General features: G+C 43.4%; 1 protein-coding gene across 1 annotated transcript; it reads left to right on the top strand.

Moving 5' to 3' along the window:
• Positions 1–43237: 43237 nt before the first annotated feature.
• Positions 43238–60789, top strand: LOC124551271 (cuticle protein 64-like). Its single transcript, XM_047126271.1, has 3 exons — positions 43238–43401; positions 56333–56623; positions 60368–60789. Exons 1-3 carry the CDS (start codon positions 43390–43392, stop codon positions 60626–60628), a joined length of 564 nt encoding a protein of 187 aa, XP_046982227.1. The 5' UTR covers positions 43238–43389; the 3' UTR covers positions 60629–60789.
• Positions 60790–72089: the final 11300 nt, after the last annotated feature.

The following is a 72089-nucleotide window of genomic DNA, read 5'->3' as shown; positions in this document are numbered from 1 at the left end:
TGTACAGATTGAAGAGTAGGGGCGAAAGGCTACAGCCTTGTCTTACACCCTTCTTAATACTAGCATTTCGTTCTTGATCGTCCACTCTTATTATTCCTTCTTGATTGTTGTACATATTGTATATGACCCGTCTCTCCCTATAGCTTACCCCTACTTTTTTCAGAATCTCGAACAGCTTGCACCATTTTATATTGTCGAACGCTTTTTCCAGGTCGACAAATCCTATGAAAGTGTCTTGATTTTTCTTTAGCCTTGCTTCCATTATTAGCCGTAACGTCAGAATTGCCTCTCTCGTCCCTTTACTTTTCCTAAAGCAAAACTGATCGTCACCTAGCTCATTCTCAATTTTCTTTTCCATTCTCCTGTATATTATTCTTGTAAGCAGCTTCGATGCATGAGCTGTTAAGCTGATTGTGCGATAATTCTCGCACTTGTCAGCTCTTGCCGTCTTCGGAATTGTGAGGATGATGCTTTTCCGAAAGTCAGATGGTATATCGCCAGAATCATATATTCTACACACCATCGTGAATAGTTGTTTTGTTGCCACTTCACCTATGATTTTAGAAATTCTGATGGAATGTTATCTATTCCTTCTGCCTTATTTGACCGTAAGTCCTCCAAAGCTCTTTTAAATTCCGATTCTAATACTGGATCCCCTATCTCTTCTAAATCGACTCCTGTTTCTTCTTCTATCACATCAGACAAATATTCACCCTCATAGAGGCTATCAATGTATTCTTTCCACCTATCTGCTCTCTCCTCTCCATTTAACAGTGGAATTCCCGTTGCACTCTTAATGTTACCACCGTTGCTTTTAATGTCACCAAAGGTTGTTTTGACTTTCCTGTATGCTGAGTCTGTCCTTCCGACAATCATATCTTTTTCGATGTCTTCACATTTTTCCTGCAGCCATTTCGTCTTAGCTTCCCTGCACTTCCTATTTATTTCATTCTTCAGCGACTTGTATTTCTGTATTCCTGATTTTCCCGGAACATGTTTGTACTTCCTCCTTTCATCAATCAGCTGAAGTATTTCTTCTGTTACCCATGGTTTCTTCGCAGCTACCTTCTTTGTACCTATGTTTTCCTTCCCAACTTCTGTGATGGCCCCTTTTAGAGATGTTCATTCCTCTTCAACTGTACTGCCTACTGCGCTATTCCTTATTGCTGTATCTATAACGTTAGAGAACTTCAAACGTATCTCGTCATTCCTTAGTACTTGCGTAGCCAACTTCTTTGCGTATTGATTCTTCCTGACTAATGTCTTGAACTTCAGCCTACTCTTCATCACTACTATATTGTGATCTGAGTCTATATCTGCTCCTGGGCACGCCTTACAGTCCAGTATCTGATTTCGGAATCTCTGTCTGACCATGATGTAATGTAATTGAAACCTTCCCGTATCTCCCGGCCTTTTCAAAGTATACCTCCTCCTCTTGTGATTCTTGAACAGAGTATTCGCTATTACTAGCTGAAACTTGTTACAGAACTCAATTAGTCTTTCTCCTCTTTCATTCCTTGTCCCAAGCCCATATTCTCCTGTAACCTTTCCTTCTACTCCTCCCCGCACAACTGCATTCCAGTCACCCATGACTATTAGATTTTCGTCCCCCTTTACATACTGCATTACCCTTTCAATATCCTCATACACTTTCTCTATCTGTTCATCTTCAGCTTGCGACGTCGGCATGTATACGTGAACTATCGTTGTCGGTGTTGGTCTGCTGTCGATTCTGATTAGAACAACCCGGTCACTGAACTGTTCACAGTAACACACCCTCTGCCCTACCTTCCTATTCATAACGAATCCTACACCTGTTATACCATTTTCTGCTGCTGTTGATATTACCCGATACTCATCTGACCAGAAATCCTTGTCTTCCTTCCACTTCACTGACCCCTACTATATCTAGATTGAGCCTTTGCATTTCCCTTTTCAGATTTTCTAGTTTCCCTACCACGTTCAAGCTTCTGAAGTTTCACGCCCCGACTAGTAGAACGCTATCCTTTCGTTGATTATTCAACCTTTTTCTCATGGTAACCTCCCCCTTGGCAGTCCCCTCCCGGAGATCAGAATGGGGGACTATTCCGGAATCTTTTGGCAATGGAGAGATCATCATGACACTTCTTCAATTACAGGCCACGTGTCCTGTGGATTCACGTTACGTGCCTTTAATGCAGTGGTTTCCATTGCCTTCTGCATCCTCATGTCGTTGATCATTGCTGATTCTTCCGCCTTTAGGGGCAATTTCCCACCTCTAGGACAAGAGAGTGCCCTGAACCTCTATCCGCTCCTCCGCCCTCTTTGACAAGGCCGTTGACAGAATGAGGCTGACTTTTTATGCCGGAAGTCTTCGGCCGCCAATGCTGATTATTTATTAAAATTTAGGCAGTGGCGGGGATCGAACCTGGGACCGAAGACGTTTCGATTATGAATCAAAGACGCTACCCCCTCTTTTTTTTTTTTTTTTTTTTTTTTTTTTTTTGCATTTTGTTCGTTGTTGATCGATGTGTTTGGTCGTTGCGGACGTCACACGACATCCGGTCAAGTTCGTTTTGTTGATCCTTCCACTCAGTTTTTTTATTACAGAGGACAACCAGCTCTCTGACCGAACACGCTGAGCTACCGTGCCGGCTACCCCTAGACCACGGACACGGACTAGTGCAACTGCAGTTTGGCCAGGCACTCGCCTTTGTGGACGACATTTCGCACTCCCATCGTGCACTTCATTCAGGGCCAGCAGACATGAACCATAACGAACATGCCTGGGATTGATTGAAAAGGGCTGTTTATGGACGATATGATCCACCAACCACTCTGAGGTATCTACGCCAAATCGCCGTTGAGGAATGGGACAATCTGGACCAACAGTCCCTTGATAAATTTGTGGGTAGTATGCCACGACGAATACAGGCATGCAACAATGCAAGTGGTCGGGCTACTGGGTATTAGAGGTACCGGTGTGTACAGCAATCTGGACCACCACCTCTGAAGGTCTCGCTGTATGGTACAACACACAATGTGTTGTTTTGATGAGCAATACAAAGGGTGGAAAAGATGTTTATGTTGATCTCTATTCCAATTCTCTGTAGAGGTTTCGGAGCTCACAGAGCCGAGGTGATGCAAAAGTTTTTTTGATGTGTCTACGATGACTACGACGTTCCGTTAGTTCCATCTCAAAATGAACACAATTTACAATGTAAATTTTTGAATACCTGAATACGACACCAAAGACTGTCGAAACTGATAGCTTTTAATGAAGAAACATTTATGCGGTCTGGGATTTAGAAATTTTTTACCAAGTAAAACTGATCAGTCCTTCTAATTTCTCAGTTTGAGAAAATTCAATAGATAGGGAGTCATTTTTAGACTGCCAGGGAATGTCACCAGCGACTCGCCTCAGGGGGAAAGGGGACAGTGCAGGCGCTCTGTTCTCTCGGTGGAAGGGAAGGCTGGACTGTGGAAATGCAGCGGCGGTGTCAGCTGAGGGGTTTCCCCGCGCCGAGGAATCGCGAGGCCGCGGTCACTGGCACGCGCCCGGCCTCAGAGTCTCTACCGCCAGCGTCCTTTAGTCGGACCGGAGACTACTGACCGCGCCGCGTGCTGACCGCCCAAGGTCAGGCTGGCCAACCGCTCAGGGGTCCCGAGAGCGGCGGACACTTCTTACTCAGCCAGCAGTTAGTCAGCGGATTTCGTGAATCACGTTTGCGAAATCTTGGAATAGCTTCGAATATACGAAACACGACTGCGATAACAAAAAAAAAAAAAAAAAAAAAAAAAAAAAAACAAAACAAAAAAAAAACGATCAGGGAAATTCAGGAACACAGAAATACAAGTCACTTAGGAGCGAAACAAATGAGAAGTGCAGGGAAGCTAAGGCGAAATGGCTGCACGAAAAATGTGAAGATATCGAAAAAGAAAAGACTGTTGGAAGTACTGACTCAGCATACACAAAATCCTAAATAACCTTCTCTGAAACTGGAGGCAAGGGCGGTAAAGTTAAGAACACATTGGGAATTCCGCTGTTGAAAGCAGAGGAGAGAAAGCGCCTAGCGGGACAGAGAACATTGACGGTCTCTATGAGATGCAGAAGAGTTAGGGGATGCAGTATTAGAATCAGAAGTTGAGAGAGCTTTGAATAATTAAGATCAAATGAGTTTTACAACAACAGCTCGAGAGTAACGAGTTCCTAAAATAGCGAAGACCTTTTCTAATTTATTTTATGACCATTACAAGCAGTCATATGAGGAAGGACGTAGATGACATAATATACCGCTAAAGAATCATCCATAAAATACTTGAAAATGGCCTAAGGCCGGATCTGCACAGTCATACATGAAATACAATGACAGGTGGAGGCATCACGACATCATTCAAAAAATTCATCGCAGCTGCGGATCCTATCGCATTGAAAATTAAGGCAGAAAGGGTAGGTAACATTCTATCGAAATTTTTAAAATCATTCGGGGAAGTGGCAACTAAACGACTTTTCACGAATATATGAGACTGTCGATTATCAGACATGCAGAAAAACATCATTCACACGATTCCGAAGGCTGCATATGCCGACATGTGCGACAATTATCGCGCAATTAGCTTAACAGCTCATGCACCCAAGTATTATGTACATTCACGCTCATAAATTAGGGATAATTGCAGAATGTGGTGCCACACAACGTGGCACTACACAAAAATGGCGAAAAGAGCATAGACATATAGGGAACACACACGACACAGATCTGTAAGTCCACGGTATTGGTGATAAGTTGAGAAAACCGTCCCGATACACACGTGCTACAAAACTCCACTGTTTCCTTCGTATGTACCCCAACATCAATATGAGATATGATCACCATGCACACGTACACAGGCCGCACAACGGGTTGGCATACTCTGGATCAGGTGGTGGAGTAGCTGCTGGGGTATAGCCTCCCATTCTTGCACCAGTGCCTGTCGGGGCTTCTGAAGTGTCGTAGGGGTTTGAAGATGTGCAGCGTCCCAGACGTGCTCGATGGGGTTTATGTCTGGAGAACAGGCAGGCCACTCCGTTCGCCTGATATCTCCTGTTCCAAGGTACTTCTCCACGATGGCAGCTCGGTGGGGCCATGCGTTATCAACCATCAGGAGGAAGGTGGGACCCACTGCACCCCTGAAAAGGCGGACATACTGGTGAAAAATGACGTCCCGATACACCTGACCTGTTACTGATCCTCTCTCAAAGACATGCAGGGGTGTACGTGCACCTATCATAATCCCACCCCACACCATCAAACCACGACCTCCATACAGGTCCCTGTCAAGGACATTAAGGGCTTGGTATCTGGTTCCTGGTTCACACCAGATGAAAACCCGGCGAGAATCACTGTTCAGACTATACTTGGACTCGTCCGTGAACATAACCTGGCATCACTGTTCCAATGACCATGTACTGTGTTCTTGACACCAAGATTTACGGGCTCTCCTGTGACCAGGGGTCAGTGGAATGCACCTTGCAGGTCTCCGGCGAATAAACCATGTCTGTTCAGTCGTCTGTAGACTGCGTGTCTGGAGACAACTGTTCCAGTGGCTGCGGTAAGGTCCCAAGCAAGGCTACCTGCAGTACTCCGCGGCCGTCTGCGGGCACTGATGGAGAGATATCGGTCTTCTTGTCGTGTTGTACACTGTGAACGTCCCGTAATGTAGCGCCTGGACACGTTTCCTGTCTGTTGTAATCGTTGCCATAATCTTGAGATCACACTTTGTGTCATACGGTGGGGCCCATGCTACGACCTGTTGTGTTTGACCAGCCTCCAGTCGCCCTAGTACTCGACCCCTCATAACATCAATATGTGTTCTCTGAGCCATTTTCAACACACAGTCACCATTAGCACGTCTGAAAACGTCTGCACACTTACTTGCTGCACCGTACTCTGACATGCACCAACACACCTCCGCGTATGTGGACTGCTGCCAGCGCCACCGTGCGACGACCGCAGGTCTAATGCACCGCATGGTTACACCCCGAGGTGATTTAAACCCGCAAACCATCCACCAGAGCATTTTTTCACCATGTTTCAGCATTATCCTTACTTTGTGAGCATGAGGTAGAAAATAATGGAAAATGATGTGTAAGATGACGATCAGTTTGGACTTAGGAAACGTAAAGGCACCAAAGAGACTTCTGACATTGTGGTTGGTAATGCAAGCAAGAATGAAGAAAAATCAAGACACGTTCATAGGATTCATCGACCTGGAAACATATTGGAAATTCTTACAGAAATAGGGGTAAGCTACAGGGAAAGACGGTTAATATACAATATGTACAACAGCCAAGTAGGAGCAAGAAGACTTGGAAGGCCAAGAAGGGTCAGCTCGGATTGAAAGGGATGTAAGGCAAGGATGTAGTCTTTCGCCCTACTGTTCAATCTGCACAACGAAGAAGCAGTGATGGAAATAAAAGAATGGTTCAGGAGTGGGATTAAAATTCAAGGTGAAAGGATATCAATGATACGACTAACAGATGACATTTCTATCTTAACTGAAAGTGAAGAGACTTACATGATCTGCTGATTGGAATGGTCTAATGAGTATAGAATATGGATTGACGGTAAATTGAGGAAAGACGAAAGTAATGAGAAGTAGCAGAAATGAGAACAATGAGAAACTTAATATCAGGACTGATGTTCGCGAAGTAGATGAATTCTGCTACCTAAGCAGCAAAATAATCCATGATAGACGGAGCAAGGAGCGCATACAAAACAGGCTAGCACTGGCAAATAGAGCATTCCTGGCCAACAGAGGTCTACTAGTGTCAAACAATGATTTCACATCAGCGCACACTCCGCTGCAGAGTGAAAATATCATTCTGGAATGGTCTTATTTTTATGAAGAAATTCTGAGAATTGGAGCGCAGCACTGTATGGCAGCGAAATATGGATTGTGAGAAAATCATAACAGAAGAGAACAGAACCATTTGAGACGCTGTACTACAGAAGAATGTTGAACATTAGGTGGACTCATAAGATAAGAAATGGGGAGGTCCACCATAGAATCGGCGAGAAGAGGAAGCTATTGAAAAATTTGACAAGTAGAAGGGACAGGATGATAGGACATCTGTTAAGACATCAGTGACAACTTCCATGGTACTGGAGTGAGTTGTAGAGAGTAAAAACTCTAGAGGAAGACAGCAAATCATTAAGGACATGGGTTGTGAGTGGTACTCCGAGGCGAAAAGTTGTCGCAGCAGAGGAATTCGTGGTGGTCCGTATGAAACCAGTCAGAAGACTGATGACTAAAAAAAAAAAAAAAATAAATCCGCGATTAAATACAGGAGCTGGACGAAACATGGGAACACCGCGCGGAACGCAGATTCTAGTGAAACCTGCAGGTGGCGCTGTTGTATTCGTCAAAGATCGGCACCTGCTCATTGTCCTCAATACGTTGCAAGTGTCACTTGTGGTCAGACGCGTGTAGTTGCGAGGGCGTTGTGGCAGAGCCGAGTGAATTTGAACGTGGACAAGTTGTTGGTGCTCTTATGGGGTACTTCCGTAACCGAGGGAGCTGTTGTGACCGGTGTTTCAAGAGACATCATATCGACGATTTATACCGTATTCAGGGAAATCGGGAAAACATCATCCGCCCAGTCACATCACAGAGGGAAGTGTGTGCTGAGTGATCGTGGCGGACGGGGGTTGAACGGAATTGTGACAAGAAATAAGAGGACGATAGCTGCAAAAGTTACTGCAGAACTGAATGCCGTACTCGCGCACCCTGTCACCACTAAAACAACACGAAGCAAGCTCCGCAAGTAGGGAATTTCAGGACGACCAGGAACCCCCCCCCCCCCCCCCTCCACAAAAATGTTCAAATGTGTGTGAAATGTTATGGGACATAACTGCTAAGGTCATCAGTCCCTAAGCTTCACTACTTAACCTAAATTATCCTAAGGATAAACACACACACACCAATACCCGAGGGAGGACTCGAACCTCCCCCGGGACCAGCCGCACAGTCTACGACGGCAGCGCCCTTGGACCGCTCGGCTAATCACGCGCTGCCCAGGAACCCCAAAACCACTTTTTTTTCATCAGTGTCCGTAACAATAAAACGTGGGTGCCGAAGCCATGGAGCAATGGAAGAAAGTCGTTTGCTCGGATAAGTCTTGTTTCACACTGTTTCTAGCTTCTGACCAACTTTACGTCCCAAGTGCGAAACATGGTGGGGCTTTGGTGATGATTTGGGCTTGGTGATGATTTGGGCAGCCATACTGTGGTATTACAAGGGCTCCGCGATTACACTGGAAGGCCACATTACTGCCAAGCATTATGCGACCATTTTGGCTGATTATGTCCATCCCATAATATAATGTTTGTTTCCCAATGTCTGCCTGCTTAGCTGGGTGGTACCGTGCTCGCCTCCCATGAAAGCGGGCCCGGGTTTGATTCGCAGCCGGGTTGGACATTTTCTCCGCTCGTGGACTGTGTGTTGTGTTGTCCTCATCATCATTTCATCCTCATCATCTGCGCGCAGGTCGCCCAATGTGGCGCCGACTGACGTAAGACTTACACTTGGCGGCCGAACTTCCCCGAATAGGGGCCTCCCGTCCAATGAAGCCATACGCCCATTTCATTTTTTTGTTCCCCAATGGTGATGCTGCGTTCGAAGTCGACAGAGGCCCTGTTCAGACAGTTCACATCGTCCAAGACTGGTTTTGTACGATAATGATTGTCGCATCTCCCCTGACCACTACAGTGACAACATCTCAATATTACTGAGCCTTTGTGGTCTACTTTGGAGAGGAGTGAGCGCGATCGATATCTATCTCCATCATTATTGACCGCACTTGCCACCATTTTGCGGCAAGAATGGCGTAAGGGGCGATCAAAAGTCTGAAGGCGTTGCTGCCGCGGATATGCAACATAACATGTGTCCGATGCCGGTATATAAATACCGACGTGTTGGCAAGAGATTAGCGTGGCATTCGTGTTTTTGCGACGCGCTTGTGGTAAACGCTGAAACGTGAACTATGGCGACGTATTTAGCGAATGTGTTCAAACATGGCCAACGTGCAGTTATTCTTTCCTTGGCTGCCGAAGGACAGAAAACTGGTAGACATCCACCGCACAATTAAGAATTGGGCAGCTTACCAGCGCGACAATTCCCGTCAATTCCCGTGCTGGTCGCGCCCGATTCGACACAAGACGCCGATTGGTCTGGGAGACCAGCCTCCTCCATTGCGGACAGCTGGTGGCAGACGCTAGAGCCCTGGTCACTCCTCTTCCGATTGTCACGCAGCAGGACACTCTGTGTTACCAAACGGGCATCTTCAGTCTGAGTTGTCGGTAGGATGGTTACCTCAGTGATCTCGGCGATTATGCCTAACAGGCATACTTTTTGATCGTCCATTATACACACATCAAGAAAAGTTTCGCATCACCCCGATTCCCAGAACTCCTGAAGATACACGTTGACTGTGGATATTGTATCACAGACATAGTCCCTTTGTTCAGAGATGTCAGTAAACCCGCCCAAAGATGTGAACAACCATGCATGAGTACGCCTTTTAGACGGAGGGGGTCAGACAGCCGATCAGTTCCAGTCATTCCATCAGGATGGAGGTACACTGTTCGTGTTGTCTGTAGTTCAACCATGTCTAGACGGCCAATACCGCGGTTCGATCGCGTCCGCATTGTTACTTTGTGCAAGGAAGGGCTCTCAACAAGGAAAGTGTCCAGGCGTCTTGGAGTGAACCAAAGCGATGTTGTCCGGACGTGGAGGAGATACAGAGAGACAGGAACTGTCGTGGCATGCCTCGCTCAGGCCGCCCCAGCGCTACTACTTACGGACTGTGGCTCGGAGGAGCTCTGACAGCAACGCCACCATGTTGAATAATGCTTTTCGTGCAGCCACAGGAAGTACTGTTACGACTCAAACTGTACGCAATAGGCTGCTTGATGCGCACCCCCGATGTCCGTGGCGAGATCCATCTTTGCAACCACGACGCCATGCAGCGCGGTACAGATGGGCCCAACAACATGCCGAATGGACCACTCAGCATTGGCATCAAGTTCTCTTCACCGATTAGTGTCGCATGTGCCTTCAAGCGGGCAATCGTCGGACACGTGTATGGAGGCAACCCGGTCAGGTTGAACGCCTTAGACATACTGTCCAGCGAGTGCAGCAAGGTGGAGGTTCCGTGGTGTCTTGGTGTGGCATTGTGTGGGGCCGACGTACGCCGCTGGTCGTCATGGAAGGCACCATAACGGCTGTACTATACATGAATGCCATTCTCCGGCCGATAGTGCAACCATATCGGCAGCATATTGGCGACACAGTCGTCTTCGTGGACGATAATTCATGCCCGCATTGTGCACATCTTGTGAATGACTTCCTTCAGGATAACGACATCGCTCGACTAGACCAGCCAGCATGTTCTCCAGACGTGAACGCTATCGGTCATGCCTGGCATAGATTGAAAAGGGCTGATTATGGACGACGTGATCCACCAACCACTCTGAGGTATCTACGCCGAATCGCCGTTGAGGAGTGGGACAATCTGGACCAACAGTGTCTAGATGAACTTGAGCATAGTATGCCACGACGTATACACTCACGCATCAATACAAAAGGACGTGCTACTGGGTATTAGAGTTACCGGTGTGTACAGCAATCTGGACCACCACCGCTGAAGGTCTCGCTGTATGGTGGTACAACATGCAATGTGTGGATTTCGTGAGCAATAAAAAGGGTGGAAATGATATTTATTTTGATCCTTATTCCAATTTTCCGTACAGGTTCCGGAACTCTCGGAACCGAAATTATGCAAAACTTTTTTTGATGTATGTACAAGATTCCCTTGAGAACCAATCAGGGCCTTTATCAATTCTGAGACGACTGGATGTTATTTTGAATGCCAACTGGTTTCCTACACCGGATTAGGCATGAAAATGTGTTGTATTGTTGATGTTTCCACATATACGAATTTTAGGGAGAAACATTTTCCTAACGTTCTGCAAAATAATGTTTATTCGGCCACGAACTGGTATTTGCTTCTTATGACGTCGTCAGATGCCAACTTCACGTCACAACACAAACACAGATAAAATGCCGTGCGACTTACACAGATATTATTCATGCGGAAGATACGAGGGATACAAAAATAATGACATCCTAAGCTTTTACAAAAGCAGAATATTAGAGTTTCGGTGTCACATGGAAAGAATTACATTCAATTAAAAATGAAAAGTATAGTTTTTCTTATTTGTGTGTCTTTACATTTAAGGAAATATGAAAACCGAAGTCGAATTTACAATAGTAATTTATCTGGCGACCTGTTATAAGCCGTTTCCTCGCACAGTATTTAATTGTGGACCACATACCACTCAATGGATCGTCTGTTGAATATGAAGTTGACGCAGTAGATAAGAACACAACTTCATGTTTTGTTAGTATTTGATGTTGAAATCGCAGCAAATTATTAAATATACATTCAAATTTATTCTCTTCTTTTAGTTTCCCACAATATATCAGAGTATGCACCGTTAAAATTTCCTATTTTCTAATTTTTGAGCTGTTCTGGAATCCACCTTATGCAAACATTATTTTTTTTTATTTATTCACCCAGACATATCTCGACACTTCTGTGTCATCCTCTGCGGGTGAAGTTTGTTTCTGTAAGGGGTAGCGTAAAGTGTATAATTATCTATCTACTGTAGGTCTAAAAATTTTGGCATGCGCATTTTGTTTTGTTTGTTCCGACTGCTCAGCTGAAAATTACATTGCTAATGAAACTGCCTTAGCACATTTAGCTTTTTGTGCCCTCTTTTGTCGGTTTTGACACCATGTCATCTGCAAAGTAGCCATGAAAAAACTTTGTTCGTGCCCGAAGTACTATTTCGTGTCTACATTTTAAATCCTAATGTGTGTCTCTGGTGGATATCTCTTTCTCCTGCCATTGAGTACACCGTTTTCACATTACTTATAAAAATTTCGCTGCAGCTTTGCTTCACACATATTTTCCATAAAACGTGACAGATATTTGGCTCTCCGCTCTCATTAAGAGGAGCTCTGTTGTCAGTACTCACTTGTTCATCGTATAATGTGGCACTAATTTGCATTGTTTCGTGAGGACTATCGTGGCGTTTCTCCTGGGGGGGGGGGGGGGGGGGGGAGAATGTATGTGATACGATATGATGTTGTCTGCATGTGTGTGTGTGTGGGTGTGTGGGTGTCAAATCAGCAGATGCGATGTACGTGTACGCACAAACAAATTATAACAATTTCAAAAGAAGTTGGATGTTTTATTAAAGAGAAAGAGCTTCACAAATTAAGCAAGTCAGTAGCGCGTTGACCAAGCTCTCCCCCTTATGCAAGCATTTGCGCTGCTCAGCATTGATTGATAGAGTTTTTGGATGTTCTCCTGAGGGATATGGCGCCAAATTCGGTCCGTCTGGGGCATTAGGTCGTCAAAATCACGAGTTGATGCGAGGGCGTTGCCAAAATGCTCCAAACGTTCTCAATTGGGGACAGATCCAGCGACCTTGCCTGCTAAAGTAGGTTTTGGCAAGCACAAAGACAAGCAGTAGAAACACTTGCCGTATGCGGGCGGCCATTATCTTGCTGAAATGTAAGCCCGGGGTAAGTTGCCGTGAAGGGCAACAAAACGGGGCGTACAATATTGTCGACATTTCATTGTGCTGTAACGGCGCCCTGGATGACAACCAAAGCTGTCCTACTATCAAAAGGCACCACAGACCACCACTCCAGGTTCTCGGTCCGTGTGGCGGACGACAGTTTCGTATCGTCTCCAGACGTATGTTCGCAGGTCATCGGGAGTCATTTCGAAGCGGGAATCATTACTGAAGATAATTATACTTCAGTCAATGAGATTACAGGCCGAAGACGTGACTAGAGACGCCAGACAATCAAGTAATACCAGATTGTTGCCTGCCGTACGGTGCGACAGCCACTAGTGATGGTTTGGGCTGCCGTTCAATTTCTTGGCAGGATCGCTTTGGTTCTCATCAGTGGCACCCTTACCTCTCAGGGGTACGTCGATGATATTCTATGCCGTTTTTATTGTCCCTCATGGTAACCCTCCTGGGCTTACACTTCAGCAAGATAATGCCCGCCCACATCCTGGGAGAGTTTCTACTCCTTGTGAATCTTCATTGCAGATGACCCCAACTACCTTATGCTCAATGCTACCGGTTTCGATCAATAGACAATTATCAAGCCGAAGCAAAGCATAAGAAGCTTGTCACCTACAACATTTGATGTGAACAACTTAAGTGTAGGTAGAAAAGCACAGCTTGTGTTACAATAAATGTATGATCGTCTTGCGTGCTTCTCCTACACATCTGTACCTTTGAGAGATTGTTTACTGCAACAGAAGCTATGTTTTTATGCATACATCGAAGATGTTCACTTCAAATATTGTAGTGAAAAGCTAGTTACACTTAGTTTCTGCATGGCCAGTTCCGCAGAGAATAAAAAATAAAAATGTGATGATTATCTACAATGGAGGTTGACAATTATTTGACAGCTGTAAAACCCTACCTCATCACAATTCTAAATTTCTACGTGTTTTCCTAGAATTTCTACTTCTTTTCCTAGTGCTTGGCCAGTACAGTTGCCGGAGCTCTCACCAGTTAAGAAAGTTTGGAACACCATGGGCAGGGGCCTCGAACCAGCTCGGTATTTTGACGACCTAACGCGCTCTCAATCCATGTCATGCCGAATACCTCCTTGCATAAGGGCCAGAGGTGCACCAATTCGTTTTTGACTTGCTCGATTAGTGAAAAATGGTTCAAATGGCTCTGATCACTATGGGACTCAACTTCTGAGGTCATCACTCCCCTAGAACTTAGAACTACTTAAACATAACTAACCTAAGGACATCACACACATCCATGCCCGAAGCAGGATTCGAACCTGCGACCGTAGCGGTCGCGCGGTTCCGGATTGTAGCTCCTAGAACCGCTCATCCACCCCGGCCTGCTCAATTTGTGAAGCTCTTTCTCCTGAATAAATCATTAAATTTTTCTGAAATTGAAATATCTTTTGTATGTAAACATACGTCACATCTGCCGATTACCGTCCCATTCGGACAGTCCCTTCAGCGGGCGTCTTTTCTTTTTTAGTTTATATTATGATTCACAGTAACGTTGATAGAACATGCACTCTCGTTTAAAAATTTAGAACTGCCAGGTATAGATCCTGAACTGCCCATGTAGCAGGTGAGCTTATTACTATACAGCCTCGCAGCTATCCGAGAAATTGAAGTTAATATAAAGAACTGAAGGCGCTCGCAAAACTTCAAAGAAGGACTACTAGAGAATTTTTGAGAGTTGCTTCGAACTGCTCCGAGAGATGGATATTTGAGTTCTGAATTTCACGCACCATAAATCTAAAATAATACAAACTCCGCTTGCCGTATTGACTTCTTGTCAGCTATAAATAGCGGCACGAGATCCAGAATAGCGCAGTCAGTTTGGAGTCGGCGGCGAGTACACATAACTACAAATTCGCTGCAGGTGAAGAAGAAGGCTGGGCCGTTTGTTGAAATATTGTTCAGAAAATGGGAACATCAACTCGGCGGAGCACGCGAAAGTACGCCGCTGAAAAGTAATATTGTTACCCAAAAAGAGAAGCCACAGGTGAACACAACGGCTATAATTCATCCTTTTTTCTTCATCATATGTTGACGGGAGATGATCATTCATTTTTAAAACATGCTATTTCTAATTGATTTCAATGACAAATAGACAGATCAGCCAGAACGTTGTGGCTACCTACCTAATAGCCGGTACGTCCAACTTTGGGACGGATAACAGCGGCGACGTGTCGTGGCATGGAAGCAATGAGGCGTTGGTAGATCGCACATTTGCATACAAAAGTCACCTAATTCCCACTATTTACGGGGAGGGGAAGATGGTCTCTGACATCAGATTAAATCACATCCGAGATGTGCTCGATCGTGTTCCGGTATCCGAGATAGGGGGCCAGCACATCAATTGGAACTCTCCACTGCGTTCCTGGAACCACTCCGTCACACCTCTAGCCTTGTGACATGGCGCATCATCTTGCTGAAAAACGCCACTGCTGTCTGCAAACATGATCACTATGAAGGGGTCATGGTGCCTTTGATGATCTCGAAAGTAACGAGTTCCTAAAATAGCTAAGACCGTTTCTAATCCAGTCTGGAACCGCGCTACCGCTACGGTCGCAGGTTCGAATACTGCCTCGGGCATGGATGTGTGTTATGTCCTAAGGTTAGTTAGGTTTAAGTAGTTCTAAGTTCTAGGGGACTGATGACCTCAGAAGTCCCACAGTTCTCAGAACCATTTGAACCATTTGAACGTCTCTAATTTACTTTATGACCATTACATGCTGCCATAGGAGGAAGGACGTAGATGGCATAATATACTGCTGAGAATCATCCATAGAATACTTGAAAATGGCCTACGGCCGCATCTGCACAGTCGTACATCAAATACAATGACAGGCGGAGGCATCACGACTTCATTCAAAAAATTCATCGCAGCTGCAGAACCTATCGCATTGAAAATTAAGGCAGAAGGGGTAGATAACATTCTATCGAAATTTTTAAAATCATTCGGGGAAGTGGCAACAAAACAACTGTTTACAAATACACTCCTGGAAATTGAAATAAGAACACCGTGAATTCATTGTCCCAGGAAGGGGAAACTTTATTGACACATTCCTGGGGTCAGATACATCACATGATCACACTGACAGAACCACAGGCACATAGACACAGGCAACAGAGCATGCACAATGTCGGCACTAGTACAGTGTATATCCACCTTTCGCAGCAATGCAGGCTGCTATTCTCCCATGGAGACGATCGTAGAGATGCTGGATGTAGTCCTGTGGAACGGCTTGCCATGCCATTTCCACCTGGCGCCTCAGTTGGACCAGCGTTCGTGCTGGACGTGCAGACCGCGTGAGACGACGCTTCATCCAGTCCCAAACATGCTCAATGGGGGACAGATCCGGAGATCTTGCTGGCCAGGGTAGTTGACTTACACCTTCTAGAGCACGTTGGGTGGCACGGGATACATGCGGACGTGCATTGTCCTGTTGGAACAGCAAGTTCCCTTGCCGGTCTTGGAATGGTAGAACGATGGGTTCGATGACGGTTTGGATGTACCGTGCACTATTCAGTGTCCCCTCGACGATCACCAGTGGTGTACGGCCAGTGTAGGAGATCGCTCCCCACACCAGGATGCCGGGTGTTGGCCCTGTGTGCCTCGGTCGTATGCAGTCCTGATTGTGGCGCTCACCTGCACGGCGCCAAACACGCATACGACCATCATTGGCACCAAGGCAGAAGCGACTCTCATCGCTGAAGACGACACGTCTCCATTCGTCCCTCCATTCACGCCTGTCGCGACACCACTGGAGGCGGGCTGCACGATGTTAGGGCGTGAGCGGAAGACGGCCTAACGGTGTGCGGGACCGTAGCCCAGCTTCATGGAGACGGTTGCGAATGGTCCTCGCCGATACCCCAGGAGCAACAGTGTCCCTAATTTGCTGGGAAGTGGCGGTGCGGTCCCCTACGGCACTGCGTAGGATCCTACGGTCTTGGCGTGCATCCGTGCGTCGCTGCGGTCCGGTCCCAGGTCGACGGGCACGTGCACCTTCCGCCGACCACTGGCGACAACATCGATGTACTGTCGAGACCTCACGCCCCACGTGTTGAGCAATTCGGCGGTACGTCCACCCGGCCTCCCGCATGCCCACTATACGCCCTCGCTCAAAGTCCGTCAACTGCACATACGGTTCACGTCCACGCTGTCGCGGCATGCTACCAGTGTTAAAGACTACGATGGAGCTCCGTATGCCACGGCAAACTGGCTGACGCTGACGGCGGCGGTGCACAAATGCTGCGCAGCTAGCGCCATTCGACGGCCAACACCGCGGTTCCTGGTGTGTCCGCTGTGCCGTGCGTGTGATCATTGCTTGTACAGCCCTCTCGCAGTGTCCGGAGCAAGTATGGTGGGTCTGACACACCGGTGTCAATGTGTTCTTTTTTCCATTTCCAGGAGTGTATATGAGACTGTCGACAGACTATCAGACTTGCAGAAAAACATCATCCACACGATTCCGAAGACTGCAAATGCCGACATGTCCGAGAATTATCGCGCAATTAGCTTAACAGCTCATGCACCCAAGTATCATATACAAAATAATGGAAAAGAATGTGTAAGATGAGTATCACTGGAACCGCACGACCGCTACGGTCGCAGGTTCGAATCCTGCCTCGGGCATGAATGTGTGTGATGTCCTTAGGTTAGTTAGGTTTAAGTAGTTCTAAGTTCTAGGGGACTTATGACCACAGCAGTTGAGTCCCATAGTGCTCAGAGCCAGTTTTTTTTATGAGTATCAGATTTAGGAAAGGTAAAGGCACCAGAGAGACAGTTCTGGCGTTGTGGTTGGATATGAAAGCAAGAATGAAGGAAAATGAAGACACGTGTATATGATTTGTAGACCTGGAAAAATTGTGCGTGATGTTGGAAGTTCTTATAGAAATAGGGGTGAACTATAGAAGGAGACGGTTATATACAATATGTACATGAGCTAAGAAGGAGCAATAAGAATAAAAGGCCAACAAAGGTCAGCTCACATTGAAAAGGGTGTAGGGCAGGGATATAGTCTTTCGCCCTACTGTTCAATCTTCACATCGAAGAAGCAATGATGGAAATAAAAGAATGGTTCAGGAGTGGAATTAAAATTCAACTTGAAAGGATATCAACGATACGATTCGCAGATGACATTGCTATCCTGGCAGAATATGAAGATGACTTACATGATTTGCTGATTGGAATGAACAGTCTAATGAGTATAGAATATGGACAGAAAGTAAATAGAAGAAAGACGAAAACAACCAGAAGTAGCAGAAATGAGAAGAGCAACAAACTTGACAAGAGGATCGATGATCACGAAGTAGATGAATTCTGCTATCTAAGCAGCAAAATCACCCATGATAGACGGAGTAAGAAGGACATAAAAAGCAGGTTAGCACTGGCAAAAAAGGGCATTCCTGGCCAACAGAGGTCTATTGGTGTCAAATATTGGCCTTATTTTTATGAAAAAATTTCCGAGAATATACGTTTTGAGATCAGCATTATATCGTAGCGAAATATGGACTGTGCGAAAATCAGAACAGAAGAAAACCATTTGAGGCGTTGTACTACAGAAGAACGTTGAACTTTAGGTGGAATGATAAGAAATGGGGAGGTTCATCATAGAATCGGCGAGGAAAGGAACATATCGAAGAAACTGACAAGAAGAAGGGACAGGATGATAGGACTTCTGTTAAGACATCAGGGATAACGTCCATGGTACAGGAGGGAGTTGTAGAGAGTAAAAACTCCAGAGGAAGACAGCATATCGTTAAGGACGTAGGTTGCAAGTGATACTCTGAGGCGAAAAGTTGTTGCAGCAGAATGAATTCGTGGCGGTCCGTGACGGTCCCCATCAAATCAGTCAGAAGAAAAAAAAACTGCGATTAAATACAGGAGTTGGACAAAACGTGGGAACACCGCGAGAAACGCGGATGCTAGCGAAACCTGCAGGTGGCGCTGTTGTATTCGTCAATGAATGGCATCTGCGCATTGTCCCCAATACGTTACAAGTGTAATCAGCCAGACACATGATCACCATGAAGGGGTGTACGTGATCTGCAACCAGTGTATGATTCTCCTTGGCTGTCATGGTGCCTTTGATGATCTCCACTAGACCGGTGGATGTTCTCCTCAGCGTTATGGAGCCGCCTCCAGCTTGTCTTTGTCCCGCAGTACGGTGTGAATGAGCTGTTGCCCAGGAAAACAACGGATTCGCGCTCTCACATCGGCAGGATGAAGACGGTTTAGGGATTTATCAGATCATGCAAAGCGCCAAAGTCCAATGCCAATGATCAGTATGTTAGCGGCAAGAAACAATCATTGGCTTCTCTGCGCGATAGCAATATAGATACTATCGAAGGCAGTGCTGCCAAAGCAGAGTTACTAAACACAGCTTTACGAAATGCCTTCATAAAAGAAGACGAAGTAAATATTCCGGAATTCGAATTGAGAACAGCTACCAACATGAGTAACGTAGAAGTAAATGTCCTCGGATTAGTGAAGCAACTTAAAACAATAAAAGCAAGTCTTCTGGTCTAGACTGTATACCAATTAGGTTCCTTCCGGAGTATGCTGATGCATTAGCACCATACTTAACAATCATATACAACCATCCGCTCGACGAAAGATCCGTATCCAAAGACTGGAAAGTTGCACAGGTCACACCAATATGCAAGAAAGGTAGTAGGAGTAATCCACTAAATTGCAGGCCCATATCGTTAACGTCGATATGCAGAAGGATTCTGGAACATATATTGTGTTCGAACATTATAAATTACCTCGAAGAAAACGGTCTATTGATAGTCAACATGGGTTTACAAAACATTGTTCCTGTGAAAGACAACTAGCTCTTTATTCATACGTAGAGTTAAGTGCTATTGACAAGGGATTTCAGATCCATTCCTTATTTCTCGATATCCGGAAGGCTTTTGACACTGTACAGTACAAGAGGCTCGTATTGAAATTGCGTGCTTGTGGAATATCGTCTCAGTTATCTGACTGGATTTGTGATTTCCTGTCAGAGAGGTCACAGTTCGTAGTAATAGACGGAAAGTCATCGAGTAAAACAGAAGTGATTTCTGGCGATCCCCAAGATAGTGTTATCGTCTCTTTGCTGTTCCTTATCTATATAAACGATTTGGGAGATAATCTGAGCACCCGGTTTCGGTTGTTTGTAGATGACGCTGTCGTTTATCGACTAATAAGTCATCAGAAGATCAAAACAAACTGCAAAACGATTTATAAAAGATATCTGAATGGTGCGAACAGTGGCAGTTGATCCTAAATAACGAAAAGTGTGAGGTCATCCACATGAGTGCTAAAAGGAACTCGTTAAACTTCGGTTACACGATAAATCGGTCTAATCTAAAATCCGTAAATTCAACTAAATACGTAGGTATTACAATTACGAACAATATAAATTGGAAGGAACACATAGAAAATATTGTGGGGAAGGCTAACCAAGGACTACGTTTTATTGGCGGGACAGAAAATGTAACAGACCTACTAAGGAGACTGCCTACACTACGCTTGTCCGTCCACTTTTAGAATACTGCTGCGCGGTGTGGGATCGCTACCAGAGAGGGAGGAGGAGGGAGGAGGAGATTAGTGTTTAACGTCCCGTCGACAACGAGGTCATTAGAGACGGAGCGCAAGCTCGGGTTAGGGAAGGATGGGGAAGGAAATCGGCCGTGCCCTTTCAAGGGAACCACCCCGGCATTTGCCTGAAGCGATTTAGGGAAATCACGGAAAACCTAAATCAGGATGGCCGGAGACGGGATTGAACCGTCGTCCTCCCGAATGCGAGTCCAGTGTGCTAACCACTGCGCCACCTCGCTCGGTGCTACCAGAGAGGACTGACAGAGTACATCGCAAAAGTTCAAAGAAAGGCATCACCTTTTGTATTGTCGCGAAATATGGGACAGAGTGTCACAGAAATGATACAGGATTTGGGCTGGACATCATTAAAAGAAAGGCGTTTTTCGTTGTGGCGAAATCTTCTCACGAAATTCCAACCACCAACTTTCTCCTCCGAATGCGAAAATATTTTGTTGACACCGACCTACATAGGGCGGAACGATCACCATGATAAAATAAGGGAAATCACAGCTCGAACGGAAAGAGATAGGTGTTAATTCTTTCCGCGCACTATACGAGATTGGAATAATAGAGAATTGTGAAGGTGGTTCGATGAATCCTTTGCCAGGCACTTTTTGCAGAGTATCCATGTAGATGTAGATGTAGATATCAGGTGTCCATTTCAGTCGTAGTTGCTGGTGTCGTGGTGTTAACATTTTCACAGGCATGGGTCGTCGGCTGTGGGGGCCCATCGTTAGGAGTGTTCGGTGCACTGTGTGTTCAGACCCACTTTAACTCTACCCAGCATTAACGTCTGATGTTAGTTCCTGTACTGTTTTATCAGTCTGCCCTGCCTACGACGTCCGACATCTGTAATGAGGCGTTACTGCCCCCCCCCCCCCCCCCCCCACACCCTTCGTGCAGTGCCCGAAACGGTCGTGCCGAGCCTCCGGGTCATCACCTTCTGCCCTTGGTCAAACTCAGACGCATGACGCGCCTAGCCCATTCGACATAGGGACAGCACGATCACTGATACTACATGCACCGTGTGTGCGTCTAACTTTTAGTCATTCCTCGCCAGGCGACGCTGTTATCGCGTGGGCAGGTTAAATCGATAGCAGGTCGGCGGTTATGATATTATGGCTGACCAGTTCAAATGGCTCTGAGAACTATGGGACTTAACTTCTGAGGTCATCAGTCCCCTAGAACTTAGAACTACTTACACCTAACTAACCTAAGGACATCACACACATCCATGCCCGAGCCAATATTCGAACCTGAGACCGTAACGGTCGCGCGGTTCCAGACTGTAGCGCCTAGAACTTCTCGGCCATTCCGGCCGGCATGGCTGACCACTGTAAGTGTAGTTGTTCAAGAGGATCCGAATGGATTCTTTAGACATTTTCCTTCCTAAACACTATTGTCTTTAAACAATAAAGTTTTATCAGGTAAGCGGCGGTAAAATATGCCGATTTTGACGTATCGCTCAAGTGCTGTCGGCAGTGTAGACTGTACATAGTTTGAACTTACTGCTAATAATACTTGGGTGGCTTCACAGCAAACATTAAAAAAAAGTAGTTCGTTTCCTGTAATTGTCCTAACCTGTCAGGAATTGAAGAAAATTCAATCCCGATTTTTTTCTATCATCAGCTTTTTCCAGTAGGGAAGATCCTGATACGAGAGAATTCTGAAATCTGAAGGGTATGAACAAAGCTAGCAAGACGTACAAAATCTGATCAAACTTATGACACTTGTGTAATGCGGAATTGCTAATAGATGTCAGAAGAAGCTGACTCCTCAGTGAAGAATGGAGCGAGAAGTATTGTGTCGTCCATAGAGCAACAGTAACGTCAGCAGAGCTCAGTGACTTCGAAAGTGGGCATGAGTGCCATCAGGCATATTTAACCCCTGCCAAACCTGCCGAAGTAGACCTTTGGTGACGTGATAGTGCAGTGGAAATACGAAAGAATAACTGCAGCCCATACCGGAACTATGCGAAACTCATGTACTGACGGACAGTTGAGCATTGTGAAGGGTCGTCGTAAAAAATGACACGAAATCAGCGGAAGGAATCACTTGTGGATTCCATAGTGCTAGCAGCACCCAATTATCACAGTGATTGAGCTTAGGGAGTTAGGATTAATGGGTTACGATGGTCGAGGAGCTCCCCATACTAAGCGGTGCTTGACCTGTTCTAAAGTGCGGCGCCAGTCGACACTTGATGACTGGAAACGAGTGACTTGGAGGGGTGAATCATGCTATACACCGTGACGTCCAATGGAAGGGTTTGTGTTTGGAAAATGCCTGGAGCCCACTATCTGCCATCACGTGTAGTGCCAACGGTGAAGTGTGGATGAAATGTTGTTAAGGCACGGGTGTAATTTTCGCTGTCAGGATGAGGTCCCACTGTTGCGTTTAAGGAAATGATATATCTGGGGCGGTGCTCACATATTTTACAGTATCGCATAGTTGGTACCGTAGTGTGGAGGCGATGGTTGTTTATATTAGCATGACAATGTACCCTGTCGTAAAGCAACATCTGTGAGACAAAAGTTTGTGGACAATAGGATTCCTGAAATGGACTAGTCTGCCCAGAGTGCAGACCTGAGTCCAACGGAACACCTTTGGAATCAGTTCGACTTGGCTCCAGATCGCAGTGTTCACCGTGGCCATCCTCTCTTGCTCTTGAGCAACAACGGGCAACCATTCCTCCATAGACATTAAAACATTTCATTGAAAGTGTCCCAGCAGAGTTCAAGGGGTCACAAAGACGAAAGGTGGACACAGCCCGGATTAATTCCCAATAGCAGGTGTGCAGATATTTTTCATCAGATTGTGTACGTTTCCGTGTCGTGTCGTATTCACCTGCTCTCAACGTTCTCGACTACAGGTCTTGTGACGGTCCATTTACATACATCTTTTTCGTTTTCTTCTTCTTCCTCTTCTCCCCAACTATGATAGGGCATCATGACCTACTCAGACTTGCTAGAATTTATTCCCATCTTTCCTTTGATCTTCCCACACTTCTTCTTCCGACTGACAAAGTATCCGGACACTCCTAAAAACATACGTTTTTCTTAATAGGTGCATTGTGCTGCCACCTGCTGCCAGGTATTCCATATCAGCGACCTCATTAGACATCGTGAGTAAGCAGAATGGGACGCTCTGCGGAACTCATGGACTTCGAACGCGGTCAGGTGATTGGTTGTCACTTGTGTCATAGGTCCACTGTTTCCGACGTGATAGTGAAGTAGAAACGTGAACGGACACGTACAGCAGAAAAGCGTTCAGGTCGACCTTGTCTGTTGACTGACAGAGACCGCCGACAGTTGAGGAGGTTCGTAATGTGTAATAGTCAGACATCTATCCAGACCATCACAAATTGCATGAGGATCCACTGCAAGTACCATGACAGTTAGGCGGGAAGTGAGAAAACTTTGATTTAATGGTCGAGCGGCTGCTCATAAGCCACACTTCACACCGGTATATGCCAAACGACGTCTCGCTTGGTGTAAGGAGCTTAAACATTGGAAGATTCAACAGTGGAAAAACGTTGTTTGGAGTGACGATGGCGATCCGATGGCAGAGTGTGGGTATGGCGAATGCCCGGTAGACGGCACAAGCCAGCGTGTGTAGTGTCAACAGTAAAATTCGGAGGCGGTGGTGTTATGGTGTGGTCGTGTTTTTCATGGAGGGGGCTTGCAGCCCTTGTTGTTTTGCGTGGCACTATCGCAGCACAGGCTTACATTGATGTTTTAAGTATCTTTTGCTTCCCACTGTTGAAGAGCTATTCGGGGATGGCTTTTGCATCTTTCAACACGATCGAGCACCTGTTCATAATGTATGGCCAATGGTGGATTGGTTAGACGACAATAAGATCCCTGTAACGGACAGGCGTTCACAGAGTCCTGATCTGAATCCTGCAGAACACCTTTGGGATATTTTGGGACGCCGACCGTGCCTGGCCTCAGCGACCGACATCTATACCTCTCCTCAGTGCAGCACTCCGTGAAGAATGGGCTGCCATTCCCCAAGAAACCCTCCAGAACCTGACTGAACGTATGCCTGCTAGACTGGAAGTTGTCATCAAGGCTAAGGGTGGGCCAGCATCATATTGAATTCCAGCATTACCGATGGAAGGCACAACTAAAGTCATTTTCAGCCATGTGTCCGGATACTTTTGATCACGTAGTGTGTACCTACTATCTGCTTTCGGTAGTATTTTCTCACTCATACGTTCTATATGGCTTTCACATCTTTTTATGTAGTTGTATTTTATCATTTAGATTATATATTTGGAACTGTTCTCTAGTCTCTTCATTTCTAAAGTCATCTCGTTTAGCACATCCTGTTACCGACTGTTTGTATGCGACTTGTATTTCTCCCTATTGTTATCGATGACTCACTTCCACTAAGCAAAACAGGGACAAACATTGCAATATAGACCTTGAGTTACACGTGTTTCCGTTCTTTTTAATTTTTTTTATTTTTTAGTGTGCTTCTTATGGTGCCGCATATTTTCGGTAGAAGACGTATTACAATCAATACATCTAGAGTTAGAGACTTGTTAAAATAGTTGGTTATTTAACATTGTTTTGGTTCTTTGGGTGTTCCTTCCAATGAGATTCATATTGTTTTTGGAAATATTCACATTGTTTTTCATTAAGCACAAATGCAACTAATGTAATGCTCTTTGACAATCCATCTTCTATTTCGTTTATGATCAGCAGGTGGTCAGCAGTTTGTAAATTCACTTTGTGCCAGATTAATGATTTGTGGTAGTGTACTTTACCATATACGAGTGGCATCGTCTCTACATACAGGTGTTTCCGTAACAGCGTGCAAAAATGTAATAGGACATATAGAATGCTCCTCTGAACAATTTGAGATAGGAAACCTGGGGTCGGAGAAGCCAGCTTAAGGAGATAAGGAAGTAAACTTGTCTACCGCTTTGTCTACCATTAACATTTTTCAGTTTATTTACAACTCAAATGCGTACAAGCTTACACGTACTGTGCTGTTTATTTACATGCACATTCTTTATTTCCTGCAAGGAAAGAAGGAGGACGAGCATGATTACCAGGAAGTTATGAGGCAGGTTTTGTTTACTTTATTTATCCATAAGGTGGCCCTTATGTATCGTATTTGCATTGTCTTATGTAAGGACGCTCTATGACACAACGAGAGACCTATTCATTACTCAGAGCTACTCAAAGGCGTACAATGCAATTACGATAGAGCAGTTCGGGTACAATATTTCGTCGTCGCTGGATTGGAAGATAAGGTCCTATTCCATGGCGTGCGAGGTCACCTGACCTGAAACTTCTTTATTATTTCCCATGGGTTTATCTAAAATGAATTGTGTATCAGTCCCCAATGGATACGGAGATGGAATTAGTTGTCAGAGTTGTGACTGACTGTGATGTGATACGAAACGCACCAGCGAAACACACCAGGCATATTAGTCAGGATGCGTCAGAATCTTGTTCGCCGACGTCATGGTTTCATTGAGGTTGATGGCCGTCAGTTTTAGCACGTGTTGTAACATACAGTGAAAATGGTACGTTCATTGTGTCAGTGATGGTATTTGCAGTTAATTAATGTAAATAAAAAAGTACGCAGTAATGTGATTTTATTCCTATTATCTCCTTAAGCTGGCTACTCCGACGCCGGGTTCCCTACCTCAAATTATTCTGTGGGGCCTTCCTATCACGCCCTGATCTACTACATTGTACTGTCTCTTAACATACTTGCACAAATTGATACTGACAATTCTGTCATTATTTCTTGCCTCAGGAGGGATATGACCTGTGTGTAGATTAATGACTTGATAACTTCACTTCAAAGCATATTCTTCATTTTAGTTATGTTATTCTATTCAAAAATGATAGAATCCATCTTAACAGTGTAATGGTACTTGAATTACGTAACCATTAAGGCACCTCACCTCAACCTCTCGATACCAGCAATATTCTACTGTGTTTCTGTAAAGTAGTTAACATATTTCTGAGATAACATTCAGATTTGATTTCATTAATGTAGAGATACTTTGATACATCGATATGTTTATATTGCAATGATATTATTCTTATGTGAATTCTCTCTTTTGTCACTATGATCGTTGTCGTACTTGTAACTCTGATTTTTTGGGTGCGTAAGCGGTTTTTAGAGAGTCGGACCTTGAAAAAGTCAAGTCTTGGACGTCATGTTGAAAAGAGGCAAATTGTGGTTAGTTTATAAAATGTGAACTGTAACAGTGGGGAAGATGTTTTCAAGTATGTTTTGTATTGTGAAGTGATGTTTTGGAATGACATGCGTGGTATTGCAACAAAAGTAATAAAAAGGAAGTGTAACTTAAATTCGGAGTGCTGTGTACTTTTTTACATCACCATTGTCTTAACTTGCAAAAGTTCAGTCTTCAAGAATGGTTTGTGAAACACATCTATAAAACTTTTGAATATCGCAGAACAACACCTAGGCCTCTTTGCATCCGAGCTAGGAATCATCACCACCTAGATTTTCGACGATTGAGCCATGATTTCACAACGAGACCAGCGTGGGAAACACGAAAAAAAAAAAAATGTTCAAATGTGTGTGAAATCTTATGGGACTTAACTGCTAAGGTCATCAGTCCCTAAGCTTACACACTACTTAATCCAAATTATCCTAAGGACAAACACACACACCCATGCCCGAGGGAGGACTCTAACCTTCGCCGGGACCAGCCGCACAGTCCATGACTGCAGCGCCTTAGAGCGCGCGGCTAATCCCGCGCGGCAAACACGAAAAGATAAGTGCCTAGTTTATCCATTATTTCATGAAATGACTTTATTAACTGTGCTCTAATGACACCTGCCACATAATATAACTTTGTTGTTGCCCGAAAATGCAGTATTTAGCAGCGTGAGTAGCACCACAATCATAATTAATTTTTGACCTTCGTTGTGGTAGGGTTGTTAGAATAGTTAACGCGTAGCACAGGGAAGAGTGGAATAACAAAATGTTGCAGTTGGTAACGTACTAACGTAGCTGGAGTACTACTTGCTTACAAACTTGGATATCTCAATAGTCGGTTGAGAAACAAACTCGCTGTGCTACTACGGGAACATACGATTCAGAAAACGGAGAAGTCTCCGATAAAATAAAAAGTAACGTGAAACGTATTTCCTATGCTGGAGTACAGTTCTTATGTAAACAGAACAACAGATTTTTCAGAATATATATATACTAAGATGGTATCTGTTCTTTCGGACACATCTTAGTCTGAAAGAACAGATACCATCATAGTATAGTTAAGGCTCACCGGCCACTTGACCATCTTCTTCTTCTGTGCGGATGCACAAACAGTGCCGGACTCTTACGGGAACCGGCAACGCGCCGCGAGTAAAGATTATAATGGGAGGGGGCACTACGAATGTAGCGCGGGACAATGCGTTGAGAATGTGGGTTTCGCGGGAGGCGTGCCAGAGATAAATCCCTGCAGTCGCGCTATCGTCTGTGTCCTAGGTGGCTCAGATGGGTAGAGCGTCTGCCATGTAAGCAGAAGATCCCAGGTTGGAGTCCCGGTCGGGGCACACATTTTCATCTGTCCCCGTTGACGTATGTCAACGCCTGTAAGCAGCTAAGGGTGTTCATTTCATTGTAATATTTTTCAGAATTTTTCACTAATTGTCAACCAAAAAAAATTTTTTTCTTACTTGTGCTGATGCGCTCCACGCCACGGCACACAGGGACGAACGCGTCGCTCATGTTAAATAACCATTTAAGCTGTTCAGTTTGGTTACAGAGAGATGTGCGCGGGGTAATGGTTGTACAGGAAGATGATGGTTTGACTACGGTAATCATTGTCCACATGGGTGTAATCTGCAGCAGTTAAGCAGATATCAGGAGACTTACACAAGACGGACTCACTTGGAGAGCTGCATCTGAGCAATCTTCCTGCTGATAGTTACAACAACAACAATGACAACGACCGATTCGAAAATATACAAATCAGCAAAAGGTTGCAACAGAAGAAAGTAAATTACGATTACTTGTCGTGCATATCATTAAAAAAAATGGATGCAATAATTTTCCGTTGGACTCTAAGTATGTGAGGCAGTAACTTTGATAAAACTGTTGTTTACTAATTCAATGACGGAAGTGGATATGCTGTTTGTAGTATACAGTATTCATCAGTCAAGTAAGAAAGGATCTCACTTTCACATTGTTGCAGTGTGAGTAGCTGAAACAAGTGTCTAGAAGGTTCTGCCCTGAGACCAGAATACATGACGAAGACAGTATGCATACCACGTGCCTAGCCCTCATAAGCGAAGTGTAATATTGGTGAGAAAAGTTATTACCTGCGATTAGAATTGCCGAACATTCAAAATATCAAATAATCGTTTCATAAGGTGTTTACTGTCCCCAAAAAAGAGATATCAATATCTAATGTGTAAAGGTATTCATGGAAGTAGCTGCGGCGACTAAATTTCAGTTACTTGGAGATCTCAATGCTTGGTGGGGAAACGAACTCGCAACTACGAGAGCATACCGCGTGTCACACGGAAATAGGGCTTTGAAAATCTCTAGCAGAATGAAAATTCATTTAAAATATACCAACTAAAACGGATTATAGTGATTATGAAACCGGTACAACAGATTTTTCTGCATCTTTTCTCCCTATACTAAACAATGTTAAGTTTCTTATTTTTATTAATACGCCACCATTCGGGGATCGTTCTCAGAGTCTAGAAAATTCTACAGATTGGCTAATGTTTGCAAAAGATCAAAATAAATCGTAACTTGCAAAGGTATTACCTTCCTCGTTCGAATAACTGCGTTGTGTGATCAATGGTACTGGGTCATATAGCGTGACTACTATTGGTAATGTACGCCCGATACACCTTCGTAGAACGTAAGACGCTTCAATCCGAAGATATTCATCAACGTAAACAGAGGCTTGGAGCTTACCAGTTTAATTTTGGTGTACCCCAGATGTCTGCATCTAGTGTAAGCCATGGAATAGTATAAACGTGTTTCAGATGTCTGCGAGTGGTGTAACTGAGGCGGAACGTGGGGAGCAGCCCGGTATTCACCTAGGAGGATGTGGAAAACCGCCTAAAAACCACATCCAGGCTGGCCGGCACACCGGAATTCGTCGTTAATCCGCCGGGCGGATTCGATCCGAGGCCAACGCGCCTACCCGAGTCCAGTAACCAGCGCGTTAGCGCTCTCGGCTACTCTGGCGAGTTTGGGTGGTCAATAGCATATGGAGACCAAAAAGATAAGTCTTCAATTTCAGTTCAGTTCGCTATCACAGTAATATTGCTTGTCGCTGTTGCCATCGCTACCTGCGATCACATTTGATTTACGTATATTAGTATGCCGCATCCGCAACAAAGTCCCTCCATTTCCATGTTTGTAGGTACTAACGTGAGTTCGGAACCTGAGATGTACATGCAATATTTTAATTTTGGCTTCCTAGTAAATTCACGTGGCAAGAATTGATCAGAGATCCTGCAGTTGAGTGGTAACTCAGGGTGGTTGCGTTTCTGAGTTACAATGTTAGACCTCCTACAGTATATCAAAATCTGCTTCAAAATTAAATTGTTCACCTCAAGATATTTAAAGAAGAGCGCAGTTCAAGCTTAGTTCACCAAAATATTTAAAGACTAGGCCCTTCTTACTAGTCCAGGGTACTTAACACAAAGTTAGTCTCCCTTATCGTAGTTATCTGGAACCAAAGAGGGCTTGCGTTGCCAACTTAATTGCTTAGTTCACCAAAGTGTTTAAAGATTAGGATCTTCTTTCTAGTTCAAGTTAATTCATTCAATATCATTCTCTCTTATCCTAGTTTTCTAAAACCAGAGAGTGCTTGCGTTACCAACTGGATTGAAATTAAACTTGAGAAAATTTTTGCTAACAACTGCTTGAGATTACACTTGACAATTCATTCAAATATCCAAGCTTGATGTTAACTGCATCATTTCAGAGAATTCAGATGGGTATTCAATTCACACCCTTAAAAAAAAGTAACTCAAAAAGCTTAAGATAAATTTTAATTCAATTCAAATTTCGTTTGCTTCTTCTTGTAGGAATAATTGTAATGTAACTCGAACGTAATATCACATAACGTATGAGAACAGCATTACATAATCCGACAGCACAGTTCCAGTTCGTGATATACAGGCTCCTCCAGACTGATTTCGTACAAAGCAAATTTGCAATTCATTATTTCATTTTTTGTTTATTTCTCAAAAATCGGCATAGCAAGAAGTAAACGCTCTTGGCAATCTTCTTTGTCGCTGTGGCCGTCGACCATGAGGCGAACATGTCCAGTGGCTGCAACGGTCGCCTGGGAGGCCGAAGACTGCCATTGTCTTTGACTCCTTCCTGTGTCGCCTATGAAGCAAGATAAAAGACATCGCTTGTAGTTCACTGGCAAATAATACGTTATATAACAACAAAACTAATTGGCTAAAATATTCACACCTTTACAAACCATACTTCCTTGTCAGTGGCAAGGTAGGTGATCACCTCACAAAACCTGTTTGTGCCATTTCGGATTGACCACGAATGCTCGTCATGTGTATTTACATCAATACTGATACTACTGAAGTGTCCACATTTATCTTCACTCGACGCTAATTAGGTAAACAGGTTGTAACAGTTATAAGTGCACATATTTTTGTATGTGGTACTTTAATATATACACATATCAGTGTGTTGGTTGATTTTGCTCTTCGTCTTCGGAAACACGTCCTATATTTTATGACCTGATGTTTTCTGTATGGTCTGAGCTGCGCCACTAAGTGGACAACAGCTATTGGTATAGACTAACGGGTTTTGCGTCCATGCGTCCACACACCAATAGCTGACCTGCTGCCTAGAGAAAAATAAGCATTAGTGGTTTGCTCTTGCCACATGCACTTGGAGGTACTAACCAACGTAAAAACATATTGTAAGTAGGCTGTTTAGGTTTTTTTATTGGTAACGCCACCTCTGTATGAAAATCACTGGCTATGCTGTGTGCAGTCTGTGGCTGCTTTGCATTGTTGTAATACTCGCCATTGTAGTGTTAGGCAGCTGGCTGTGAACAGCGCGTAGCGTTGCGCAGTTGGAGGTGAGCCGCCAGCAGTGGTGGATGTGGGGAGAGAGATGGCGGAGGTTTGTAATTTGTCATGAACTGCTATATTTATATATGATGATATCAAGGTAAATACATTGTTCGTTCTCTATTAATATCTTTCATTTGCTAACTATCCCTATCAGTAGTTAGTGCCCTCCATAGTTTGAATCTTTTATTTAGCTGGCAGTAGTGGCGCTCGATGTATTGCAGTAGCTTGAGCAGCGAAGATTTTTGTGAGGTAAGTGATTTGTGAAAGGTATAGTTTAATGTTAGTCAGGGCCATTCTTTTGTAGGGAATTTTGAAAGTCAGATTGCGTTGCGCTAACAAAATATTGTGTGTCAGTTTAAGCACAGTCATGTAGAATTGTTGAAAGGGGACGTTTCATATGTCGACCCTTAGCCGAGGATACCTCACTGGAATCTTCTGATTTTTTTTTTCTTGTAGTTTGTGTATTTAGTGTAGCTTTTGTTTATTGCTAGCGCGTAATTGTAGAGAGAATCCCCTTTGTAGTTGTAGCCTTTCATTGTTGTACAGTAAAACAGTTGTGGCATGCATATAGATTTGCACCAAGTATTTCGCAGCTACGCTTGCAATTAACTAGATATTATTTTCAGTGCTATGTTAATGTGTTCTCCTATTTTTGCACTTCAAATTGTGCTTTTCTGTGTTATCGTGTGAAATATTGTGACAATTATGGCGTGTGAAAAACGTAACACTAGGCTCCAAAGTAAATTGAGAAATGATAGTGACGACGAGCGTAGCTTGCCAGCACCACTGGGTAATGAATTAACTAATGTTCAAAGTAGTAATTTGGTAATTGCGCATAGGGAAATGGAGCGGGCGGCAAACAATGGTGTAGACAGTGAAACAGGTAGTGAACAGGGAAGCGTTATCGATCGATTGGTCGGCAACAGCTCGCCTCAGGAATCGGGAATGACAGAACACAATATTGCAAATACTGCAGACTCAGGTTTTGGGTTCTCACCGTTTTCTCAAATGAGTCAAGACACATTTTCCGCTTGTCAAAATGTGAATGTTGCCGGTGCAAATTCACTGCCGAAAAGCACTGAGGAACATGTTTCAGACACCAGTGCATTCTTATTACAATTAATGCAACAAATGGGACAAAAGCTTGAAAAGTTAGACACAATGGAACAAAATCAGAGACAAACACAGCAAAAGTTAGACACAGTGGAACAAAATCTTCAAAAGTTAGACACAATGGAACAACACCAGAGACAAACACAGCAACAGTTAGACGCAATGGGACAAAATCTTCAAAAGTTAGACACCACACTTGAACAAACACGTGAAGATTTAACTAATGAGTTACATAACATTGAATCGAAATGTCAAAAAGTCTGTAATGACATAAAAACACAAATTTGTGAGCATTTTCAACCCATTTTTTCGCGGCATGAAAATGTATTACAGAATCACGAAGCAGCCATAAAAGAACTGCAAACCATTGTTCATGAAAATCACAACACCTTGCAAGCTAAAATTGACTCAGTTGCATCTACCGATTCGGTTACGCAACTTGCAAAAACTCAAGAAAACTCAAAGGACACAGTAGATACGATTTCAACACAAATGGACACTCTGAAACTTGGTTCAGAAAAACACGCTGAGGAAATGTGTTCACTATCGGAGAAAGTAGCCGAACTTTCGGATAAGGTCACTAACTTATCTACAAAGGTAGATGATGATCTGAATGACACAAGACCTGTAGCCTTCACTGACACAGAAGAGTATGAACAAATTAGAAAATTCAAACAGAATCAAAATCAAATCAATACACAGTACAAAAGAGAAATCCGAGAAGTACAAGATCAGCTGACACAGGTAATACAAGAATTACGTATTTCAGAGGATACTCGCGCCCCAATACGGGAAGAGGGACACAGAAATACGGAACAGCCACAAAATAATAACACAGAGCATTTCGGAAGTTATGAAAGAAATTGGGAATGTGCACCGAATTTTGAGATGGAACGGCCGACACGACCTAACAGTGACCGATATGCGACTCGCCGACATGATGATTTTGACTATAAGCTGTTCATTACTACACGTAAATTCAAAACATTTAAGAATTCTGGCAACGACATTCATCCACAAGTATGGCTTCATCAATTCTCGCATTGTTTTCCTCCCAACTGGTCGATAGAACACAGATTAGAATTTATGTGTGGCTACTTGGAGAATGAACCAGCTGTAAGAATGCGATCGGTAATTCACGATTGCCACAGTGAAGGAGAGTTTTACCATGCCTTCCTCTCAGCATATTGGTCTCAAGCCACACAAGATCGAGTAAAACACAGCATCATAATGATGAAACGTTTCGAACAATCTGAATTTTCCAGTCTTGTGAAGTATTTTGAAGACATGTTGCATAAGAATCAGTATCTTTCAAACCCATACAGCCCCTCAGAACTCATCCGCATTTGCTTAATCAAACTGCCTGAACATTTACGACATATTATTTTGGCAGGACGTTGCAAAGACGACATTGAAGCATTTCAGGGACTGTTACAAGAACTGGAAATTGACACTGACAATCGCGGAAAGCAGGAGCACAACAATTACAGATCACATCCGTCGCAATTCCGCGATGAAAGAAATAATAACTGGACACGACAAAGCTATTCTCACAACACATATCGTGACCAAAACAGACACCACCCGTACGACAACCGTTGGCAGAGTAGTAATAATTACAGGGAAAGATCACCTCTCCGCGGTAGTGACTATCACAGAGACAATCGGAGAAACAGACAATATGGGAACCAAAATAATTATTATTACGGGAGACAGAATAACTTTAGACGCAACGGTCCAGCGCGCAGTTACGATTCACGGAGAAATTTTTCACCACTTAACCGACAAGAAAGAAATTACAGGAACTACCGACATGACGACAGACGATGTGATCGTAACGACAGACCCGAATTGCATCAGAACTGGCGGGATTCTAACACGGCTGGGCCCTCTCGGCAAGGCGAATTTGTAGAAGTTAGGTCTCCTAATCCCAATAACGACGCGCGCCAACAAAGCGACAGACAATAACTCGACAGCAGGCAGCCGCGTGCGCCCGCTGGCTCCGAGAAAAATAACATAAGACGCTAGCCTTGAGAAAAATTTTAGCATTCCTTACCGATGTATACAACATGATAATTGCATTCAATTTCAAACTCTGAGTACTATTAAGAGTAAAGGATTTCACTACACTTCACATGTAAAACCATTTATTGAAAGATAATCTGCTCTTTAACTTTGTCATTGCCATAAAACTTTTCACTTTACATTACTAGTATGCTTGTCAGACTTAGAATCTGTTAACATACAACAATGTTTGAAGTTAAATATCCAGTCAAGAACCAATAGAAATTATTGAAACAGAAATGACGAATGCATTGTTATAGTGAACAGACGACACAGTGTTGTATTTGTACATTCTTGCTTGTTAGTTGCACGATTACGTAACGACTATAAGGCTTACATACTTAGAACATTTACCAGTACTGCTAATGAGATTTTAATGCAACATTTTGGTTTACTTGAAAATACATTCTGAATTAAAGTACTTTTTGAGAGATACCAGATGACACAGTGGTTAGTTTATGTGACAGCTACACGATTTTATCACGACGCTGCTAATGCGTGACAATTTACAATGTTGCTTTTGCGGTGTATCTGTTTTATATCTGCACAGTTTTTTCTGAATTCTTCTATAAAGTGAGACATGTTTTAGTGGTGACTTTTGTGCTATTGCTACAAAGAGACAGCCTTTTCCGCAGGACAACAATACGTTACTGTACAGTACTTTCTTCATCACAACAATAAGCGTAATAACTACGATATCTATACGCAAAGCATTTCACTTTTGTTTATCATGAGGTAAGTACATTGACTTCTGCAGAACTTAGCTTTCGGAGGACGATAACTACGACACTTCCACAGAATTATCTTACAGCAAGACGCACATTTAGCGCTACAGGACACGCATTTGAGAGATTAATTTTGTACTTAAAACATTTATTTTTAAAGATTTTTGAATTACAAAGAAAGTTTTCCGTGATACATTTCATTCCATTGCTGTAATCTGTAACACCTGAGGGTATAATTACAATAATCCTCAGGGGGGTATACGCCTACTTTGTGTACCATGTGTTTGGCAACCACAAGGAACCCTAGCTAATATGGTATTTGCTTATACAACTTTACACATCGGTACCATATTTCTCTAACACACAAATTACACAGCTATTTGATCATTTAACTGAGAGAGACAAACATTTATTTTACTATATCAGTGACAGATGTTTACGTAATTACACAGTTGGATAACTTCACACTTACGAAATTGTATTTTGTCTGTACTTTGTGAAATGCTCATATTTTTTCGGAACCATTGTGATACTATGAGAGCTTTGAATGATGTATTTGGTATGGATTCATGATTTTTAAAGTACGTTTGAGGCAGATGACACTTTTGACATGAGCAGAGAATTTTTTTAATTATTGGAGGAAGCTACGACGATTTTGAGATTTGACTGAGGTGTTATGATGTTATTTTTACGACGACGATGTGTATTATGCTGCTGAGGTATGTTTGTGATTAATAGGCTGAGGCTATATGAGTTATTTGATTATGCTTCATATTTATAATGACAAAATATTGACGAGTGTCGATGGATACGTATATGTGTAATAAGGTAAGGAGTAATGAATAGTGGGTAGGGACTCTTGACTTGTGAAAAAGGATGTTGGAAACCGAGAATCGTACTTTAAGAGTTATGAGATGTGTGTAAATGCGTGAATGTATCACAATGCCGACGAAATTTTTTTTGGACACTGTTATATTCATAGGATTTTGTTTCTACACATTTGCAACGCAAACTCTTGACCTGTGAAATATTTTTATATGAGACTGTCACTGTAGCGGAAACTGCTGTCGTAAATATTTCCGTACGAAAGTTAAGTGACCACCTGCACATAATGCGTCGTGGGCACCCAGGTGTGTCAGACGCCTGGAGAACAAGCCATTAGTGTGAGTGCCTCGTCAGAAGCACAGGTAGAAAAAAAAAGAAAGGGAAGGCCATTGTCCGCACTACTGACATCTCCTTGTTGAAAGCATACTGTGGAGCTCGTAATTTATGATATTTACTGAAATGCCTAATGAAACGATGAGAAACATTTCACAGCTATTGCCTTGCTAGTTAAGAAAAATGCCATATGGCTTGCTTTATGTATTTATTTACACATTTTGTTTAATATCAAGTTTCTAGCTGCACTGCAGCATTGGTTAAAATAAAATTTAATATATGTACTAATATAAATATTTTATACCTGCAGATCCAGTAAATAATTTTATGATCTATCCAAAAGAAATGAGGGAGCACAAAAAGACATTTCCCTTCACAGGAATTGCATAAATAATTTTTTTACAATTTGGTAACTTATCTACTAGCGTAAGTTTTTGTGATGCATCACTCTAATGTTAAGATGTGACATAGGTATTAGACATGGCCATTTTAGTGTAATATTTTTTCTGCTTGCGCTATGTCATGTTTAGGTATAAGTTGCTGCTGTTTGCCAGGCATAGTATTATTGAATTTGACTTTTGCTAATTTATGCTGCTAGCTTTGCCAATTTGCATTTTTTGCATTGCTGTTTGTGTTGATTTGTTATGTGATGCTGCATTGCCTCGTCCCTTAGTTTAGCATCTGAGCTCAGTAGATTTAAGTTAGCTTAAGAGTAGGTAGCCTCTAAGAGAATGAGTTTCGATGAATTGGAAGAAATGCATTGAGGAGTTATACAAAAAAAGGTACAGAAAACAGGTTTAGGTAGGATTTTCTTGGAAATAAATGTTGAGGTGAGAAATGTGTGAACATATAAATACAGAAAGCATGCTTAGATTGAATTTTTTTGGTGGAAACAAAGGATGAAATAAGAGGAAAGATATATGAAGTTTTGGGTTGGACTGCAGTACCAAATGTTACACTGAAAACGAACCCTGTCCTTTCCTATTGGTGTTATCCCACTATATGTTTGTGTACCCTTGTGTATTTGTGTTTTTCCTATCTTTATGTGTTTATCTGATAAGAATTGTAGAATTTTTCTAGTACTACGCTACATTCACTATGATGAGGAATACTGTTATCCTCAAATATAATTGGCATTAATAATATGTTATTTACCTTATAAATATGCTTACACATTATTTATTCTGTTTCGTTTTAATGCTCATGTGTGAAGTTGTTGTTTCCAAAGCTATTCTGATCTTTATGTAGGTACTTATAATTCCTGTAACACTGATGTATATGTTATTTCGATTCTTTTGTAAAGCCTGTATTACTACAAATGTTATCTGTATTGTTATGTTTTTAATGATGTATCATGTACCTTTGTTATTGTATTTTTATGTTACCAAATTGTAATTGTTGCCAGTTCTTCAAATTAAGTAACATTTCACTGCACACGTTTCTGTTGGTCATAGTACATGGACAATATGTGAGAAGTAGGGACTGATAGTGTTTGCACGTGTGTTCATGATTCAGCAAGGGACTGGATAACAGCATTGCTGGATCTAAGGACATTTCAAACAAATTTTTTTGTGAGTGCACGAGTGGTGGTTCATGGACTTGCTATATTGTCCACAAGACTCTTCGATGGTGATTGTGCACCTGCACAGTTCCAACAGATGGCTGCTGGCCATCTCTACAAGGACTACAGTGGGTCTACATCTTTGATGACCCATCAATACCATTATTTCTACAAGGACTGCAGTGGGTCTGCACCTCTGGTGGCCCACCAGTACCGTAATCTCTACCAGGACTACAGTGGGTCTGCTCTGTGATGACCTAACCACCAATATTCTTCAAAACGTCGACTGACTCTGCTGTGGGTTTACTCTGTTGTGGCCCATTACCTGTCTGCATGTCGAGTCAGCACTGTCTTTCCGTTGGAAGGACAACACTACTTCTTCAAGACTGCATGGAAATCCACTACATCTGTGTGCATTGTCTTTTACTGCTCAGACTTTGAGAAAAACACGACAATTTTAGTGTGATCAATGATCAGGACTATCTTTATGGACTGTGAGAAAATTTTAGCTTTTGACCAACATTTATCAATAAGTGTGTGCATCTGATTTCTTTGTTATTGTAATTGTGAAAAAAAAAATTTTAACAAATATGTATTGGGCAGTGCCCAAAAAAAATTTGTAAAATTTTTTGTGGGGAGCATGGGGGCTATGTAAGTAGGCTGTTTAGGTTTTTTTATTGGTAACGCCACCTCTGTATGAAAATCACTGGCTATGCTGTGTGCAGTCTGTGGCTGCTTTGCATTGTTGTAATACTCGCCATTGTAGTGTTAGGCAGCTGGCTGTGAACAGCGCGTAGCGTTGCGCAGTTGGAGGTGAGCCGCCAGCAGTGGTGGATGTGGGGAGAGAGATGGCGGAGGTTTGTAATTTGTCATGAACTGCTATATTTATATATGATGATATCAAGGTAAATACATTGTTCGTTCTCTATTAATATCTTTCATTTGCTAACTATCCCTATCAGTAGTTAGTGCCCTCCATAGTTTGAATCTTTTATTTAGCTGGCAGTAGTGGCGCTCGATGTATTGCAGTAGCTTGAGCAGCGAAGATTTTTGTGAGGTAAGTGATTTGTGAAAGGTATAGTTTAATGTTAGTCAGGGCCATTCTTTTGTAGGGAATTTTGAAAGTCAGATTGCGTTGCGCTAACAAAATATTGTGTGTCAGTTTAAGCACAGTCATGTAGAATTGTTGAAAGGGGACGTTTCAATATTACTTGTAATGGCTATAATTATTAGTTTGCAAATGAGGTAAATACTGATGTATTGTTGTTCAGTACACGTCTTCAGTCACGAACAGAAATATCAACACTTACAACCTTTACACCCTGTACATGCTGAAGCCTTATAATGGAGGAGATTTAATAACTTATGACACTAACTGCCCACTTCGCATTCACTATTAACAATACGTAATCACTGCACAGTCATACTGTTAAATACTCAAATAAACACTGTAAAAAGATAAACTTCGTTTGGGCGCATTTAGTCGAAAACATTTGGGATCTCAATTTATGCTCAAAAATGTTTCAAACGGCTCTGAGCACTATGGGACTTAACATCTGAGGTCATCATTCCCCTAGACTTAGAACTACTTAAACCTAACTGAACTAAGGACACCATACACGTCCATGCCCCAGGCAGGATTCGAACCTTAGACCGTAAAGGTCACGCGGTTCCGAACTGAAGCGCCTAGAACCGCTCGGTCACAAAGGCCGGCCCTCAATTTATTCATATGATAGCCGACGCACATCTATTTTTTTGTACGTCCATCCTTGTCATTGACAGGCTGCTGGAATTCGGCGGTTCACTTTCGTAATGATATGAGACACCCACAGGCGACTTTTCTATTTTATTTTAGTTTATTGCAGTATAGTATAATAACGCCAAAGCTCTGGCTGTAGGCGTTTAATTTATTACGCACATCTATTTTGTGACCAGCAATTTCTGATACTCACTGTTTCAGAACCTCTTGCTTACACTGACAATCGGTCAAATTACGATAGCTGCAGTGATTTCATTCTCCCTCGAAAAGAATATATGTTACAAATATTTAAAGCGATTTTAATAACAGTTGGTACAATGTTTAGAAATTCAATGAAAGTAGCTCAGCATCGAGAGAATTTGATAATCAAAAACAGAGAGAGATGAAAGATGTCTATTTCACTTTTGACATAGCAATAAAATAGTAGTGTTCAGAAGACAGGGACGTGCTGCCGTTATACCACGGGGAACCTGAAAGCTGGCCAAGTGCGAGGAGAACTAGCGCACTGAGGTTTTCACACAAACTTAATTAATCCATTTAGAAAATCGAGAATAACAACCATTTTCACCTTGTATCGACATAGATACTGACAAGATATTGATCCAGATAATTCCAGGACTATATCAAAATCTCTACAGTAGTTTCTCAGTACAAAAAGAAACGACTATTTAGAGAGAAGCTTTAATGAAACAATTTGTATTTTCTTATTAAACCATGGTTAAAACTTACATCTTATATTTGTATACAGTAGTGTTCGTCTGTTACGCTTTTGACGGAAGATGAATGCAGTGTACGGCCTAATGGCAAAAATATATTTTTTATGTTGGTTGGTTGGTTTGAGGGATGAAGGAACCAAACTACAAGGTCATCAGTCCCTTGATCCTGGCGCAAACAAGGCTCGGGGTAAAACAACTCCCGAAGTACGGTTGGGAAAGTAAAATGGGGAAAAGGAATCTGGAACCACACCTAAAAAGAAAACGAATGGCATGAACAAAAAATGGGGAAGACATACACCATAAGGAAAAGTAGAAAAAGACATTAAAACCATAGCGCAGATGGTCTGGGCTAGCTGATCACAAGAATATAAGAGGAAGAGCCAAGTTTCAGATTTTTTTTTTTTTTTTTTTTTTTGCTTTCTTGTACTGTGAAACCATGCTTTTGTCAAATTTCTTTTGATGAGTGAGTTTAGAGTATCAAAATATGTAACATAAATGATCGAATTTTCTGATTGCATTGACCTATAAGCTCAAATACCTTACACCGCCGAGGGGCCGCAGACATTAATATGTGATACAAGTTTGAAATTGATACGTCAACCGGTTTGAGAGAAGAAGGGGTATTAACAGACGAAGAGATGGACAGACAGAGAAACGGAGAGTTAAAAGGGGAAAAACAATTATTTTTTCTTATGAAATAATTAGAAATTAAGAGTTTTCGGATTTTTTCCTTTGCTTGTACTGCGAAACCTTACTTCTTGCCAAATTTCATGATTCTAATTCAACAGAATGACTTTTTCAGAATCAAAATATGTGACATAAATGGCCGGATCTTTTCATTACATTGACTTAGAAGGTTAAAATTCTTATACTGCCAAGGAACAAAGAACAATAGACTTTAGTACGTGACATAAATTTGAACTTGATACGTCTACACATTCCTCAGAAAATGGTTCTTAACACACCGACAGACAGACAGACAGACAGTTAAAAACTTCAAAAACAATATATTTTCGTGTTACATATTTACAAATTAACCGTTTCCTGAATTTTTTCCTTTCCTTCTACTGTGAAACCTTATTTCTTGCCAAATTTTATGATTCTAGGTCAACAGAAAGCACCCTATAGGTTTTGATCAGCGAGTTTTCCAGCATCAAAATAAATAAAATTAATGGCCGTATATTTTGGTTTCATTGCCTTAGAAGCTTAAAATTTACACCACCACGGGGTAATAGACTTTAGTGTGTGACATAAATTTGAACTTGTTTCGTCTGCCCGTTCCTAAGAAAAAGGGTTCTTAACAGTCGGACAGATAGGAAGAAAGACGAACAACACTTCCGTCCTATCAGGATTCCTTTTGTGCAGGCTGAGACACGCAACCCGAAAAATAATAATAAAAGTGTAAAACTATATGAAGAAGTGTGACAGAAGAGCTTGACTGAGGAACGGTACGAGACTGTTCTAGGCTAAGCCTTGAAACTCTCAGTAATAATAGAGCAATATTAGCGAAATTTCGGCCTCAATGCCCATCGTCAGTAGCATATGCCTTATCGGCAGACGACAAATGCGGCAGCTTGTTCACCTCCCACTGGGATGGTTGATCTACTGGCTGTTCTAGCCTAAGCCTTGAAAGTCACAATAACAATGAAGTGATACTGCTGTATTTTCGGCCTTGTTACTCATCGGCAGCAGCCTATGCCTAATTGTCAGATGAGGAGGGCGGTAGCTGTTGCACGTCCCTCTGGGGCGGTAGTTCTACAGGCTGTTCTAGTGTAAGCCTTGAAAGTCGCAATAATTATAAAACAGCCACACACCGTTGGGTGGCTTGCGGAGTATCAATGTAGATGTAGATGTATTGCTGAAGTTACGGCCTCGTTACTCATCGGCAGCAGCCTATGCCTTATTGCCAGATGGGGAGGGCGCAGCTGATCTAGCCTAAGCCTTGGGTGTCACAGTAATAATAAAGCAGTATTTCTGAAGTTTCGGCATCAGTACTCATCGTCAGGAGCTTATGCCTTATTGCCAGATGGGGAGGTCGGCAGCCGGTGGTCTCACTGATCTAGCCTAAGCCAAGGAAGTAGCAATAATAATAAAGCAGTATTCTGAAGTTTCGGCATCCCTACTCATCGACAGGAGCCCATGCCTTATAGCCAGATGGGGAGGGCGGCAGGCGGTGCAAGTCTCGCTAATCTAGCCTAAGCCATGGAAGTCACATTAATAATAAAACAGTATTGCTGAAGTTTCGGCATCCCTACTCATCGTCAACAGCCTATGCCTTATTGCCAGATGGGGATGGCGGCAGCTGATCTAGCCTAAGCCTTGGAAGTCGCAGTAATAATAAAGCAGTATTTCTGAAGTTTCGGCATCCCTACTCATCGTCAGGAGCCTATGCCTTATTGCCAGACGGAGAGGGCGGCAGCCGGTGCAAGTCTCGATAATCTAGCCTAAGCCATGGAAGTCGCAATAATAATAAAGCAGTATATCTGAAGTTTCGGGGTCAATACTCATCGTCAGGTGCGTATGGCTTATTGCCAGATGGGGAGGGCAGCAGCTGGTGCAAGTCTCGCTGATCTAGCCTAAGTCTTCGGTGTCACTGTAATAATAAAGCAGTATTTCTGAAGTTTCGGCATCAGTACTCATCGTCAGGAGCCTACGCCTTACTGCCAGATGGGGAGTGCGGCGGCCCGCTGGGACGGCGGTTCGACATCGCGTGACCGTAATCCGCGTCGCGCCCCAGTGTTTTTTGCACGTTTCTCCCGTTGCCGCAGGCCGTAGGAATGAGTGATATATCCTTGCGGGCGAATTGGCGCGACGGTCTCGCCTTTCACCCCGTCCTGTGCCGTGGCGCGGTGTCCAGCTCTGTGAAAGGATACGGCGCGCTCGTCCGGTCTCGCGAAACTCTGGCCGGTATATATAGCCACGCCGGGCCGCTCGCAAACATCAGTCCGCCACCACCAGTGACAGCAACACCTTACCTCACAGCCAACATGAAGGTCCTGGTGAGTAAACAACCGCGAAATTCTAGCGTTCTCATAGGTTGTGGTGTACCTGCCGACCAGTATCGGACAGGCAAATTCATTGTCCTGTACCGTACTATCTAACATATATGGGTATAGATGCCAACAAAAGTAGCTGCAATTCTTCAGGATATTTAGACTGATTAGTGACTGACTTGTCCCAGGATACGGCAGGTTGTTTGAGACACATTTCTCGACTATCACAGATAGCCTATTTTGTCCCCGGGTGATCATCTTGGGACCAATTCTACTAATGCTACACGTTGCCCGTTGCGGATATACATTAATGTAGCGTTAGAAATTTCACAAATGATTACTTACCTAGCCGGCCGTTGTGGCCGAGCGGTTCTAGGCGCTTCAGTCCGGAGCCGCGCTGCTGCTACGGTCGCAGGCTCGAATCCTGCCTCGGGCATGGATGTGGGCGATGTCCTTAGGTTACTTGGGTTTAACCCTTCATTAGACACTTTTTTTAGAAGTAAAAATATTTTATTTTGTATTTCAAATTTTCAAGGATGTCAGGACAAATGTTGAAAAAATAAGATGTTTTTGATTCAGAAAAAAATTTATTTTTATTCAGTTTGCATTTATGCAAAAGTGTGGGAAACTTATCACATACACTCATAAGTGACACTTTGCACATATGCAAAACCGTGTGAAGTTTTCCACACAAAAACTTTTTGCATTCACGTGTTCTTCCATTCAACTACTAACAATCACCGCCGAAAGAGAGCAATGTCATCCTGACTTACAATGCTACTCACAGCAACACACACTGTCGCGTCATATACTCAGTAGCGCATTCTAGTGGCAGAATCTTATCAGTTACCGTCATAATACAACACAGCACATCAGCAAAGCAGTTTCAAGCGTTAAGCTTCAACAACAACGGCGAAAAGAGGGTTGAAACTTTGCTTTGCACATCTGCAAAGCAACGCAGTGAAAGGTTAAGTACTTCTAAGTTCTAGGGGACTGATGACCTCAGATGTTAAGTCCCACAGTGCTCAGGGCCATTTGAACCATGTTATTACTTACGTACGAGGAAGAAGCAAAATACGTAGCCTTATCTGCTACAGACTGTCTCTCCTATAGTTCGTCGGGGGCATTTTCTCTGGTGTTTCTGCAGATATTTGCAATTCCGTTTTTCCTGCTTGTGGCTAGTGTCAGCCCAAACAAATTCTGCTTATCACGTCTTCCATACGACACCCAGATTGGACGGAATGAGTCGGTTTGTTTCCCGTTTCAAACTAAATTATTTTTGAAACGAAATCTTGCCTGCCCATTCGAGCGCTACTAGATTAATCTAGTGCGATGTTCCTTTTACCGAAATGTATTAACAGGAACAGCAAAACACGAAGAATAATCAGTACTTCAGCAGAGTCTGAACAAGACGCTCCTGCGTGGCTGTAGCATTACCGTAGCTGCTGGAGTAATGATTATTCTTCATGTTTTACTGCCCCTGTTAAGACTTATCGATATAACAAATGCAGCAAAAGATTAATTTTGAACTACACTCTCGAATGGCACTTAAAATTCCACTTCAAAAATCGTTTCGTGTGTATTGCGAAACAAACCAACGCCTTCCTCCATCGACGCTGGACGTCGCATGAAAGAAGCGATGATCACTATTTCTTTGGGCTCTCTCCAGCTGCATGTTGCAAAAACAAAATTGTACATATCTGCCGAAACAACACAGATAATGACGCTGACACTTCTCAGGAGAGACAACCTGTGTAAGTTACAACTAATTAGCTGCAAATGGGCGAAAATGCACCAGTAATTTCCTCTTGGTCCTGTGACTACTTACAAATACATTCAAGTCCCTTAAATAGGTAATACTTCAACATCTAGGGATATGAAATGCAAGAAAGTCTAGCTGTGGTTGAATCAAATGGCAGGATTTGGTTTATAAGGAAACTAGAAAGCTGTTGAAACTTCCTGGCAGGTTAAAACTGTGTGCGGGATCAAGACTCGAACTCGGGACCTTTACCTTTCGCGGCCATGTGCTCTACCATCTGAGCTACCTAAGCACGTCTCCCGCCCCGTCCTCACAGCTTTACTTCTGCCAGTACACCATCTCCTACGTTCCAAACTTCATTGAAGCTATTTCGTAGGAGAGCTTCTGTAAAGTTTGGAAAGTAAGAGACGCGGTACTGGCAGAAGTAAAGCTGTCAGGATGGGGCATGAGTCGTGCTCGGGTAGCTCAGATGGTAGAGCACTTGGCCGCGAAAGGCAAACGTCCCGAGTTCGAGTCTCAGCCCAGCACACAGTTTTAAACTGCTAGGAAGTTTCATATCAGCGCACACTCCGCTGCAGAGTGAAAATCTCATTATAGAAAGCTGTTGTTAGCATATTAAAACAGATATCTTATTGCTGACTTCTCTCACGGAGAATAAGATTTTTTTATGATAGTCAACAGTAGATGGTAATTATATGTAAATAAGGGCTTGTTGAACAGCAGATTGGTTTCGTCACTAGGCCGACGCTGAAATGTAAGTTTTCCAAAAATGTCGTGTCTGGTAAAAGAAATATCAACGAATTTTGAAGATTGAACCTTTAAAGAGGGAAGTTACATGTAGAAAGAAAGGTCACGGGAATGGTTTTTGGTTCATACCCATCAATTGAGATACTCGGAATAGCTGTGCTGACAGACAGAGCAATTAAGACAGCACCTACCACCACCGAATTTTCTAGACTTATGTTTGGCTGATGCACCTAGAAATATCGAGGAGGCTAGCAATATCCCTCTGAAGTATATATTAATTAGATATGTCAGAGAGGCATACAATCTGTCAGTCCTCCTAATTCATTGGCCGATGTAGCAGAAAGTATATGTAACATGAGGAAAAATGAAAAGTATCCTCTTCCATGCACTTCACAGAGATTTGAAGGATGTAGATGCAAGGGTGACAAGTGCAAGAGAACTACATGGAGAGCATATGTGGTCTTAAGAAGTGCGTTTTCTTCGAGGAATAGACTCCCAATGTTAAAAGTTTTGACTTTTTTTTCATGGAACGTGGCACTATTTGGATGCGATCTGTTTTCAATGCTTCAACTTATATTTCGAAGGAAGAGACTGGAGGCAAAGACAGACACTGAATTGTGAACCGGCTATAAATTTTTTGTTGCCGAGTGTTACATTTTGTTTGTATTAGATCCCAATGTTCAGTAGACAACAATGTCATTAGAGATTGAACACTACTTCGTGCAGACACAATCGGGGAATAGGTTTCCCCAATGTCTCGTTAACTGAAACGCAGTGGTATTCACTTGCAGTGATAAGCACAGCCCACGAAAATCCTAAGCTTGATAGGTATTAGTCTTTAAAATAGCGCTGAAAAGGATATTTTTATATTGCCGTTTCTAATCCGAGCACTTCGTTCTTCGTCTTCCGTTCTAATTTTCCGCCCTGTCCACGTGATATATTACCCTCTCTAACGTTTCTCAGAATTTAGGACATCCATCACCATTTTACAATGTCGAACGGATATTCTAGGTTCACAAATCCTACGAACATGTGTCTGTATTTCTTGGTCTTATTTCCTTTATCTACCATAAAGGCAAAAAAGCGTTACCTAACAGTTCCCCAATCTTCTGGTCGATTCTTCCGTGAATCGTTCGCTGTCAGCAGCTTGGATGCATAAGCTGCCAAGTATGAGTCCAGATTTCTCTCGTTTTGCTATTTCAGCCATTTCTGAGACGCCTGGAGTGTCAACAATAGAACGCTCCTTAGTACACGCCGTCGTCTCACATTATTGCACATGCGGCGTTATTCAGGGAAAAGTACCGTGCGATTTCTTTACATCAAAGTGAGTTCTGCATACGAGTCCGTACCACAGAAAGCGAAATAGATACGCAGACATCACTCAAGGGAAAGCAACGCCCTCTCAAGTAATATGTAGTCTGGGTTTGGTACTTTTGATGTGTGCAGTCTTGGTACAGAGCTTCCTTGGAATACTGTCATCGATTCAGAGCATCTGTACCGAATACACATTCATGCGATGAAAGGGCGTTATTCAGAGTAAGCGTTACATAACTGTTTTGAAACACAGCACTAGACTCACTGCAGGTTATATAAACTCATGCAGTCGCTGAGTTGCCGTAATACTAGTACCGTAGCAACAGTAAACACTTGCTTCAGTGAGAGTAACTGGTGTTGACTGGGCGAAATAAAAGCAGACGAAGAGTGGACGATGTCTGTACGCTCCCTCCCGCTATACGAGGCGTATTCGAAAAGTGAGGTCCGATTAGGAGCGAAATGGTAACCACTGTGAAAATCTGATGGAGCTTCGCACAGATGTGTTGGGCAGTGTCTTTAGTGTGCCTGCCGATAGCTTCACGTCGCTCTTTTCAGTTCAGAGCGCCAAGTGATCGGGTAGAAATGCCTAAGACAACAGTGTCTCCCACGAAGTATGTGGATCTGGTGAGAGATTTCGGCTGAAGTTATGCAGCCCACATAACATAAATGTCAAGCGTTTCTTTCTTCAAGACAATTTTCAGCCGCATTCTGTAGGGGCAATGAAAACGCTCCTGCAGCGTTTTCGATGGGAACTGTTTGGTTACCCACAATACTGCCCTTAATTGGCTCGGTTGTTCATCTACATATTCCTGAGAAAGAAGGGACCAGTGGGAGTGAAGAGATAGACAGGGACGAAGTACAAAGGGATCCTATAAGGGTTCACTTTTTATCGGCTAAGATACGGATACGTAATGGTCTGACACTCTACTTCTTGAAACTTCCTGGCAGATTAAAGCTGTGTGCCGGACCGAGACTCGAACTCGGGACGTTTGCCTTTCGCGGGCAAGTGCTCTACCAACTGAGCTACCGAAGCACGACTCACGCCCGCTACTCACAGCTATTGCGGAGACATGGCTTAGCCACAACCTGGGGGATGTTTCCAGAATAAGATTTTCACTCTGCAGCGGAGTGTGCGCTGATATGAAACTTCCTGGCAGATTAAAACTGTGTGCCCGACCGAGACTCGAACTCGGGACCTTTGCCTTTCGCGGGCAAGTGCTCAACTTCTTGTAGCCCTTGAATGGTGACTTTTACTCGCGATTCTATGGGCATCCTGAGGTCTCAGCTACGATTGGTTTCTGCACCTTAAACCATTTTACCGACAGCGGTATATGAAGTAGCCAATCGTGCCCTTGCGCATTTCTGTCTCTTTGTGACTTTTGAAGTTGACTGCGCCTTATGCAGCAGAAAGCATTGCTTTGCTGTTTCGTTCAGAAGCGCCGAAGCGTTGCCTTTGACACGTCTTTACACGACGCAGTATCACTCTTGTGTAGTTTCCGCATGTAACGGGTGTATGCACCAAAAATAGATGAAGAGTTTGTAGATGCTGCTAAAATATGAGTTTAGAAGATTTCTATCGAATTGCAGGGCAACAGTGAGTGATTAATCGGTTTATCTGAGGATGATGCGCGTAATCACACACGATACCACGAGACAAATCCGTATAGTGATAGTCGGTCAGTAGCCGTTCTTAACGCTACCGTCCACTGGTAGACTGAGGTAACAAAAGTCATGCGATGCCTCGTAACATCGTGCCAGACCTCCTGTTGTCCTGCATAGAGTAGCAACTCTCTGCGACATGGACTTAATAGGTCGTTGGAAGTCCACTGCAGAAATATTGACTCATGCTACCTCTACAGCCGTCCATAATTGCGGAAGTGTTGCCGGTGCAGGGTTTGTCCACGAACTGACCTCTCAATTATGTTCCGTAAATGTTCGATGGCATTCATGTCGTGAGCTCTGGGTGGGCAAATTGCCCAGAATATTCTTCGAACGAATCACGAAGGGCCAGCCGGTGAGGCCGCGTGGTTCTAAGGCGCTTCAGTCGGGAACCGCGTGACCGCAAGTTCGAATCCTGCCTCGGGCATGGATGTGTGTGATGTCCTTAGGTTAGTTAGGTTTAAGTAGTTCTAAGTTCTAGGGGACTGATGACCACAGATGTTAAGTCCCATAGTGCTCAGAGCCATTTGAACGAATCACGAACAATCGTGGCCCTGTGACATGGTGCACTGTCATCCATAAAAATTCCGTCGTTGTTTGGGGAGATGAAGTCCATTAATAGCTGCAACATGTCTCCTAGTAGCGGAACATAAAACATTTCCAGTGAACTGTCGGTTCTGTTGAACTACAGGAGCCAGTCCATTCCATGTAAACACAGCCCACTCAATTATGGAGCCACAGCCAGCTTGTACAGAGCCTTGTTGACAACTTGGGCTCATGGGGGGTTTCCACACTGTAACCCATCAGCACTTACCAACTGATGTCGGAACTCATCTGACCAGGCTCTGCAGCAGTGTAAAGTCCAACTGATATGGTCACCAGCCCAGAGGCACTGCAGACATGCTGTTAACAAAGGCATTCGCGTCGGTCGTCTGCTGCCATACCAAATTTCGCCACACTGTCCTAATGGAGACTTCCGTAGTACGTCCCACATTGATTTCTGCACTGATGCTTGTCTGTTAGCACTGACAACGCTACACAGACGCCGCTGCTCTCCGTCGTTAAGTGAATGCCATCGGTCACTGCATTGTCCGTGGTGAGAGGTAACCCCAGAAATGTGATATTCTCCGTGCGCTATTGACCCTGTGGATAACGGGATACTGAATTACCCAACGATTTACGAAATGGATTGTCCGATGCGTCTAGCTGTAACTATCTTTCCACGTTTAAAGTCTGTTAATTCCCCGTCGTGCGGTCACAATCACGTCGGAAACCTTTTCACATGCGTCACCAGAGTACAAATGACTAATGTAGTGCCGTTTCATACCTTTGGCCGTCTGTATATCTGTAGCTATCCCATGACTTTTGTCACATCAGTGTATAATGCTATAGTTTAATTTGGAAAAGCAATAATTCATAAGCAAAAATCAGTCTGATAGTGGAACTGAATTCAGGCTTTAATATGCGGACGGTTTGGTCTAGTCATTGTGAGTAAGTGTGCTGAGTACCAAGTCAATAAAGGAAGTAAATGTAAAACAGCCTTTTTCACTTAATGTTGAGCGTCTTTGACATCTGTATCGAAAAGACACAAGTTTTCATTTTAAGCAACACTGTCTGGTTCCTTATGAATCGTGTGTCGTCTATTAACCATCCCTTAAACATATCCCATAGCCGCAAAGGCAATCGTTGCAATGGAGAAAGAACAACATAGGAGGGCTCTTTGGAAAGTAAGGCCCCACCGGTCACAAAATGAAAACAGCAGTGAAAATCAATTTTATTTTACTCGCTACAGTTAGCTACACCTTCCAGCTACCTCTCTAAATAATCGCCGCTCTTAGACATTTGTCGTTCACAGAAAGCACCCGCCTGTGCTTTCTGCCAATTCTGAACACTGGTCTGATTTTCGTTGTTTGTGCCAAAATGTTGTTATCGTAGCCAGCGGTTCATGTGAGCAGAGACGAACAACCAAGCCAATTAAAGGCAGTATTGTGGGTGACCAAACATTCCCATCGAAAACGGTGCAGGAGCGTCTTCATTGCCCGTACAGAATGCAGCTGAACATTGTCTTGAAGAAAGAAACGCAAGACATTTATGTTTTGTGGACTGCATAGCTTCAGCCGAAATCTCTCACCACATCCACATACTTGGCGGGAGACACTGTTGTTTTAGGCATTTCTGTGTGATCACTTTGCGCTCTGAACTGAATCGAGAGACGTGAAACGAATCGACAGGCACACTAAAGACACTGCCCAACACATCTGTGCGAAGCTCCATCGGATTTACATAGGGACTTCCTTCACTTGGCGGTCTGAAAAATATACACTTGTAACTCAATGCAGTTAAAAGGTATGGCCATTAATGCCACATATTTCAATACTAACAAACTCACTCATCAAAATCTACTGCGTACTTCCCGTTGACCTAGAATATTAAATTTGACAAGAAGCAATGTTTCATAGTTCAGGTAAAGGAAAAAATCCGAAAACTGTCAATTTTTATGTGTATAATATAAAATTTTATTGGCAATTCTTGTTCATCTGTCTCTCCATGTTAAGACCCCTCATTCTCAGGAACGGCTAGAAGTACTGTGAATTTTTGTCGGGAAGTAAGGTCAATGGGCCCTCGGCTGTGTGAAAAATGAGGTTCTAAGTCAATGGAATCGAAAGATACGGCCATATATGTCACATATTTGGTTACTCGTAAACTCACTCCTAAAAATCTATAGATGCAGTATGTAAATACATATCGGGCGCGGCGGTCTAGCGATACAGCGCGCGCCTGGAAACTGAGAGGTCGCGGGATCGAATCACCGTCGGACGACTGATTTTTCGTTTTAACCCGGCCTTCACCTCTCAACGATGTGAGGAGTCGCGAGAAACAACACGTGGTTCGGGTACCACGTTAAACTGTGAGACCTCTTTGACCAGTTGATTAACTGGGGTAGGCTAGGGATACGCAAGTCGCCGAAGTGGTTCAAATTTCAAATGGCTCTGAGCACTATGAGACTTAACACCTGAGGTCATCAGTCCCCTAGAACCTAGAAATACTTAAACCTAACTAACCTAAAGACATCACACACATCCATGTCCGAGGCAGGGTTCGAACCTGCGACCACAGCGGTCGCGCGGTTCCAGACTGAAGCGCCTAGAACCGCTCGGCTACAGCGGCCGGCCGCCGAAGTGGTGTCCGACAGAAAGACTTATACCAGCTGACTGAACCACACGAAATTATTATCTATAGCGGTAGTTAAGTTTTTACGGAACCCTCAGTCCACAATTCCTACTCCCGCCTGTCCACATTTACTTTCGTATCATCAGTAACCTGATTACGACCGCTACGGTCGCAGGTTCGAATCCTGCCTCGGGCATGGATGTGTGTGATGTCCTTAGGTTAGTTAGGTTTAAGTAGTTCTAAGTTCTAGGGGAGTAATGGAGTAATGACCTCAGAAGTCCCAAAGTGCTCAGAGCCATTTGAACCATAACCTGATTAGTTTCATACTTCCTCTCTTGTACCAACCCCCATCGTCTCAGGGTAGCACTTACATCCAACACTCTCGAGGTTTTGTAGGAAACATTACAGTCTGTCTTCCTGTACAGTTCCCTCTGATACCACGGAAGTTGTTCCCTGATGTCTTAACACACATTCTGTCAACCTGTCCATTCTTAATGTTTTGCGCATTTAATTTAGTTGCAACAGGGTCCAAAGCCGTAATAAAATTCTTGAAAGAAATAAGGTTCCTGGATAAGCTGTTTTCCTCTCCCCCACAGTTCTACACCTCCTGAATTCCTACGACTGCGCTTTCTTTTCTGCACACGTCAGTAAGAAACATCAGAATTGCTACAATTCTGTTCTTCTCCGTTTTTCTGGCCACAGAAAGTTAAAACGTGTGGGTGCAGCAGTGTTAATCATAGACTTCTTTAGCAAAATAGTGTCAAACGTTTTCGTGTATTAATGAAAAAGTTTCTGTGCTTGTGCGGAAAATTCCGTTCGAGACCGCAAGCGAAGCAGTAAAAGCGATTAAAAAAATAATAAATTTTTTTAATTCTGAACGAAATTCTTTTGGGTATTAGGCGCAGCACTGAACCAACTACGGAAATTGTCGAGGTTTCGATCACCTTTTCAGCGGTCCTCATCAGGGCGGTTAAAATACAATGCACAAGCTTTGATACATAGGGCATCCGCCACTGAGGGAAATGATAATTAATTTAGAGAGATCCGCTTCAGTTGTACAGGATATTTATTCAAATAAATATCACAGCTGAAGCTGATCTCTCTAAATTAATTAAATTACAGTGGTGGAATGCGGATTAAGAGCACGATTATCCCTAATAAGTTTCTCACGTGTCGTTCACCGCTGACAATTTTCTGTGTAGTTTATTCACGTCCACTTCGTTCTCTATCAGGGTACACTTACGGATCGGATAAATTCTTAAATATCCGTGTGTGGTTCGTTGATTCAGCGCCTCAAGTATAAATGCTCCGACTAAGCGCCTTCAGAAAAATGCGGACGCATGCCCTGGCCGTAAGAAGCCAGCTGTGCAGACTCTGGAAATATGGAGCTGCTTCCAGCGCTCATAAAACAGAAACCACTTTCTAAACCAACGGGCAAGTCCCAGGGAAAACAACGGAAGTCGAGGTAATAACCAATCCCTATCCCCCATCCCCCTTCTTATTACGCTATAGTCCTGTCCTCCTCTCCCCCCCCCCCCCCCCCCACCTCCCCCTACTCAACCGTCGGCCGCTGTCACAGGAAAGCAAACAGCTGACGGTGACGTAAGAGCGAGCTACTTGCCTTGGGCTGTCTGCAGAGTTACCAGGCCATCCGCATTTCCGTCTTCCTTGAAATCGGTCAGCAGAGTGACTTGCGCCACGTTTAAAAGTTACCAATTTACTTTATTTTTTATTTTTATACATTTACCGAACGTCACTCCAGATTTGTGGCTAGGTTCGGGACTTCCTTCCAAATGAAACTCGGCAGATCGTCTTAACAGAACGAAATCGACGGATTTAAAAGTAATTTCGGGGCTACCTTAACGGAGTATTACAGGGATGCTATTGCTTACAATATACAGGGCGATTCCGTAATGAGAAACTTTCAGAGATGACAGAGAATGCTGAATGTATCAATTTGAGGTAAGAGAACCTGGTCTGGAAACGACTGGTTAGGAAGTTAAAAGCGAAAATAGTTCTTATATCTCTGGCAGTGTTAAACATCTACTGGTACTGTTGTTGTTAAACATCTGTCAAAGCAGTAAATAGACCAAAAAAGAAAAAAAAAGTGTAGTAAACATGGGCTCTAAAATGCATACCTGAAGATCTATGAGCATTTGTTCATCTTAGCTACTGTGAAACACATCTCTACTTCTGATCAAATGAACGTAGCTTTTAAACCGCGCATTTTAGAGTGCATATTTACTGAGCTTTTTTTCTTGTTTTGGTTCACACTACCTCCTCCAAAAATTTGGGAATCAAAGTTATTGCCGTAGAAAAGATGTGTTTCACAGTATCGAAAACGAACAACTGCTCATAGCTCTTATAGTACGTATTTTAGAGCTGATACTTACTAGATAGATTTTTTTTGTTTCATATTATCCGCCTATGAATGTTGTGTGTCCTAAAATCTTAGCACGACGTACCGCTGTCATAGGAAGACCGGCGGAAGATGGAGATTGGTGCACAGGCTTGAACCTGAATTGAATGTAAATAATGAAGGTATTGAGCTTAATTAGGCGAAAATATCAAAGACTGATTGATTACACTTTTGATGACAAGTCACTTTAAACTGTAACAAAGATAAAATATTTCGCAGTAACAAGCTGGTGCGACTCAAAATGAAACTACCACATGAAACAGATAAAAGGGAAGGTAGACACCAGGCTGAGATTTATTGGATGAAAAGGAAATGAAATACATCTCTGAAATAAGTGGTTCATGAAACGCATGTTTGACCGATTCTTGACTGTTACTCAGCAACCTGTGACCACTACCAAATAAGACTAATAGGAAAGGACATCTCTAAAATTGGCAATCGCAGAGGTTGGAAAGGAAAAAAACAGGTACAAGGAAGGTAAATGCGAAGAAACCGTGAGTAACAGAAGAAATACTTCAGTTGATCAATGAAGGAAGAAAATACAATAATGTTCAGGGACATTCAGGAATACAGAAATACAGCTTACTTATGAATGAAATGAATAAAAAGTGCAGGGAAGCTAACGCGAAATGGCTGCATGGAAAACGTGAAGAAATCGAAAAATAAATTATTGTTGGAAGGACGGACTAAGATGGAATTAACTGCAAGGATGGTATTATTAAAAGTGCAATGGGAATTCCACTCTTAAATTCAGAGGAGAGATAGGATATGTGAAAAGAGTACGTTGAAGGCCTCTATGAGGGGGAGAGCATGTCTGAAGATGAAACTTCCTGGCAGATTAAAACTGTGTGCCGGACCGAGACTCGAACTCGGGACCTTTGCCTTTCGCGGGCAAGTGCTCTACCAACTGAGCTGCCCAGCTTTACTTCTGCCAGTACATCATCTCCTACCTTCCAAACTTTACAGAAGCTCTCCTCCGAAACTTGCAGAACTAGCACTCCTGAAAGAAAGGAGTTGGTAGAGTGCTTGCCCGCGAAAGGCAAAGGTCCCGAGTTCGAGTCTCGGTCCGGCACACAGTTTTAATCTGCCAGGAAGTTTCATATCAGCGCACACTCCGCTGCAGAGTGAAAATCGGCAGCTTGTTGAGCATGAGCGAATCGGCAGCTTCTATTCCGGAGTAGCGTTTTCGGACAGCGAGACGATCATTCTGATCGGCAGTTCTTTTCTGGCCGTTTCTTGCTGTCGAAACCGAGTCACGTGGAGCTGCTGGCTGGGGAAAGCCCGTAGCCCGCTGGACTGATATCACTCGTAGCCATCCTCTGTGTTTGAGGAGCACAGGAAATAGCACGCTACCCCCATAGCAACCTTTACCTCGAATTGTTCAATGGAATCCCAGAGTGTGGCTTCGGGACCCACCTGAGAATCGAAATACTTAGGGGAAGACTAGCACCAGAATCCAGCCGTTAGTCATCCTGAAGAGAAAAGCTGCAAAGTGTGTCGAAACGTCGCTATTGTAGTTATTGTTAAAGAGTCTCATACTCAAAATAGTTTTATGGGAATGCAGGTATTCTCAACCAGTTTCACTGACCAAACCGTGTCGGGTTATGAGACGAGTCGTTGTGTGGTATTGTCGCAGCGTTTCGACGAATTTCGTACTCGTCATCTTCAGGGGGCGTCACCACTTCACTTGAAGATGACGTGTAGGAACTCGTGGAAACGTTGCGAGATCGCTGTGCCACGACTTGGCTAATAACCCACCAAGAAAATGATTTTGTCAAATTGACTCTTGCCTTGGAATGCTACGAACTTATACATATGCTTTCCTGGACATATAACTGAGCTACCAACAACTTTGCCTTTGTTCCCAGGCTATTGTAGTGCTGGCTCTGGCCACCGTGGCGTTTGCTGAGGAGGAGAAGAAGCAGGAGAAGCGAGGCCTGCTGGGTCTGGGATACGGAGGCTACGGAGGATATGGAGGATACGGAGGATACGGAGGCTACGGAGGCTACGGACACGGCCTGGCCCTGGCTGCCGCCCCCGCAGCCATCGCTGCCCCCGCCATCGCTCACGCCCCCGCTGTCGCCGTCGCCCCCGCCCCCGCAGTGGCTGTCGCCCCTGCCATTGCCCATGCCCCCGCTGCCGTCTCCACCGTCTCACAGGTACGTACCCCGCACCGTCTACCACTAGCTCCTAAGTTTCGATGCTCGTGGGCACCACTCTACCGGGTATTCCAGACATACAGGGTGATACAAAGTGACATGGCACATCAGGCATACAACAAGAATCAGTAACTGGGGGTCGCAAACACCACGAGAGTACGCTACGGTCACAATAGGGTGTTGCTGTAGAAACACGGGCGGAGAGCACGGAGACCGTCCCCATTCACGCCGTCAAAGTATTGGCACTAACATGGCTACCTATACGTACCGCCAAATGGCTGAGCTGCATCTGACTTATCTCTGCGAAATATCACGATAGAAAGCTGCAGTGTCACACATTCTTCGTCACCCCGCATTGCCGATTGTGCGAAACCGGCTCGTTCCACGCGCACAAGCCGGACGCTGGTCACCAACAGACATCACCGACAGTTGACAAAGGAAGAAAGCGTTCTGGAAAAGGTGCAGCGTACGCCGTCAACAAGTACACGAGTTGCATCCCGCGCTACTGATATCCTCCAACCCTACATCTGGTGCATTATGCATGACGAAGGGCTGCACCCATTTTATTTCAAGTGCACCCAGACATTGCAACCAGTGTATGGGATTTGTGCGGCGGTTTCTGCAGAAATCCACTGCAGACCGAAGCTTCACAGTGAATGTCCTCTTCATCGGTGCGGCTGCATTGTCACTCGTGGATGTGATGAAACATCACGACCTCCATACGTAGGCAGATTTGAGCCCACTGCTAACACATACTCATGCCTCAGAACGCTAATTTACCCTTAACGTATGGACTGGCATCGTCGGAGATGTGTATTGGGGCGGTATATTCTCCCGGACCGTGTTCCAACGAGAGGTTCTGAATGATGTTCTCATGTTTTTTCGTCGACGCATTCGATTTCAGCACGATGGAGCGCCGCGGACTGCAGCAGAGAAGTAAGGGCACATCTGCAGGCAACCTTTGCCGGCCGCTGAACAAGTTGCGGTGGCCCAGTCCCATGACCATCAAGATCACCCGATCTGTCCCCAGTCGATTCGTTCCTGTGTGTGTGTGTGCGTGTGTGTGTTTGGGGGGGGGGTTATGTGTATGAAACACCTGTTACCTGTTACATCGCCGGAGGATCTAGTGGGCGGAATTGTTGCAACAGCAGGATGTCTTCGAGATACACCAGGTATCCTTGTGAGGGTGCACCGTTCAATGCAGCGTCGATGTCAGTCGTGTCTCGATGGATCTGAGCAAAACTCTGATGACCTGCTGTATTGGGCGAGCATTTGTAGCATATGAGTAAACAACTGCAACGCTATGTAATAGTTCTGGATGGCCTTTGTGATCCCATTTTCCTATGTGACTAACTATCCTTGTATGCTCGATGTGCTCTGCCAGTTCGTAAACATTTTCTTACCATCTCACTTGCCCGGCACGCCACCAGGCAACAATGAATGTTGCAGCGGGCAGTGGTCATAACGTTTTGATTATTAAAATACACATTGTTTCAAAATGAATGTACAGATTTTAATGCTTTGTAGCGTTCACTATATTGAATTTACAACTATAACCAATACATCAAATGAAAAAGTATTCAAACAGTTTGTCTTACAAGAGTTGGATGTGAGCACCTATAGTCAGTCACACATCGAGTCAACGGACGGATTCTTACCAAAGCTTGATCATTGTGTCTAGAGTAATTGTTGCAACAATGCTGTTTCTAGAGTTGGGTAGATAATCTGGCACATAAACATCATCCTTTATGGAGTCCCCCCCCCCCCTCCCCAAAAAACAATTAAACTCGCATGGCCTCAGACCTAGTGTGAACGTGGAGATCATTAAAAGCACGTTGTCATTCTGCCCGCCATTTGCTACCAATCCAGCGGTCGGGTATAACGTCCTTTAGTCAGTGGCATAGTAAGTTACGCCAGCGAAGTGGAGCACGACCTTGCTGCCAAATAAAATTCCGTGATTCAACTCCTTCCAACTAACGAAAGAGCCCATCGAGATAAGAAACATCAGTTGCAGTTGCTTTACCGAGGAAGAAAGGCCCATGAACTTGCCACTGGGATATGCATCGAGAAAAATTCAATTTAGAGCAGTCTCGTTGCAACTATTTAATACCATGGGGATTTTATGCCACACATTTTATGTTCACATTTTCCCTTAAGTGAAGTGTCAGTTCATCACTGAAGACGACACGGTCCAGAAAGTCTTCATCCTAATGCAGCAACATTTCGTTTGCAAAGTTGGCATTTAAACTGCAGTCTGTAGGCTTTAGAGCTTGTAACAACTACAAACGATAGTGATGTTGACCACACAGCCGTGAGTGGAATTGCTAATTCACGACTACCATTACGAACTGATTTCTTGCGGCTACAGGTCAATGACTCTCACTCGTTCAAGACGTTCTGCAGTCACTATTGGTAATATGCGTAAAGGTCAACAAAACTGTTCCAGTTGCTCATTTATTTGAAGTATTATGTATAATTTTAATCTCAATGTAATAAATCTTGAAACACATATATTCATTTTGAAATGCCATGTATTTCATAGCGTCAGATCTATCTATCGGATCCCGCTCCAGCTACTGCCGGGTCTGGGTGCTGACGAGTCCTCTCCACTTGGCTCGGTCCTCCCACCACTTTAATTCCTCCACTTGCTGCCAGATTACACCTCTCTTCCTACAGATATTCTCACTCCCATTTTCCACCGTGATCTTGGGCGCCCTCTAGGTCTTTTCCCATCCATCTTTAGTTCTTCCATAATTTTGGGGAGTCTCTGCTCATACATCCTCTTAACATGCCCGTACCATCTTAATTCTTTTTTTCAATTTCTTCTCTCATACTTTCTTGTTTAAGGTCCTTTCTGATATCTACGTTCCTTACTCCGTCCATTCTTGCTTTTCCCTTAACTGCTCTGACAAATTTAATTTCTCTTGCTTGCAGTCTGCTCCAGTCCCTTTCTGTCACTGTCCATTTTTATCCTCCATAGCCGACAATAGGGGAGTAGTAACTCTTATAAATAAGGAGTTTTGCTTTTTCTGAAACTTCCAAATCAGGTGTTTTATTGTTTGGTGCAAATTGCCTCCATTCTGTAACCTCCTATTAATCTCGTTGGTTATTCTTCCATCACTAGATATTTACTCCCTAAATAAGTAAAACTGTCTACCACTTTGAGGGGTTCTCCATTCAAAGTAATATCTCCGTTCATCCCTTTGTCTCTTCCAAATACCATTACTTCACTCTTATCTTTATTTATTTTTAATCCATACCTTTTCATTATTTCCTTCCACGCATCAAGTAATTGTACATCTACCTCTTTATCGCCCCATATTACCATATCATCTGCAAAAATCATCTTTTTGTCTTTTTCTTTTACTACATCTTTAACTGCCCTCCATCACAACATTAAAAGTGCAGGAGATAGAATACTTCCTTGTTTAAGTCCTTGTCTTATTTCGAAGTATTCAGAGTTCCCCAATGATGTTCTAATTCTAAAATTGTGTCCTTTGTACATTGTCTTTATTATATTAATGTATCCGTCTTCTATATCTTTTTTCTTCATTTTCGTCAGTAGATATAAATCATATTTAACTTTACGCTTAATCAGGATTACTTTTCTGAACAGTCAGCTGGTGTCACTGTGCCAATTATGCTCTACGATCTTATGGTACTCTTGTAAGAACTATTTTTTGTGCAGCGCACAGTTTGCATCCAACCCTGCTATAATTGGTGTCGCTCTGTTTGTGGTTTCAGGTGAGCTACGGCACCACCCACTACGCCCCCGCCGTGGCTAAGGTGGCCGTCGCCGCCCCCGCGGTCGCCGCCCCCGTGGCAGTCGCCGCCCCCGCCATCGCTGCCGCCCCCGCCATCGGACTGGGATACGGCCACGGGCTGGGCCTGGGATACGGACACGGACTGGGTCTGGGATACGCCGCCGCCCCCGCCATCAGCCTGGGATACGGAGGATACGGACACGGTCTGGGATATGGTGGTTACGGATACGGACACCATTAGGGCCCTACGGTGCGCCAACACCATGACACGGCTTCCATAGCCACGAACATCGCCAAGCACCATTGCTCATCACTGATCCCATCGAAACTGCACCTCACCCTCGAATTTCATGTGACACCACCAGAAAGTCAATAAAAACATTACTGTGATTAATCATCAAATTTTGGGTTTACATTTCTTTCCTAACCCACCATTTCTTTCCTAACCCACCCTGTTGTCCTGCAACGGCTCCTGCATATTGTTCAAAGGACCACAGTCATCAGATCAACATCTAAATCCAGATATCCAGTCATCATTCAGCGTCAGTAAAGAGAGGGTGAGTTAAGAAGTCTGGAACATATTATTCACACACTGTCAGCCAGGGAGCTGTGGCCAAAGAACTACAACACCTACAAACTGTTACTCAAACTGAAAAACTGGATTTCTATCCGCATCCAGTAACGCCTGTGGGCTATGGTCGACACGGCGGCCGGTCAGTATCATTGGGCCTTCATGGCCTATTCGAGTGGAGTTTAGTTTAGTTTATTAGAAGTGTGGCGAAATAACATCTACAAGTCCTCTACTACAAACTTTACGAATGACAAATAAATTAGACGGGTACAAAAGAATTATCAATTTAAAAAACCAAAATTTCACAAATTTTAGGAAAAAAGATTTTAAAAAAAATTTCTGTGTAATAATCCCAGCTGCAAATAGTCACGCTTGATAACTACACTACTGGCCATTAAAATTGCTACACCAAGAAGAAATGCAGATGATAAACGGGTATTCATTGGACAAATATGTTATACTAGAACTGATAAGTGATAACATTTTCATGCAATTTGGGTGCATAGAGGATGAGAAATCAGTACCCAGAACAACCACCTCTGGCCGAAATAACGGTCTTGATACACCTGGGCATTGAGTCAAACAGGATGTCGTGTACAGCTACAGCAGCCTGTGCAGCTTCAACAGGATACCACAGCTCATCAAGAGTAGTGGCTGGCGGATTGTGACGATCCAGTTGCTCGGTCCCCATTGACCATACGTTTTCAGTTGGTGAGAGATCTGGAGAATGTGCTGGCCAGGGCAGCAGTCGCACATTTTCTGTATCCAGAAAGGCCTGTACAGGACCTGCAACATGCGGTCGTGCATTATCCTGCTGAAATGTACGGTTTCACAGTGATCGAATGAAGGGTAGAGCCACAGGTCGTAACACATCTGAAATGTAACTTCCGCTGTTCAAAGTGCCGTCAATGCGAACAAAAAGTGACCGAGACGTGTAACCAATGGCACCGCATACCATCACGCCGAGTGATACGCTAATATGGCGATGACGAATACACGCTTCCAATGTGTGTTCACCGCGATGTCGCCAAACACGAATGCCACCATCATGATGCTGTAAACAGAACATGGATTCATCCCAAAAAAGACGTTTTGCCATTCGTGTACCCAGGTTCGTCGTCGAGTACACCATCGCAGGCGCTCCTGCTGTGATACAGCGTCAAGGGTAACCGCAGACATGGTCCCCGAGCTGATAGTCCATGCTGCTGCAAACGTCATCGAACTGTTCGTACAGATGGTTGTTGTCTTGCAAACGTCCCCATCTGTTGACTCAGGGATCGAGACGTGGCTGCACGATCAGTTACAGCTATGAGGATAAGATGCCTGTCATCTCGACTGCTAGTGATACAAGGCCGTTGGGATCCTGCACGGCGTTCCGTATTACCCTCCTGAACCCACCGATTCCATATTCTGCTAACAGTCATTGGATCTCGACCCCCATTGACCATACGTTTTCGGTTGGTGAGAGATCTGGAGATACGATCAACCGCAATCACGGTAGGCTACAATACGACCTTTATCAAAGTCGGAAACGTGATGGTACACATTTCTCCTCCTTACACGAGGCATCATAACAACGTTTCACCAGGCAACGCACACCAAGACACGCTCGACACGCTGCTGTCTCTGAGTTTGCATCCGAGACGCCCAAATGACTTTGTGCATGGAGGATTGCGCACTGCTGGTAAAGCTCTTTAACAAGAAAGGTGACTGTGCGGCACGAGCCCTATAGGAGTTGCGTGTTACGCCGTTTTTGGCCCTAGGACAATCAAAAACTGATGACTTTTGCTTTCTATGCCGTTTTTTGGCCTTTGGACAACTAAAAATCGATTTTTCCCATCCGATGTGGATGCCGTGGTGGGTAGGCTTCATTCGCAGTCGATCCCATTTACGTTAAGCCTCTTACAGCGCCATCTATTGGTAAAATTTTAGTTGACTTTTTTGTTGTTTCGTGTAATTTCTCCCTACGTCAGTAATATGCTGTTCAAATTTGGCGTCATTCTGAAGTGGTTCTCTTCCTACAGCGTTTCGAAACTGGAACTTTAATTATGACCACCCTGTATATAATTAACACCTTCCTGCGGAATTTTGACGTTCCATTGACTTCTGTTCCATTCTGTGACATCCAGTGTTAATCGATCTGTATCCGGTAGGATGTGAGTTAGCAATGGTCTTGTACGGCGGTGTAATTCTTGTTACACTCTCTCATTGTAGCCTGGCTCACAGACGTGGCAGAATGCTGTACTTTAAGACCGAAAATAACAACGTTTGTGGGAGATATTCTGAGCGAGGAAGAACCTAAAAATACAAAAAATGGTTCAAATGGCTCTGAGCACTATGGAACATCTATGGCCATCAGTCCCCTAGAACTTAGAACTACTTAAACCTAACTAACCTAAGGACATCACACAACACCCAGTCATCACGAGGCAGAGAAAATCCCAGACCCCGCCGGGAATCGAACCCGGGCGCGGGAAGCGAGAACGCTACCGCACGACCACGAGCTGCGGACTGAAAATACAACTACTGCGTATTTGCCCTGTGCTTTTGCAGCCTCAAGAAAATAAGACTCCTGTGCAAACTCAGCATCAAATGCGTTATTCTCATCAACAAAAGCGAAATTCCTTGTTAGATGTGTTAACGGGTATGAATGTTCAAAAGACGAAGTAAAGCGTATTATACGCCAATAAGGCATACTTTCAAAGCATTCACGTAGATTCAAGAGTCAGTCAAGATAAAAACAGACATACAAACAATAAAACCTGGTACCGCCCACGTCTGGAGTACAGCATTGTATGGTAGTGAAACATGGACTGTAGGAAAACCGGAACAGAAGAGAATCAAAGCGTATGAGATGTGGTGCTACAGACGAATGTTGAAAATTAGCTGATGAGGTAAGCAACGAGGAGGCTCTGCACAGAACACTGATAAGGAGAAGGGACAGGATGATAAGACATCTGTTAAGACATGAAGGGATGACTTTCATGGTACTAGAGGGAGCTGTAGAGGGCAAAAACTGTAGAGGAAGACAGAGGTTGGAATACATCCAGCAAATAATTGAGGAGGTAGGTTCCAAGTGCTAGTCTGAGATGAAGAGGTTGTCACAGGAGAGGAATTCGTGGCGGGCCGCATCAAACCAATCAGAAGACTGATGAAAAAAAAAAAAAACTGCCGATACCATCAACAAAAGTAAAATAACGATAATAGAGTACAGTCAAAATAAAGTAGGCTAAGCTGAGGGAATTGTATTAGGAAACGAGACGCTAAAAGTGGCAGATGAGCTTTGTTACTTAGGCAGCAAAATACCTGACGATGTCCGAAGTACAGGGAATTTAAGATGCAGACCTGGTAATAGCAAGGAATGCTTTTTTGAAATAGAGCAACAATTTTTTTTAACTGCGCACACAAATTAGACGTATTTTCTAAAGCTTGACAAAAATATTGTCTCTACTGAGGTTGGCCGGCCAGTGTGGCCGAGCGGTTCTAGACGCTACAGTCTGGAACCGCGCGACCACTACGGTCGCAGGTTCGAATCCTACCTCTGGCATAGATGTGTATGACATCCTTAGGTTAGTTAGGTTTAAGTAGTTCTGAGTTCTAGGCGACTGATGACCTCAGAAGTTAAATCCCATAGTGCTCAGAGCCATTTGAACCATTTTATACTGAGGTTGAAGTCATCCGGTCGCTTGTATCAGCTGTAGGCGAAATCAAGTTATTTGTTGGATGTTTTTACTGGCCACCCGATAATACGGGAGATGAGCAGTGACTGTAGGATATGCCGCCCCCCTTCCCTTGCAGTACAACGACACTCTCGTAGTTTCAGAATTTTAGCCGCTTGCCGAACTGCGTTCCTTCTCCGTAAGGGGGACATTCCCCTCCTACCACCAGTACATGACAAGCTAGCGTGCTGCTTCCCAGTCTGACGGCACATAATCGGAGCTGGTGATAGAAAAAGTCTCGCCTAGCAATACACTTCACAGAGTACAAATAACAACGTGTTCGTTATGCGGTCTTTTCCAGTAGCAAAGGTTTACGAAGTGAAATGAAAATCCATAGCTTGACAAAAAAAAAAAAAAAAAAAAAAAGCTACGACAAAAACAGTACATAATTACAGGGTGTTTCACGTACGACGAAAACTCTGCCTCCAGCGTCGCGTGGCATTCAGTACAGCCATAGGGCACGGTAGCCTTATCACGCCGCAGACCTTTGCTCAGATCGGACAGTGTGGTGACAGATAACGTATCAGTTAAACGGCCTATGACGTGCCCACATTACTTGTCTATCGAGAACACGTTTATACCGTTGTCGTTGTGTGTAGTTTTCCCTAGCAACGGCATACATGAAGGATCAGCGAGTTGGGCTTGTTGAATTATGCAAGGGTAGAGTCGTACGTGGAATGGCGGCTTGCTTTCACGTGAAAATGTCTTGCTGCACGCATTCCTAACGATTAGGTAACTCAGACGTATAATTCGTGTACAACTGTCATACCGTTCTTGTGCTACACAGAACTGTGTAAAATTTTCTCTCTGTCAGGAGCTACTTCAGATTTAGTTGGCAAATCGAGCTTTTCCTACCACTGAGAAGACTGGCGGACACTCGGAAAATAAAAGTACCATCGTAATAGTAAAATATGAGAAGAAGGTGTATGAACATATTGACGGCGGCAAATGTTGGTGAAACATGTAATTGTTACGTAGAAACAAGTACTGTAACTCAAGGTGAATCTATAAGCCCTAAAGAGCTTTCTGTAGAGATGGACCAGACAATAAGAGGAGCTAAAAGTGCTTGTTCAGTGAAAAAGCTATAGTAGTAATAAAAGAAAATACCGGAGTCAATTATTAGGATAGAGGGTCCTTTGGGGAATCTGCCTAGAATTAATAAAGGCGGTTTGACAGGAATTATTTGAGGGTGTCAATGATGCTACAGCCTCACGTTTATGAGGCGCACAAACTGTATTTTTAGTGAGATGGCGGTAGCCACACTTATCAGAAGAGAGCTGATACTGCAAGTGTTAAAGCAAACGTCATCGCCCCCTATCTACTTTCTGTACTAACTAAGTGGTAACTAAACGTTCGACTTCCAAGGTGGCGCTGAAAACGCCTAAATACATTAAAAGATAGAAGATTGAAATTTTGGCTGCTTGTTCCAAATCCAGCACAGAAAAAAGCACAGTGTGGTACACATATACGGAATAAATTAGAAATATTCTGTAATGTGTTAGAATGAAATATCATGAAATATTAGTCAGATATCATAATATTAATACGAGCACATGGAAAACAGAAGGCATCTCCCCCACCCTCACCTACCTTGGACTCATCGTTATTCGTCACCTCACCTGGATTCCTTCGCTCTATCCAAACCAAAGCCCATAACTGCCTCCATCTCCTTAAACTCCTCTCTAGCCAGACATGGGGGTTGAACCCCTCTTCCATCCTCCACACCTATAGGTCCTTAATCCGTCCCATCCTCTGTTGTGCGAGTCCCACCTGAATATCCTCCCTCCCTCCCCCCCCCCCCCCGAAATCCCCAGATCCTTGAGCGCCATGCACTCCACCTCGCCTTCCGTATATGGCTCCCACCCCCCACGCAGTTCCTCTGTGTCTTGATTCCTTTCTCCCATCTGCTCTTTTTCCTCGAATATATCCGCATCCTCTACACCTCCCGCCTTGTTCCCCCTCATCCCCTGGTTCCTCCTCTCCTCTCCCTTCCCTGCCCCCTGCCATGCCTTCACTGTTGTGTCCCCCCTACCCTCCATCTCTACACCCTTCATCTCCTTTCCCAAGGTGGCTTCCATCAACTCCCCCTCCTGGATAATGCCCTCTCTCCCTCCATTTATCCCTCCTATTAACTCTAATCCTCATCCTCACCTCCCCCCTTTTTTCCCCCTCATCGCTCAGTGTCCTCACCCATCCGCATCTGCCGCTGTGTCGCCTCTGTAGTGCTGTTTAAAGTGAATGTTCAGTGTTGTCCGTCCCTGTCAGTGTTACGAACGGCCACCATACTGTCGCTAGCTATGTCTCCTTATCTCGATCGAATAGAAACCAGACCGTCGCCGTGTTTCGTTTTAATTGTGCCTGTCTTCTTACTGTATGTTATCATCTGCATCCTCAACGACCTGTTTTAATATTTTAAATTCCATAACTATCCGCTATTTTACAGTTTTTCACAGGGTCACCGTTTTATGACCTGTTTTTATTGTTTGTCCATATTCTCATTATGTTTTTCAAGTTTTCTGTAGACTGTAGAGCGGCCTGTTGCGCTGCGAAATGCAATAAAGGGGAAAAAAAAATAAAACAGAAGTATCGAATTTTAATAATTCGGAAGGTACTTTGCCAAAGATATGCACCAAATAATCACGTGTGTACGTAACTGTTAAGAAAAGTAAAACTAAGCAGACATGCACACATGAGAAAAGTTTTCCTCTGTCTCTTCTACCCCGTCTATCGATCTGTGACGGCTTAACCCCCCCCCCCCCCCCCCTCTCTCTCTCTCTCTCTTAGGATCAGAGATCAGATTGTACCCTATACTGTTATTTATGCATATCATCATTTAAGTAATTTTGAGTTTCTCATTTTTTAAAATAACTGGGACTCTAAACGTTTCGTGGTCTTCGCCATTTTTCTTACGTCTTGTAGCGTGTAAACACGTCATTTTCCTTGCTCTTTGGATAACATGGTCTACCTACCTTGATTTTATAGTAAACACTTTTGGAACGTTACTGTCAACAGCCGTTAGGTGATGTGCAAAATGCATATTTGAACCACCAGCTGTTTTTATTGTACACCAAAACATCTACCGGTTTCGGTCTTGGGTGAAGGGTGAAAATGGTTTAATCCACCATATTGCATTAGTCATTACTTAAAATGCGTAGCGCATGCCATGAATATAAATGTAGGGAGAAGACTTTAAAGGAAAACAAACGAATACTAAATGCATACAGAGCAGTTCTGTAGTAAATGAGTAGATATGCAGGATGTTCATGCAATATCAACATTACGTAGATCGGCAGCTCACAGCAATCTTAGACGTCGGAACTTCCAAAAGCTACACCAGCTGAACACTACAAAAATTTTACTAGGTTGATGGAGAAGATTAAAGAAGTTCTTCAGCAAATTCCCACATTAATCTAGTACATCAGACGTCAATACATTGTACTTTATTTGTGTATGAAGGTTATGGTAACACCGGTGATTCGTATGTTCTTACAGAATTGTAGCAATAAATACAGTTACCTTTACAACTAATCTGAAAATGATTATCCTACACTTACCTCAGTGTTACTGCCAGACTTTCTACAGGCTGAGTGCAATGCCTCATTTTTGTGCTTAATGGTACCTTTCAACCGCCCATAGACTCTGTCGAAGGAAGTCGCTGACATTCTGAAGTAACTGAAGAATTTCGTGTCATTCTGTCTCAACATGCAGAAAGCTCCCGTCTCCGTCCTTGTTTCATTAATTGTATCACCTCAAATTAGTCGAGTTTTTCTTTTCCTCTTCATTCGTTGACATAATCGCAATAAACCTGAAGTCTACTGTTTTCTTTTCCACACAACATCGTGTGGTTAAAAGTAACAAGTAATGTAAATAACAAATTAAAATTAAGTGAACTGGATTGCTGATGATAGTACGCTACCAATAGCTGGCTGAATCGAACGACGGCGATGGAGATTTTACCGCCGAGTTTGTAAACGCAACATTTCTGTGAGCGGTGATGGTCAACAGACCACGACGGAAAAATTCCGCTGTGTGTTCAACCGGCGTAAGAGCAAATGAACAAACTTCGAGTTCATTTCAGATAGTTATCACAAAATTTGGTGTAGATTCCTAATTTTCAGTTTCTTCATTTTGAATAATTACGACTTCGCTTATTATTCGGAAAATATATTTGTTTGAGGCTATGGTCCGACTGAGAAAAGTAACGGGTCAGACAGAAAGACAAAGATCTTGAGAAACACAATTTTTGAGTAAACAAATTAACAGGAGCGACATGGATATTGATAGTCGTCGTTCACTATGTTATGTGCAGTTACATACTTATGACATCGACACAACTGGCGGAATTTACACCACAGGCGATGCAAGTACATACACATCTCACAAAGAAGGGTATTCAAATAATTTGGTCTGAAGTCTGGAAGCAACAATAATTACAGATCAAGAATATTGCCTTACTTCTTTTTGTAAAGATACGTCTTCCCAACTCTACCAATTCAATCTTTGGACAATTTTCGTTATTGTGTAGATTTCAGTGTTAAAATAAGCTATAATATAGGATAGGAAGCAAACATCAAGTCAAGTAGTCAGAAAATTTATGACGCTCCACGGGGTTCAATAATGGGGCTCTCTGAGCCTTGCTGTATATAAATAACCTCCCCTCTGGTAACTGTAAGCCGTGTGCAGTTTGCTGGAATCCTTTCGTAAATTGATCACGAACAGTCTGTAAATTGTATTTGCCTGAAGTATGTAACTTATCAAAATGTGACAAGTATGTTAACTAAAAACTGATTGACGCAGAGAGCGGGTTTTCATTGTTTCGAATGAATACTGGTACCATCGTAAACAGTTGGTTTGTTCTTCAAATGGTTCAAATGGCTCTGAGCACTATGGGACTTAACATCTATGGTCATCAGTCCCCTAGAACTTAGAACTACTTAAACCTAACTAACTTAAGGACATCACATACATCCATGCCCGAGACAGGATTCGAACCTGCGACCGTAGCGGTCACGCGGTTCCAGATTGAAGCGCCTAGAACCGCACGGCCACACCGGCCGGCGCTTGCTCTTCATTTACTTTATAGCAAAATCACGTATTTGACACACGTGTAAAGCACTTGTCTGGGTTAGATGCTAAATGAATGAACAATCTATAATTTTGGAAGCATATATTTGTGTTTAAAATGGAAGTGACTGAAGCACAAATCAAAGATTATGTAATCCACCTCTTTCATAAGACGCCTTCACAGAATAATTTCTCAACAATTTTGAAGAAGATAATTTAGTTAAGAATGATTGAGCATATTAGCATGAACTTTTTAGCGACGATTTCAATACTAGAGTGCTTCTTAATTGAATACCCCATATGCCACTTCACTGACCATGTAGTAAAACATCTGAATAACCAGAATGCAGCTTCTGGACTACTGTGTATTTTGTCTACGTCGCTATACCTTGTACATCCGGGAAAATTTGAAATTGATGAATTTATAAGCTATAATACAGGATAGGAAGCAAACATCAAGTCAAGTAGTCAGCAAATTTCTGACGCTCCACGGGGTTCAATACTGGGGCTCTCTGGGCCTTGCTGCATATAAGTAACATCCCCTCTGATAATGATAAGGCAGAAGTAGCGTTCTTTGCTCTTCTCTTATAATTGCGAAGTGGCTGTTAAAAATGCATGTTATATGTATGATCTCATGGAATATTTGGTCATTCTATTGAATTATTTGGAAACCCTGACGCTTCTCGTATTAAAACTGTCTGACATATCAGGACTCGAAAGCGGGACTTCTGCCGTTTGCGGGTAGGACTGTGCCGGCCCAGCTATTCGGGCAAGAATCGCGACCCGACCCTCTAATAGGCAAAGGTCACACGTTCGAGACGCGGTCTGGCGCGAAGTTTAATCTCACAGAAAGTTTTAACTGAACAAGAACGCAAAATCCCCAATATTGGCGAAGTTTTACCGAAGCTCGCTCCAAATTTAGCGCAATCTTTAATGCGAGATGCTTTTAATAGTCTCCACAGTGGAACTTTGTCTCGAAATCCGGCAGTATATCCAAATAGATCTTGGTCGTACGTAAAGTACACCAGTGGCAAGAAGCAATCAGTACATTCGCTGCGCGACAGCAATGGAAATCTTAGTGATGACAGTACCTTCACCAAAGAAGACCAAGTGAATATTCCAGAATTCGAGTCAGGAACAACTGCCAACATAACTTAGACGTAGATGTCCTCCGTGGAGTGAAGCAGCTTAAACCACTTAATACAGGCAAGCCCTCCGGCCCAGTTTGTATACCAGTTGTTCCTTTCAGAGTATGCTGATACAATAGTTTCGTACTTGGGAACCATGTACAACACCTTGCTCGAGGAAAGATCCTTACATAAAGACTGAAAGCTGCGCAGGTCACACCAAAACTCAAGAAAGAAAATACGAGTAATCTGCTGAATTACAGATCCGTATCACTAACGTCGATCAGCTGTAGGATTTTAGAACACATAATGTGTTCAAACATTATGGATTAACTCGAAGAAAACGACTCATTGACAGATAGCGAACATGGATTGAATAAAAAATGGCTCTGAGCACTATGGGACTCAACTGCTGAGGTCATTAGTCCCCTAGAACTTAGAACTAGTTAAACCTAACTAACCTAAGGACATCACAAACATCCATGCCCGAGGCAGGATTCGAACCTGCGACCGTAGCGGTCTTGCGGTTCCAGACTGCAGCGCCTTTAACCGCACGGCCACTTTGGCCGGCATGGATTGAATAAACATTATTCTTATGGAGCAGCTCTTTTTCTCACGAAGTAATGGTGCTATCGACAGGTAATTTCAAATTGACTTGACGAACCCGGAGCAGCACTTTGACGCTAATATTGAAACGATCTCAGTTCAGTTTAAATGCAAAAAAGAAGCTGAAAAAAATTGATACGTGTTACAAATCGGACAAAATAGGAAGGACCAGGCCTCTTTGCTTTTTTCGTTTATCACTGGTTCATTACATCGGAGAAATACACATTTTAAGACAAAATTTAACTACATGAAATATTGCTCCCAGTAAAGGTTAACATAATCAGTGACAAAACTTGGTTCTCGTAAGGGTTTCTGCTAGCAACAAATTTTGAGGAGGCAATGTAAGGTTTATATCAATTCAGCTCAAACACGTAGCTAGCGATTGAATCACGACACAGACACTTTAACAATTTCGGCAACAAATAAATAGCGTGAGTTTGTGCTCACAGTAACCAACTAATCAACAGCCTTGCCATTGAATAAGTAGTAGGCCATTTGGAACGAATTAGCAACACCCTGCAACTAGGGGAGTTAATACCAACAGTCTTTAAATGTCTTGCTCCCCATTAAATAAACAAACTTACAGTAATTAAATGAATAACAAATCAAACATAC

This window comes from Schistocerca americana, chromosome 9, assembly GCF_021461395.2.
Source record: "Schistocerca americana isolate TAMUIC-IGC-003095 chromosome 9, iqSchAmer2.1, whole genome shotgun sequence".
NCBI classification, from domain to species: domain Eukaryota; kingdom Metazoa; phylum Arthropoda; class Insecta; order Orthoptera; family Acrididae; genus Schistocerca; species Schistocerca americana.
This window is presented reverse-complemented; position numbering and strand designations above follow the sequence as displayed.

Coding starts and splice junctions, on each gene's coding strand:
- LOC124551271 (XM_047126271.1), top strand. Junction 56,624..60,367: donor CCGTCTCCACCGTCTCACAG/GTACGTACCCCG, acceptor TTGTGGTTTCAG/GTGAGCTACGGCACCACCCA.